This window comes from Cygnus olor, chromosome 2 (assembly GCF_009769625.2).
Source record: "Cygnus olor isolate bCygOlo1 chromosome 2, bCygOlo1.pri.v2, whole genome shotgun sequence".
Classification (NCBI taxonomy): domain Eukaryota; kingdom Metazoa; phylum Chordata; class Aves; order Anseriformes; family Anatidae; genus Cygnus; species Cygnus olor.
The window spans coordinates 38,728,411-38,800,499 of record NC_049170.1 but is presented as its reverse complement, the minus strand read 5'-3'; positions in this window follow the sequence as shown (position 1 = coordinate 38,800,499).

The following is a 72,089-nucleotide window of genomic DNA, read 5'->3' as shown; positions in this document are numbered from 1 at the left end:
CCTGAAAAAAAAACACTTCTTGTATTCTAAATACCCCAAATTAGGGAAAGACTCCATAAAATCCAGGCAAACCATTTGATTTTGTACAGATTAACATATCTGGCTTGATCATAATGGTAGAAATATGGAAAACCGGTGGGAATTGTTTTGCTGTTATTAGGACTCACTATAAATAAAATATGAAGCATACACTCCAAGAAAAAAATGTCCACTATGATTACAAAGAGGTATCTAAATGAAGAGAGATTTTTCTTGCTTACAGAGTATACTGAAACAGAAAAACATTGTAAATAAGCTTTACCAATACAACTTTTTCTGAAAATGTAATGAATTTTACAATAGAACACTGTTTTCAGCCTTGAGCACCCCCAATTGATGCCCAGATAGTCTCTGTATTAATTTACCCTAACTATGCATTCTAAAAAGAAACAAAATACATAAAAAATGAAAGAATCGCTGATAAAAAGCAAACAACAACAACAACAAAAACAAGCTATCAAGACACTGGCAGAAAAGCAGGGAAATGGATATTTTCAAAATACACAAAAACTCTGCTTAAATGCTGTATCTGAAAGTCCTTCGATTTAAAGGACTAGTTACTATACTGAAAAATCTAGAAGAGGTAACAGTATGTTCACTAGCCAAAAACAGAGTAGGGGTTTTAATAAACCCCTTAATAAAGTTAAATAACGTTAATAAAGGACCTTAAATACATGAAACTGTGACAACCAAATGTTTGGTAGTAGAAACTATGGTTCATAAAAACTAAAGTCTGATTTTTACATACTTAGGAATACTTTTATCTATATTTATTATGCTGTATTATTAATAATTTTAAATAAATTGAAAGTAACCTTATTTATATAACCTATTAGCTACCCTTCAGTAATAATTCCAAAATTGAAAAATCATTAGTAAAACTGTCTAAAAAAAAAACACGTTTCCCAAATCATGGCACTTTCTGAGACACTTTTCAGCTACCTCTTCCCAGTTGCCTGTGATGTCTCATCAGTAAAATATTATGCCTATCACATTAGAGTCTTGTTTGTTACCAGGACAAATCATAGAATAGCTTGGGTTGGAAGGGACCTTAAAGATTATCTAGTTCCAACCCCTGCCATGGGCAGGGATGCCACACAGTAGATTAGGTTGCCCAGGGCCTCATCCAACCTAGTCCTGAACACCTCCAGGGATGGGGCATATGACATATCCCTTCATGGGATATGCCCCTTGAAGCAACAGCAGTTGTTTGAGCTATCCCTGCCTCACAGTGGCAGCGAAGTCTCCAAGAGTCTTCAACTCCCTGCCAATATTCTTTCCCTTCTCTGGGCAACTTTAAAACAGCAAACATATACTTCTCCATATTCTGAAGAAGGTGCTGAATTTCCATTTTCCCTAATCCAAAATCTCTCATTTAATTAATTTTATGCTTCGCATTTTAGCCTGGGGTCAGATTATGCATCCGTTTAATCCCTAAATCAGTTTTCATCTACCCATCATTTATTTGTCACTTTTCCCTCAATTTACCAGTGCATCTCCACAGCTTCTTTTATCACCTGGAAATCGGATATAGCAGGGCTTAAATCTTCTCAACCACATGACAGAAGAAATCAACACAGTTTTTTTCACACAAGTGCCTTCTCTTTAATAACACATCAAAATCCCTTACAAAAAGAGAAAACATAGATGAGGTGACCTTATATGAAGAATCCCAGCAGTGATACAGGAGATGTCTATCTTTCCTTTCTGTACAGGGCACAGCACTGTGGGACATTCAACGGGTTCATTGAACACTATTACTCCAAACACAGAACAATAATAATTACTGACAGTAATTTAGGTAAGCAAGATATCACATGGGCTAGGTAGAAAAGTGCTCATCATTAAAATCACCAAAAATTAGTGCTAGTAATTAGTTCTCGCCCATATATTAAATATACAAAAAAAAAAAAAAAAAAAAAAAAAAAAAAAAGGTCTATAAAGATGTAATGGCTACTGTAATATTTAGCTAGTTTTTCTTTTTTTAATGATGTCAGAGTTCTGTTATCATGTTTGAATGTTTAATGGAGAGTTTACTGCTAGCCAATTCTTAATCACTTTAAAATATTACTCTCTCTTCCTTTGGAGAAAAAAAAGGATGAGAGATGACCTCTTTTTTTTTTTTTTTTTTTGGATTTAAATGTACAAGTCCACTAAAATATCCTAAAATATATTACACATAGGCTTTAATAATATTCTTTAAATAAGATTTTTTATAAATATATTAAGTTCTGCTTTTGTTTGTGCTTTGGATGTTTTGGAAAGATGTTACTCCTGGATTGTAAGCTGATATTATAATATCCATCACTTTATTTTTCTATGAAAATGTTAAAAAAAAAAAAAGCCAACAGAAATTAGTTCCTATTTTTTAGCCTTTAATTCTAGAAGCAAATATCTAAGAGGATTCTACAGATATGTCTCATATTTTCCCTAAGTCTTCAGTTCATATTTCAGAAATAGTTTTAGAGATTTCAGCTATCCCTCTGTTTTTGTACAAAATGTAAAAAGGAATACCCAGAATTTTCCATTTGGGGAAATCTTACTCCTGTAAAATAATCCTTATAAAAGTGCGTTAAAAATGTAGTAATATAAAAATGTTTCTAAATACGTATACACATATATAGGTATATATACACATTGTCACAAGTGCATTCCTCTCAAACACTGAAATCCTCAATTCATATCTTCTTAATAGCGATCTACAATAAAAATGTTTTTACTCTGGAGATGACCATGACTGTCTCACTTCATTGACTTACAGACACCTCAGCTAGTTCAATAGTTGCAGAGAGGCAAAGGGACATTTCAGAGTCCATCATTTCTTTGCATTGCAGCTCTGGGGAGTAACAGGAAAAAATTTACTCCCAATGAAAAGAAGCCGTCTATCTGTTGATGTCTAGTCTAACTGATGGCTTCTAAAATACATTAAAAAAATGCAATAAACAAGACCAAATTAAACTAGAGAGAGCAATGGGGAAACTAGGTAAAGATCTACCCCTTGGCTGTAACAAGTGTGATCTCACATCCATCCATCCATCCATCCATCCATCCATCCATCCACGGATTATGTAGCTCACACATACTTCAGTTGATCAGCAGATTTTTTTAGCTAGTGTCATTATCAAGCAGACTTGAAGGACAAAATGTCTTCTGCATTTAAAGGAATGTTACCCAAACAATGTTGCATGGCAATGTTATCCAGATAACACAAAGTAATAAGAAGTTGAAAGCTGCTACCCTTCCATGTACTTCTGGACAAATACAACTCATGTTTCTTAGCTGCCCAAAACGTATCCAGGAATAAATCTGTGAAGACTTTTACACTAATCACAAATTACTTCTGCTATAAAATAATACTGGTAACAGTCTGGCTGTTCTATACATGTGTTGAACTCCACTCCTGTCCTGAGGAAGAGGAAAAATAAAACAAAAATTTAGGGGAGATAGAACAGAAAGGTACAATAGATTACTCGCAACAGCCTCCTACCTGCTTCCTTCAGAGTCCTTGAGGACTGCTAGAACCCACCTATAGTGGGAGAGGGAGCAGTTATTATTCTTTTAAAATTAATTAGTGACTGTATTTTCTTTTAAAGTTTCTGAGACAGGTGGTTAGCCAGCTAAGCATGTGTATTACTTAGCCTGCTGAGGTGCCTTTCTCTTTTTCCAAGCAGCAGTGGGGTCCAGCTTGGAGAAAGGTTGATAGAGTCAGTTATTGACTACCTTAATGACAGCATTCACCAGCAATAACAACTTATAAGCAGACACATTGGTTATACTTTATTCTGCTATATTTCATATATTTCAGTGTTTTTTCTAAAAACAATCAAACAAAAAACTTGTTTTGACTCCACATTTATCATTTGCTACATATCTACCACCTTGATGGCTCTGGCAGCTGAATGCCACCCAAGCATTTTAAAGTGGAAGCATTAATTTAGGAAACACCATCTAGATAGGTTGGATTCTTTAATTTGATTATTTTGGGAAAGAACATTTTCAGACAGAGGTCTGTAGGTGGATGAAATGAAATCCCTCTGAATTTCATAATGGTCCCTGTTTTCAAAAGTTTTCTATCAATAGATACTAGGAGTCTAAATATAATAAAATCTGATTTTAACACAGAAAGTTATATTCTGCTGTCGCATGGCATAGGCATTTGTTATTTTCTGAAATATTTATTACAAAATTAGGTAGAGTCTGGAATGCCTTTCAATTAAAAAGAAAGTTAAAAAGTTAAAGGTTCTGTATTTTGCCTTTTAAGCTACCAATTTAAACAAAGGAGTTAAAGTTTTATATCTTGCATAAATCTCTTCCTAATATTCTTTCTCACGGCAAAATGTATTTGAATTCATATGTGGTCTTATCAGGGTCAATGCCATTCAGTATCATATGATGCAGAGAGCTCCAAAGAAGTTTGCTTTGAAAATAAAAACTCCAGAATAACCTGTGAAAGAGACTCACAACAGGTAATTAGCTGTATTTCTGGGCACGTATTTGTGCAACGCCGCATGAATTCCAGGAGAGCCTGCTCAGGTATCTGTCATAGGGCTGCACACTCTGCAGACACTTCCTTAGCTAGTCAGTTGTTCAGATTCAGATAGGTATCGTTAATCAGCATAAGAATGTCCTGGCTCTGGACAATAATAGGGACAGATCCAGCCAGTGCTATGAATGGAAGCAGTGACACAGAAATGCTGCTGCAATCAAGTCAGGTGACACAAAGTGCATGAACTATACAGGCGGTGCTAATGGGAGAGGCTGTGATGGCTTATCCACCCTAAGTAAATCTACCCCTGGGTAATCCTTTATTCTGTGCCTAGCAAACAGGATACTGGGCAATAGGCAATAACTTTTTACAGAATCCTAAGTGTAGGTATGTTTAAAAGAGATATTTTGCTGGGGTTTATTATTGTTGAACCATACTTGCTCTTCTGACCCCACTGGCTTCAAAAAGAACTTTTTACTGAGTAAGGTTCAGTTCACTTTCAGTAAAGGTGTCAGAATCTGATCCAAAGGGATTTAAGCAAACTTGTTACAAAGTGCTGTGGGTTTTCTTATTGTTTGATTCATGCTTTTACTGCTTTCCCTTTTAACACTAGGTTTAAATTTAAGTGTCATTTCCAAAGAAATAGCTATGATAATCTGTGGTGAGCTGATTAATAGCACTTACGCAAATTTCAATGACCACAAAGTTGTGAATGTGTCTGTGTGAGTGATCTACTTCTTATAAAGTAAATGAGTCTTCTTTCACATGTTTAATAATACTCAGAATTCTCTTCTCCTCCTCCCCTCTGCATTCGCTCTGAAGTCCTCTCCTTCTCTCGTTTGTTGTTGTTGTGGCAAAGTTATTTTTTTCTTCACTATTTCCACTCACCCACAGTTAATCATTTATGGCCTTTTCCACTGCAAACGTGTAGAAAACACGTAAAAAGGAAGCCTGTTATCACACAATCAGCAACTCCGATTACAGCTTGATCAGAACTGACATCACTGTGGTTTCATTAGTGATATTAGATAAGTGCAATCTATTTTCAATCTTTTTTTTTCTTTTTTCTTTTGCAATGTCAAAAAAGACACTCACCCTGTCCCAACTGGTTCTATTTGACAGTGACAGGACTGCATACAGGATTCCTTTCACTTATCATCTCAAGACCATTTTACATGCCATACAAATCAAATCTACACATCTCTCACCATCTCTATCAACCTGCCCAGACAAAGGATTGGAAGCATTACAACCTTTGACTTGTTAACTTATTTTTCTCTCTTTACAGCCTAAAGCAACTCTTAAAATGTAGAGGATGTATGTGCAAACAAGAAGTTTTGCAATATGAGTACTGGAGCAGAGAAATGCTCCCACTGACAAGATTTGCCAATGCAGATAACGTTCTCCCCCTTGTATTTCACGTTGCACATTCTATCCTAGGTTTGGCAGCTGACATAAAATAGGTACATATCCCAGGAAAACTTTATTTTATTCTTAATATTTTTAATTTTTTTCTGCAATTCCAACAAGGGAATAAATCAAAGTGCTCTCAAATGGGGGGTCTGGGATCCCTTATGAAAACAGCAATTTGTCTATTAAAATGACCGTTATTAATTATAAGTTACCTATTTTTCATTCTATAATGCTTCTATGGCACTCTTAAAAAGGAATGGACCAGACCAATGGCAATTAATAAGATTCTTCAAATTTATTTTTTTTCATAAGAATTTTTTTCCCTGTTCACATTCATGAAAACTAATGCCATCCTGAGTTTCAGTAAGAGACTGTTTTTTTCCTCGGATATTTTCAACTAGACTGAATCAGGAACACACATTCACAGGGCATGCTTCTTGAGAGGAACCTGAGAAAATCCAAAGATCCTGGGAAAGCCAAGGGAGATGAAACTTCACGATCATCTTAGGGCACAACCTGGGGGAAGTGTTTTAAAGCTCTGTAGGTGCTTAAGTGCTCATCTACTGGAATGTTTGGATAGCAAACATAACAAATTAACATTTGGTGGTTAAATTAAGCCATTGTTTGCTGTGAGCTGGGAAGACAGACCGGGAAAATAAATATTCTGTACCTTGACTGGTTTCTCATCTTGCTCCCCAAGTAGTTTCTGCTGGTTCTGTCAGAGACATGATACAGTACTAGATGGAGCCAAGGTACAAGCTAGTGCAGTAGCTCTTCTGGGCTTACTACTCTTGTACTCCAAAGTTCAACATCATGACAAAGGATATTTGTAGCTGCTGCAAGAGTATACCCTGAATTTATAGCACAGACACCCAGAATTAAAAGCAGTAATGGATGTTCTTGTACCAGACTGGCTGGGAAGTGAGTGGGATCCAAAATCAAATCCAATTTAAATATACAACTGGTCATGCACTAGGCAGTCAGCCACATCTATACTACTTATATCAATAATAATTATACTGGCAAGTGAAAAAACTTTGGATAAGAAGACAGACTGGATGTAAGGTAACATTAAGTTTTCATATGTATTATTTGGTATGATATTCACAATGAATTGTATATATTAAATCTTTCATAGAAGCTATATTCTTTCTACAAAGATAGGGAGGGAAAGTTCCTGCTTTCCATAAAAGGAAGGAAGGGAAGCTGGTGAAGATGAAACATTGATTTTGGATGAATATAGAATTCAGTCACATATGCAAATCATATAGAGATAGAGGAATATTCAGTGTGGGTAGGTAGCAGCAGGCAGAAAAGCAGCCCTCCTCCACAACAGCTCTAAAGCAAAACAACAAAACACAGTTCAGCTCTTCCTGCCTTGATAAGAAGAAAGGCCATCTGGAGATTTACCATGGGTACGACTTTTTTGTTAAATTGGGAAACTAGAAATACCAGGAGAAACCAGGAAAGAAAGTCAAGAGCTCAAAACACAGAGTAAAATCTAGTAATGGCAAACACTGCAGCCCCACATAAGTACTGGTCAAAGTTAAGACAGCAGCAGAGTCCTCTGCATGGAGGCAAACAGACAGCTCCTCCTTAGTCCCATCGGCCTTAAAACCTCAGCTGGATATACCACCTGCACAGACGCTGCACCTCTCTTTTACTCATATATGTATCTTTCCATAATCACCTCCTTTCATTTACCTATAACCTCTATTCTCATACAGACACACCTATTCTTTGATCTTCATTCAGGTCTTTCCCCCATTCACCTACACTTCTCATTAGCACAGACAAGATGCATCTGACTAGAGGAAGGGTTTCTGTCTGAACTGGGGGTTCAGCTATGTGAAGGAAGAGGCTGGGGTTTGGGGAGAGGAGGAGATTAACATTTTTAACAATACAGTAGCTTTGGGAAGCGGATACATGTCTGAGTGGGGAAGGAGGTGGGAACAGTTAAGTGGGGAGAGCTACAAACATTTTCATACAGGTGAAGATAAACACAGTAAAACTATTAAAGTCTAATTTTGGAAAAACTTCTTAGAAGCTATTCCCGGCTAATTATTCTCCAGTAGTAACTGAATAGAATAGTAAATGTTATTAGAATAATTTACTATTCATCAAGAATAATAAATTAATAGAATAATTCATTATTCCCACATCCTTGTTCTTTGCAAGCTCTGGCAAGCTAAACTAGAGCACCAGGAGGAGTGTCTCAAGAAGAACAGGGAAACAATGCACATGAAACTTGGAAAAGAGGTTTTAGTTTTAGGTGAAAAGTTCATGTATCTGACAGCATTTTATAACTGTGCTACAGACAAGAACTACCTTTTAAGCCATGTATATCTTACTGTACTCCATAAAATTCACTTGGCTTGTTACAGCATAGAGATCCAAAACTATGGAATAGGGCTATGATGTTTTCATGCAGGTAGTATTTTTTCAAAGTTATTTCAGTATTTCCCAGACACACTTTTGTTAGCATAAACAGGATGAGCAAACTGATATGGTATTGGCAGACAGAAATAAAAAATAATACAGCCTACATCCAATTCTCTTGTCTTCCTGGCCTCTCAGATTTTATACAGCTATATACATTTTATTTATTTTATATATACATATATATATACATATATAAAATACACAGAAAGGCTTACACCAAAGAACATACAAACCCTTTCTTTTCTCACATGCTCCCCAAACAGCTTCCCCTGCATCAGACATAGCCATCTCCATGTGCTTTCCCTCCTAGAGTTCTGTTTGCTTCATGCTCCATTTGTTACTCTCCAATAGCAGCCAAAGATCACAGTACAATCAAATCAACTGAACTTGTCTAGAACATCTAGGTTTGTAACAGATATTCACAGCAGCAAGTATAAGTTTCTAGAACTTTCCATTTAGACACAGTTTACTGGTAAGGGTCATGAAAGTTTTCTTATTACATATTATGGCCTGCATTTTGCTTTTGGCGGGTACCAAAGCTTCTGTAATAGCTGGTGTTTCTTCTGTCAGACCCAGGTTATTAGACAAGCTCTAACTTTTTTTTTTTTTTTAAAGCGGTTACAGCAAGTCCATTAAGGGAAAAAAAAAAAAAAAAAAAAAAGCCCATAAACATACAGTGAAAGGACTTTTTTTCTGATGTGGAAACATCATCTTCTTTCATACTAGATTAATATTGTTTATTACAGAAGGATACAACAACAAACATAGGGTTGATCAGCTTAGTGTAAGGCACTAAGCATCCGTATAACCTTGGGCAAGTTATTTAATCTTTCTATGACTCAGCTTCTAAGATGTAAAATAGAAAAACTCCTCCTTTATCTTACTGCCTATCTTCCTTTTTTGCCCTCTGCTTAAACTTCAAGTTCTGTGGTTTCAGGGCTATTTCTTAACAGGCACCTTGTAAATGGACAGTCTTGCAGGGGTTCTGCTGTGAGTATAAGTCGCTGCTCTCCCAGGAAGTGTCTGTGTTTTGCAATCTGTTTTACATAGCAAGTAAGCAGCAGCCTTTCTCTATTCTCAGACCTCTCTAGACTATGGAAAGAGAAAATAAGTGAGACCAAGATAATCCATATGCATGAAGAGCTTTAAAAGAAGATTATTAACTCATATTTGCAATATACATTGACCGCTTAAAAAAATATACAAGTCATGTTTGCAATATACATTGATCACTTTAAGAAAAAAAAATCAAACAGCTGGGACTCAGAGAGCATACTTCTATCATAATCCTGCAGTAGCCGGATGATACTCCAGTGTCTTAAGGCCCTATCTCACTGTTTTCTGTTCATAGGTTCTTGTAACTCTGATGAAGATTTGATCTCAGAAAAAATCATATGTCCTTCCTGAAAATTTAATATACACACACACAAAAATAATACTAATTGAAATGTTGAGGCATAAACACTTAATTTTGAACTATCCTGCCCAAACCAGGCATCTGGCTAGCCTACTACAATCGGAAAAGGACAGCAGAAAGATATAAAGACAGACTGACACTATAAAAGAGAATTTCTAAAGAAATACTTAAAATGTATGTGAGAAAAAACAGTGTTTTTCCAGTGATCGTGAGATGAGAACCTATTCAAGCGATTTAGCTATATATGCTTATGGAGGGCTGTTTTTTATAAATGTTACAGAGAAATTCTGAAATCTAGGAAAATGTTCACAATACTTCTTAACACATGAGCTCAGTTTGTCCCAACTATAGAAGTGAGGTCTTTCTAGAGCAGGGTGTGTATTTTTAGGGGGAATTGCAAAGAAACTGACACACTTACCCTACAGAATTTTTCCAATTTTCCTAAACCAGGACAAAAAAAAAAAAAAAAAAAAAAACTCCATTCATTAACATTTTCATTATTTGAGACACCAAGAATATTTCATATTAGTCAAAATACTCTGCTAATTCTTCCAATTTTTAAAAAAGGTTAAGTTTTTTTACTCTAAAGTATCATTTTATCTCAGTAACCTCCACAGCTTAGTTTTGTTTGTTTGTTTTGTTTTTTTTTTAAATGTAAACATGGGATGTTTGAACAAATGTTCAATATTTTATTCTTTAAAATTACGGAATCAGGAAAGTGTCTAAGCAAACTGTTGTGTAGTTTGTTTTCGTGAATCATTACCTTTTAGTAAACACAAAGTTGGTAAAAAACTTTCCTACCAATTGCACTGTTTATCTAACTTCCCTTATCTTTTCTGTGCAGTCTGACCTATATTTTTATCCTGTGCTTCACAGAACTTTCTGCTTAAGGATAGACTGACAATCTACTTGATGCTATCCCTAATTTTTGCACTACAGGGATCTAAAATTTGATGATGTTTCCTCTTACTTTCACAGTAGTTAAATGACTTCTGAAAAATGAGGGAGGGGACAGGGAGGCTGAGCAGAAGCTTCCTGTAGTTCTTTCTCTTGGCAAGAACTTCCATAATGTTTTTTGTTATATTCTTCAATATTTAAAAATAGCAGGGAATGTAAAATAAGAGTAAAAACTTAAGAACAGCTCACGTATTTAAGTTGATCGCATCTAGATCAAGATTGCCCCAGCTAAAAAAAGAATTGCTGATATGAATGTAATAATTAACCAGCCCAGAAAGTATGAGAAAATGAAAATCTCTCACACTGTCCCCAGCGGGAGGCAAACTTAGAAAACAAAAAGAGGCAAGGTATGAAGTGTGACATAGGTGTGGGCTGCTTTCAGGTGCACTCCATACAAAGGTTAAATCTGAGAAGGACATTCTTATCATTTTCTTCTTGGAATGAATCTCAACAAAATCAGAAAAAAAAGTAAAAAAATTACGCCCATGCTATGACTGTGAAATTCCAGTTTTGGCCATTGATGGTCAGTTGTTACAAATTTAGTCTGTCACACATGAGTATTTTTGTTCGATGAGTATCTGAAATTAGAATAAGAAAACTGAGGTTGGGGCTCATTCACTGTTTTTGTTAACCCAAGTTCCAGTACCAAAAATGATACCACTAACCGGTTTTTGAATTTTATTCTGAACATGCAGGGACCATGTTCATATTTTTTGTTGTCATTTAGGTAAAAATCTGTCGTTTTTACTTTTCTTTCTTCTCTTCTCTTCCCCCCTTTCTAATAGAGATATATTTTACAGTCTTCAAGTCTGCAAGCAGTAAAAAATAAGCACTACACCAACTTGTTTATCACAGTTATCAGTGCACTTGTTTGTGTGAGATTTCCTGTGTTAACAGAAAGGAAACATACTAATAATAGATAGCAAATACATGTTTTTGAATTTGTGCAACTGGGCTTACTATTTATATTTTGTACAAATTAAGTAACTGTGTGCTTGGAAAGAAAACACCGAGAAATCCAAATCTAAAGTGAAACAATGTGCTTGTCAATAAAGACAGCTTTTCACCAACAACTCAATTTCATTAAAAACAAAGAAAACACATTTAGACACCTGCAACTACACGATAAAAATTCATTAGTTTTGAGTAAAGGTCAAAGAAGTGCTTCAATAACTTCAGAGGAAAATGTCTTAAAATAAACACTCAGTTTAACAGCAACAACAACAAAAATCAGGTAAACTAATGTTAGGAATTATTTTGAGCTGCTGATTGGGAATAAGTCATAAACAGTCTTTTTTCTTCCCTAATGTCTTTATACATGCACCAACAAAAATAGCTCTTTTCCCAAATACATGCACATTCCCCCTACTAAATGGTCTGAATAAACATTTATTTCTTAAGTGTCATAGATTTAAGTGTTTATAAACATTTTTCAAGTAAACATTTTATGGAAGTTCTCTAGTCTAACAAATTGTGTGAGGTTGCATATCAGCATTTAACCTGAAATCTGGTCATCTGAAGGGTTTATCATTACACCTATATTGCCTTCAGTACATAGCAGAAGGACACAATTCACTTGAGACACCTTGATCCAAATGTTAGAAGCCTTCTGCTCCACACCTCAGGTATTATTTTACAATGCCTCCACAGTCCTTTGCTACTTAGCTTTTTGCTTCCACTACCAAATTCCCTTATGGTTACTTCTCTTCCCTTTAGGCTTAGCTGGATATGTTTGATCTTCCAAACACATGGCTGAAAAAGTACTGTTATTCACCTGCAGTTGGCCATGCAAAGATTTTATTATCTTCAAGGCAGTAAAGAATTCTCCTTAATTGATCTCTTCTAACCAAATACCTCCTAAGGTAAACCAATGACAGCTAAGTCAAAAGTCATTGTGAGATTCTGTGCTAATTATCTGTGAAATAAATAAATAAATAAATAAATAAAACTTTCTCAGACTGGAAAAATACCTTGAGCCAGATTTTCTATTTTAGACATGAATGCTTCATAGATTCTTGCAAATATATGATATATGCATGCAAATCAGATATTTACATCTGCCTACTTGAGGGTGTATATATTTGTCTATATATGTGCAAATAAGCAAGTATCCATGACTAACACTGAAAAACAAGGAAATTAAAAAGACATCCATGTCCTTATACCTGAAATGAATTATTTTATATGTGTATCTCCTGAAGTTTGGGCAATATTAAAAGATGATTTGCAGATTTTAACATGGAACAGAAGATGGATTGTGGGAAATACCTAAGAAGTCTGACTCTAGACCATGTGACCAAGGTGAATCTTCACTGCCTTATGCAAGACAGAATTCAAATCTATGGGACCAGACTAAAAACAAACAAACAAACAAATAAAAGCAGACGCCCTCTATGTGAATTGTAACAAATTATTTTCTGGATGTAATGATTATCTGAAAAGCCTGAGGAAATATATGCAGCCATTATAAAAAATGGTCAGTAGGACTGGTCAAAGTATAGACTTCAATTTTTCATGAATATTCAATTTTTTAGAAAGTTTTGAAGAAAGGCAAGTCTTATCTTAAAGTGTTAATGAAAAGAAAGATTCCTGCTAAAGCAGCGAAAAGGAGACATAGCAGAAGCGTCTGTACGTGACTGGTGAGTGGACAGACCTACACACAAAGCTATGGAATCAGTCTTACATTTTCCTCAGTAACTGTTTATACCAAGTATATCATGGGCTTTTATGAAGCATATCACATGCTTTTAGCCCAGAAAATCTCTGTTCTCAGGTTACTTTCAAAGCAACATTTCTGCCTTCTTTAAGGCTTTTCCACCCTGTGGAAACATCACTAAAGGGAATTAAATTCTCCCGGTATTTTCTGGGAGAATTTTCTGGGAGAAGTCTCCCAGATTTATTTATTTATTTATTTATGGTGAGAAAAGGAATAAGACCCTCTTTCCCCTTTAAAAGCAGAATCTGGACAGTAGAAATAGTCAAAAGATCCCTTCTGGAGAACTCAGTAGATTATTTAGCCTTGAATACCAAGATAGTCTTCTCCTATTGCTGTCTGCTTCTTCTCTACTCCCAGTAGTCCTTTAGCCCAGAAGAAATGACAGTGAAAAGGTAACAGAAATTAAAATCAATTCTCGACACATTTGAATAGTAAAAATGGCATTTGAACAGCAATACAGATAGAAAGAATGCTTCTGAGATCTATCTAATTGTGGTAAAGGCTTTTTAATGAGAAATGGTATGTCTCTGTGCTGCTTCATAATTCACTGTGCCATTCTAGATGCCTCTATAACTTAAATACAATAAAATTTTAGTAGGGTTTTGAACACTCCCTAAGTTAACAGGTAAGTCAATTTAATGTCATAAAAAGAGATGTAACTCCAGAGATTTTAAATAATTTAATCAGGTGTAACCATTTCTTCTAAAGTTCTTTGGTATTTTCTATCAGGCTAAAAAGCACTACAGCGTATTCTAATGAATGGCTACAGGCAGCAGCAATGACTGATTTCATTTCATGTGCCTGTTGCTGAGCAGTAAAGTCATTCTGCACAAGCCAACACAGGCTTGGGAAATTCTGAAGAACCATCTGCACTGACCAAAAACCGCTCAGATTTGGCTTTTGCTTCTCAACTGTAGTGAAACCACTAATTTTGATGGGAAAGGGAACATTCTTTTTTATGTAAGTTTTAGATTTTTTTCTATTTTGAAGTAGGAATTTGCTTTTACTCTAATGTTTATAGCTGGAAGTTTGCCATTGATTTTAACTAGAGATCACAGGTTTTTTTGTTTTTGTTTTTGTTTTTGTTGTTGTTGTTTGTTTATTTGTTTGTTTTTGTTTGTTTTTTTTCAGTCTTCTACAGGTACCCAAGGATCAACTTCAGAGAATCATAGAACAGTTTGTGTCGGAAGGAACCTTAAATATCACGTAGTTCCAGCCCCCCTGCCATGGGAAAGGCTGCCACCCGCCACCCACTAGAACAACATGCCCAGGGCTTCATCCAGCCTGGTCTTGAAAACATCCAGGAATGGAGCATCCACAGCTTCTCTGGAAAAGAGCATTGGGCATGTGAATGTCCAGAAAAATAAATAAATAAATAAATAAATAAATAATGACCATTAATCCTTTGATTTTGGGGAAGGAAAAAAAATTTGATCAGATTTACCCTCCCTCCCCTGATAGTACTGCCATAAGCTCCTTAGCACCCTTGCGTTAGCTCCTTGCTTGCCTTTGGACTCAGGGGAGACATTACATCACAGATATTTGTGATTTTATTGCAAGTTTCTCAATATTTACCCCCCCCCCACCTCGCCTTTTTTTTTTTTTTTTTTGGGGGGGGTGGAGAAAAGCTTGAGAATGTTAATATCTCAAATACTGGAAGGTTAGTCTAAAAGACTGCACGTGCATACATACACACAAACAGATATTGCTTTTAAAAATCATGCCACTTTTTAGCTGATCTCATCATTTAAAAACTTGATTTGTGTTTTTGAACATTTGTGTTTGGTAATGTGGGATAGTTGGGCAGAAATTGCATAGTTTCTATTTCTTTCCAATAGGTATAAAATACAGGAAAAGGAAACATCATTTGCATAAAATAAGAACATGTAGTAAAGTTAATCTGAATCATTTAAAATCCTTTTTTTTTCCTTATTTTCCCTATTATTCCTGCTTTATCTCTGTAATAATTGATTTCTGCCTTTATTTGCATCCTAAATTAAGGAAGGAAATTCAAGTAGTCTTCCCAGAAACCCAATCCTTGAAAAAATTTTTACTACTTGGAGCTCATATAGTGGCTCCAACTTTCTTATTCTTATTCGAGCTGGGCAAACTCCAAAGTCTTCCAGGTTTACTAAGCACTAAAAACTCCTTATCTGCTCTGAATTAAAGTTTACTCTGTCTCTTATATGGTTGTTATACATTGAACAGTAGAGTGAATGGTCATATTTTAATCATGATGTTATCCCTTCAGTTTTCTGACTTTACTTTAACATGTTACCTTAATTAATTTTGATGAAAGAAATTTACAGCTGCAGTTGTTTTGCTTCTTTAAGAAAGGGGTTTTGATTGGCATTTGCAAAGGAAGGTGGATTTCAAAAAATATTTAAAGAGAAAATGTCTGTTATGTAACTCGAAGTCTAAAAATGGAAACTGTTTTTAGTTATTAATATGGAATTTTTAGAGCATGAAACAAATGGATCCTATCATGCATGAATCAGTTTGAACTACTGAACATACCTTTTTATTCATTGCTGCATAAATTTTCTGTGACTGATTAGGATTTGTAGTGAACTAAAGAAAAAGCCAAATGTCTATAGGAAATATATAAAATGTTGCTTAAACCTACTAGTTAGTCTTATGTACATTCTCACGATACACCCTAATAGCAATGAAATGGGAGGAATGGACATTGATACTGAGTTAGTAGTACTTTGTCTTCATGAACAACTACACGTTTGACAGAACACCAAGAAAGTACCATTTATATCTTCTAAAAGACTTTTCTGTGTTTGAGTGTTGTTTACACATACCTCCATTAGTAAATTTTTTCCTGACCACCAAGGTAATGAGAACGTAAACCAACAAGAATGAGACCAATGCACTCAATGCTGGGTGCACAGAGTGTGAGCGCAACACATCACTGGGTGGATTTATGAGCCCTGTCAACACTGTTCTGTCAGCTTGCTCTTGAGGGCCACGATCATCCTTAGGCATAACCAAGGTAAAAGTGCCCCAAGCTGAGAGACCCTGTCTATATCTATGTTGCATGACCTAGGCACAAGTTGCTTCAGACATGCTGATTATTCCACAAGCCTTTCCAGCACCCTTGAGAAATCTCAGCTAGTCCTTGAGATGTACCCCACTTGTGATCCCTCAGGCAGTCTGCTGTAAGGAATTCTGTCTGCCTCTCACCATTATCTACCAGCTTTTCTGATTATCAGGAAAATGTGGGAAGGAGGCAGAGAACGTGAATCCAGACCTCTAGGCTATTAGCCTTCTCCAGTTTCCACAGAGCTGTCTGTACCTGTATCTGGCAGCGTACAATAAGACAGCATAACAAGTACCTGCCTCACAGGCTTAGCCTGCCTGAATCCTTGATGGAACACAATGGTCTTTCCCACTGGAGATCGGACTACCAACATATCCCACAATTACCCACCATCACTCGATACGTGAACATCTTAAAGAAAGTGTTGTGGCTTGGCCTAAAACTAACAGAGCTCACAGGAGTCCTCAGCAAGGCTGGGAGAGATGGATGAACCTTACGGAGCTTATGGGGGAAAAAAATGTGAATTTGAGAATCAAGGTACCTCCAAAGATACAAAATCAGAAGATTTGTAAAGAAATTTCAATGTAAAGATTTCAAAAGAAGACTTGGTTTGTGGGAAATTGGGCTAGCATGGCAACCAGGATCTAAAGAAGAGGGAGGAATAGGGAAGTGGCTTGGATGATAGAAGACAAGGGGATGAGCAGGGACCATGCAACACTCTACCCTAACTATAAATAACCGCTCTTCTCTACTAGTGTATCCCTGGGTTTGGATCCTGGCTGTAGGCAGACCTCTTACCATTTCAGAATCGATGCACCTCACCATGCCTCTGCTGGGTTTGGGGACAGGTTGGCTGACACTACAAGCCTGCGGTCAGCCACCACCATGAGATAAAATGGCTGCCGGCCTGGGTCAGGGCGCAGCACTGTTGAGCAGACCTCAGCACTGGCGAGCAGACCTCAGCACTGGCTGGTGGCAGGCCTTGTCCTGAGAAGGCAACCTGGGGTCACCTGTCAACACAGGGCAGGAGGCCTAGGGGTGTGAGGGTGAGGAGGGTGAGGAGGCCCTGCCACCACTCAAGGCTGAAGGAAGGGGGGATAATGCCCCTGCAGCTGTGTGGTTCTGCCCACACAAGGGTCCTCTCCCAACTCTGGCTGTGGTCAGTCCCACTGACTCTCAGGGAGATTCCTTGGCAGCGTGTTTGGAGGGCATCCAGCCCAGCACCAGAGCGGCAGTACCAGCGGCTGAATAAATTCCAAACATGGCCATTTTTCCAAGGCACTACATGCTTCCAGGTGTACTGGGCCACGCAATAATCCCTGCTGCTCTGCAGGGCAGGTGACAGCTGCCTCAGGCAGGGGTCTCATACAAGAAGGGGTGAGAACAGTGTTTCCTTCCCCATAGCACTTTGGCCACATGGCTTTGAAAATGTCCCTAAGGCCAACCTGAAACGTGGGCAGTCAGGTGGTTTGGTAACAAGTGGCCAGTCACAGAGTGCTCTTACAAGACAGTGCAGAAGCAGCCAATTTATTAAGACTAGCAATCTGAGGAGGTTCTTTTTTTGTGTGTGTATGCAGAGATCTTGTGAAGAAAAGGTCTTCTCTTTCCATAGCAAATAAAAAGCAATATATCAGGTACATGGAACTGTCTACGAAGAATTTTCTTTATTCCTTTACCCACTGAAAACTTTACATATGTAACACAGTATAGTATATACACTTGCAAAACATATATTAGTCATTCACAGAATAATGAATTAATTAAAATCAGAATGTTTCTGATTTCAAGATGAAGCAGTCCTATTTGTGTTTTTTGTTTGAAGGGAAATGCATAGGTCAGATATTATATCTAGGATTAACATTAGTCTCTCAGTTTCACACATAGATTAAAATCTTAATATTTTGTGGCTAAATCTCACTGCCTCAAAAATCCCCTTTATCCAGTCTCAGTTGTCCTGTACTACTTTTGATGAATACGCTCAAGTCATCTGCAGAGAACCTAGAACTACCAACAAAATTCAGATCTGGGACTTCCTATTATTGTGCCTGTGTTATAAAATATAAAACCTATTGGAAGAGAAAAATATGCTGAGGAACAGCAAAGGGAAGTTTTCTGCTAATTGTTCCATGAAACACTCCTATGAAAAGATATGTTGGGCTAGGAAATAAATGTTAACACTTTACAAGTGTAAAGAAGTACCCATCTGTACCCTTACTGTATTTCTACAGTAAGGAATGCACAGCACATGTACAACTCCACAACGCTTCATGCAAAACCTTTTATACTGTCAACCACTCTACGGGTGGCACCATGCCACTTGTTTTTTCAAAACTTTTGTAGAGAAAACAAGTTTTCTCTAATGTAGCATATTAACATGTATACAATAGCCATTGATTCTTCTGTACAGGCTGCACTCTTGAGAATTAACATTTCATGTAAAATAAAGCTCCACCAAATAAAGAAATCTGGCAGTATTCCAAATGAAATGTAGTATAACTTTTCTGCAAATCAAAGAAATGCAATTGCTAATAAAACACTAAAACTTTTTCTAGCACTAGGTTTTTCTAGCACTAGGCAGATCAAGTTTAGAGAAGGAAAAAAAATAGTTAGGAAATGAGCAGGAGTATCAATTTATTTTTGTTTTGATTTATGATCCAGGTATTTAAAGAAACGGTCTTTTTCCTGAAAATCAAGAGGAAGAGAAAAGATGGAAACAAGCTATAGCCAGTTCAGCCAACACTTTTATAGCTCTTTTGCTGTGAAAGCACATGAGATATTAGGCTGTTACTGTCTTGAAATAGCTAGATGAACCCCAAACTTTTTTTTTTCCCTCTACCTTGTGGTTACCTCAGCTGGATACCCTGGAATAAAATCTTTCATCTGCTAAGGTTTTGCTATGAACCAATACAACCAATTTATTGTTACCATATCTCTTTTTCTTCCCTTTTTTTTTTTTTTTTTTTTTTTCTGGTAAAGAAGATATAGCCCAATATTTTATGTGTAAATGGTTCTAGTCTTCATATCTGTGTCTAGATGGACTTAACACATAGGTAATAAGCTAAGGAATAGAGTAGGTTAGGAAAAATAAGCTGGAAAAAAATAATCCAAAGCGTATGCTTAATCACCTGTTTCTGAAACTAACTTGATTTTATTAATTGATTTAAATAAAATCAAGGTTTTAAAATCTCATTGGGAGCTAAGTATTTAAGACATTTCAGAATTGAATTACTTTAAATGTTCATGTATTGGAAAAATTCAGGAGAAATATATTATACTGCACCTTTTTCTCAAAAGTCTGTTACCCAATGAAAACCAGATATTAGTCAGCATGAAAGACAATGCTGCCTTACGCCATATTTTCCTTTGGCCTCCAAGTATTTATCTTTTCCTTTAGATTCTAATCTGAATTCTTTAATACTACTAAGGAATAATTTATAGACTTTCTTATTCCCATGGATCAAATTTTTCACCATTCTTAAATATAAGCATTGCATTTGTCATCCTCTCAATTTATTACTGCTAGCTTGGTAATATTTACTACAGTTATGACACCTTTGTTATCACACCTACAATAGTATGGAGCTTTTTTCAGAATCAAGTGAAAGACATTACATTGTTCTTTCAACTTGAGTTCAGTAGTCTCCTGAACTTCCCAGTTCTGATTTCGCTATCTTTATTCTAACTATTAAACTTGCCTTTAATCCTGATGGTTAAAGTCACCATCCTAACTTAAAATGAAACACACCTTGCACTAAAGGAGCCAAATCTAGATGACACATTGTCTTTAGCCCCAGTTCCTGACCTTGCAGCCCACCTCTCCTTTCCCTGCTCTCATCTGCTTTGTGTAAACTGAAGAACTTTTTTGCCTGAAGATTCTGCCTTTGAGGCAGATAAAGATCCAAACCACCGCAGAAAGCTTTGTAATGAATGCCAACACCTTGAACTACACTCAGGAACTAATTAGCAGTTGATGTAGTAACAAGTCAAGAAGCTGTTAATTCACACTAAAAAAAAAAAAAAAGTCAAGCCTACCTAAGTAATTCATTGTCAACACACTCATTCAGGCAGATGTTTACAAATGGCACGCACATAGAGTGTGTGCATGCACATATGTACACACACCTGTCGTACACTGTATATATATATACATGCTTAAGTTTACAGATGATACTATCTCACTGAAGAAAAACAAAGTATAATTTCTTGAGTAGGACTTCCCCTGGTTTAAGAAAACAGCACTCTTCTTACTGGAAAGGATGTACAGATAATGGACCTGTTCATCGTTAGGATCCTGCAGGCATGACTGTATGTCATTGAGGAACACAGTAACTACTGTAAGTCATATATCAAGTTTACACCTTTATTTCCAGAAATCAAAAGAAGTCAGTCTTCTCTTATGTCTTTTTGAGAGGAGATCCTCTCCATGAGGAATGCATGCCAAATGATATGGAGATAATACATAAAAGGATTTGCTGCATTAGCATAAAATGAGATTGGTCATGTCTTCTCATGACACTGCCAAGTAGGTTATGCAGGTTCAATGTGCTCTACTATTTCCCTTACAGCTCTGTAGTTGCTCATAATTTCAGATGGAGCACAGCAATATTTCTCAACAGGCCTTGTGCACTGTGGTCAGACACCCCATGGTGCATTGTTCTGTTGACATGCTCCCTGCTCCTCCAAGGACCCTGGGAGTTTCTGTGTACTATACTCCAAATTCCTTTCAGAAGGTAATGCATTTGCATGGCTTAGGATCAAGACAGGTATTTCCCATGATTCTTTTTGCTTCATCTATGTTAGCACCTTTTTCAAAGAGTGGCTAAGTAGCATGGAGAGCACACCAGTGAACGCCAGTCTCCCTGACTGACATATAAACAAGTTGCCACCAGCAAATCTATACTCAAATGATGGTCTGTACCTCAGGGCACTGAGGACTTACAAGATCACTGAAAACACATAATTCCTCCTCCTACATATTTTCTTCAAGTAACCATACTACATGATATATCGCTTTCAGAGTCAACTAGCTAAATCTGAATTGTGCTGCTGGTAATCAGATCTTCAGGATGTCAAAAATCAATTTCCTAGAAATGTGCTGAGCTCCTCTTGGAGTGGTAGTGACAGAAATCTGCATATGTGTTCCCCTTGGCTTAAAGAATTACTTGGTAACCTCTCAAAAATCATTTTGCTAATTATCAGTATCCTGGTGCTTAGTTTTCTGCAGGTATATAAATCATCAAAGTTTGTTAGTGACAATGAGCACAGTTCTGGAGAAGATGCTGTCCTCCTACATCATGAAAGCAGCACAGAGAGACAGATGTAGATCCACACATATGTAGTTATGAAAGTGTTTGCATAGCTAGGATTATACAATTCTGCTGGAACAACTGATGTGACAGAGGCTTTTTCTCTCTAACTTCCATCAGGCCATTGTAATTCACAGATACATAAAAGTGATTAGCCACAACAATGCAAAGCTTGATTAATTGTAATTAGATTACTATTCATGCTGAGGTTTTAGAAACTTTCTAGGTAGAAATATCTCAAGAACATCTCAAACATTTTTTTTTGAATTTGAGAAATGGAATTTCTGTTATGACGGCAAAACATTAAGGCATTGTTCTTTCCTCTAGTCTACCTAAAGATCCAAATTATCTTTTGTAACCTTGGTTCATGAAGCCTTTGCTGGATACTTGCACAATTAAGAACACAAGAACATCAGTATCAGGGTGAGAACCATGTTTCTGACAAGTCCAGGTGGAGATGTTCTGGGAAGAGAGTAAGAATAGGACAAGCCTACAGCGATATTTCCCCTTGTAGCTCAGGGATATCTTCATGCTAGAGAAACCTCAACAGAGTCTTATTACATGCATTTGTCCAGCTGACATCTGAATTCATGTAATTTTTTAACATCCACAATGTTCTGTGACATGGAGTTTCACAATTTAAATATACACTGTGTAAAAAATTATCTCCTCTTGATTTGATTTCAATATGTTTTCTGCACAGGAAGAAATAAGGTCTTTACACCCCAAGTGGCTGTGGAATAAAAATAGTGTATTTGAAAGATTTAGGAATGGAAGAAAGATACTGAAGCTAGAAGTTGAAAATAATTTATTTTCTCTGGTGATATGAATTTGTTTTCCTTTTTAATTACTTCAATAGGACCAAAAGAGAAATGTTTTGCATAGACTGGAGCAATAAATAAGTATCTGCTAAGAATTTTCCCTAAATATTTTATTTGGCATACTATAGCACAGCTGGAACTATTCTGCCTTCTGGAGAGTGACCTGATGGAATTCCTGCATGGCACCATGATACAGTATCAGCCACAACCAACTGTAGTATGGATACATGAACACCCTGATTGTTGAAATTATAAAAGAAGTTCCTGGTTGAGCTATAGGATTTAAATAAGGTGACTTGTTAGATGGGTTAGAACATTCTTAGGGCAGTATGGGACTCTCCAGTAAGCAAAGAGCTGACCCCAAAGCCTTGTACAACAAAGTCCTTTGCAATAACCTGGGATGACCTAGGAAGCTATTAGTTGTTCCGTAAAAAGTATATACCCATTTGTACTTTGCAGAGGTCAGTCTAGCCCACATCTCAGTAAAAACATTTGCAAACTTGTTTTAGTACTTTGCATTAAAATGTCAGAAGATTTGCAACAAATAAGCATTCACTGTGAAGAGAAAGCTCTTCAACACAAAAGAACTCAAGTTAACTTTCCACAAATAATAAAGAGTACAACAGACATTGCAAACAAGGACTTAATCTTTCTCTTTTGTTCCTGCTAGGAATATGACCACAGATTTGCTGTAAAAACGAGTAGGAAGGCCTGTGATTTTCATCTTTGCTAGTCATTAATTCCCAGTTTCAGTCCAAAAGAACCTAGAATACTATATGTAGAAAAGTATATCCATCTGTACGGCTATCTGTATGCTGGGTCAATACAATATTCCCTTTGTATGTTTTAACATCATTTGTTTCCTTTGCTGATGCAATGATTTTGTTATTGTTGCTGTCAGTAGCAAGGGTGATAATGCATTTGTTATTCATAGAATTATCTATCTATGACTGGGAAGCAGACCTGATTGTAGCACTCGTATTTCTATAATATATCTGTAATTATGCAGTCGGGAAATTTGACAGCAAAATGTCAAAACAAAAGCAGATTTGCTCTGTTGAAGGTACTTGAAGACAAACAGTGTTACATCAGAAGCTTGTATCTGGTTCAAACAGGCTATTTACTGCAGAAAAAAAATAGCCTTTTGAATTACTTTCAGCCTTCCATACCTCACGTTAAGTCTATTGTGGTGCCCTGTCACTTGTTCATCAGCAGAGTAGGCAAGACAAACAGAAGTCACCAAAAGAGTTAAAGGAAATGATCACTTCAAAAGACTGATTTCCTGTATCTTTGAAAAATGAGGGTTTCCTTCAGTAGCATTTAATAGTTACAGCTGAGTACATTTCCTACTTTACAGGCATTGCTAACACCCATGCGAGACATTATTGATTTTCACACAAGAGAATGTGTGCTTGCTTATTAGAGCTAAAGTAGTGCTTACGGGAGACTATACCAAGCTCCAGAAAGAAGCCATGATAGATTCCCTTCTTCTCTGTGAGGGACAATATATTCCTTTCCCTTACTCTCCAATACCAACAGCCTGACAGCTTTCCACATCAATGTTTATGAATCATTGAACTGGCAGTGGGAGTTAGTTCTATGAAAAAATTAGAAGGTGATGCATTTCAGATTATGGTTGAAACTAGAGTTTAATTGTTTACCTAAGACGAAGTTAACACCAGCAGAGTTTTGATCATTAAAAGACTTTAGGTTTAATGAATTACATTTTTCAGAAAGATACCGTTTCAGTACTGTTATTGCAATGACTATAACAAAATTGCTGTTAGCACTAACATGAGGCTGAATCTTTTTTTCTGGAATTTTTTACATAGGTGGTAAGAAAAGACTGGCAGAGAAATAACGGTTTCTTGCTACAAACACAGGTGTGACTTCTGTACCTGCACTGAAGGTTTACAGCAGGTCCATGTGTAAAGAGACATCTGAGCATTCAGTCTGGAAAATCTATGGTGGCTGTCACACAGCATTCTCTCACTTCACCTTCTTAATTCTTATTTTCCTTCCGACAGTTGGTAAGTCATCTTTTTAATGGCTCACCACAGTTTTAATGCACAACTTCAGACCAAATTGTTTGAAACCATGACTTAATTCATGGAATCTATTAAAAAATGTGTTGACAGCCTTCATTCCAGGAAGAAAATGTTAATTACTTGTATCACAGTAGCACTCAAGATTCAGGCCATATTGCCCTAGATTATAGATATGCATAGTTCTTGTATCAGACTGTTTTCTTGTTTTTTTGTTTTTCTTGAAATTGAATTGACTAAAGTAAAGCACTGCCACACTTATTTTGCACACTTTAGAGCTAGCTGCTATTATTGAATGAATGAGGAATGGTGCCAAAGACAGGTTGAGTGAACTATCTAAGATCACAGAGAGGTCTGTGACAAAGCAAGCAATCACTAATGACGGTGTTTCCTGAGTCCTTCTCTGACACAATAAGAAAGGATCACCTTTCTGAGGACATAACATCCATATGATAGCAGAGAAATCATATGATGGACAAACATGGCTTTCAAAAACTGACTGTTCCTTTCTGATGTTTTGTATTCTGAAGCTCAGCTTGGAAACATCCTTGGGTTTGGGTCTAAGGAAAAAATACTCAGCAAAAGTACTCAACATGATTCAAAATGCTTCAGACTGGGCATTTAAAATCTGGGGCACCCTGAACAGTGACTGTGAACATTTGCTCTTACACCTGTGATTTGACCTATATAAGAGAGTAATTCAAAAAATGTCTGGAGTCTTATTTTGTTCAACAGATCTGTAACTGATATGGGCTAATGAAATATCATTCACCATAGTTCCTAGCCAGATTCACAACAACTTCTTGGTCCATCTGTTCACTGAAGACACAGCATTTTACATATCTGTTTGTACCCATATTAGTAAAGTCTGTATTTAACTTCCTCCACTATATTTATGGTCCTTTCTCAGTCAAAAATACAGAAACAAGTGGATTTGGGAAATAGAAATAATATAGGTTGGATACAATATGAATATAATCCTCCTTCTCAAAAAAAAAAAAAAAAAAGCATGAATCTTTACAGAATAATCTTTGCTATTCAAAATACATATTTATGTGTCTTCAGAGTTCTTGCTGTTCTACCAAAATGAACCACAAATAGCTAAAGTGAACAGCACATGAATAACGAATAGGCTAAATATTAATCATTCAAAATATTCACTAAGTACTTAGAATTTTTAACTACTTTAAAAGAACGACAACTTTGTCTGTTAATGTCTTAAGCAAAAAGGAAATGAAATGAGTAAGTAAGGAATTTATTTTATGCAGTTTCAGTGGATGGTTATTACCAAGCTTTACATATATTTTTCTTCCAAATAACAATTGAATGTTGGAACAATAATCATATTTTGAAATAGCCTGCTTATATATTTATTAAAATTTCTGATGAGTAAGTTGTGTTTATCTGTTTGTAATATATATATAAAGGCAAAGACCCTTTAAATTCTTTTTTGTTTGTTTGTTTGCTTGCTTGCTTTTTCACACTGCCATTTGGTGTATATTTAAATGAAACCCTAATATTTAAGAAAATGTGCAGAGTCATAAACATTTAAAGTTTTCCATTGGTTGAAAGGATCTGCATGCAAGGGTTAAGCTTGCCTTAAGCACACTGGCTGTTGTCTTTTATTGCCTTAACTGCCAGGAAATGAAGCATGATTATAAAAGACTGATGGAAAAAAAAATGAGTTAAAGGGCCAACATTTCACTTATGAATTTTAAATAGAGATATGCACAGGTAACTTGTTTAAAGCTAGCCTATCTTTATAATAAATGTATAAATGTATTTATTTAGAATGAACAGAAATCTGAATCATCAAAGTTGTAGTGTCCCACGGATTTACTTTTCTTTCTTTTTGAGAAAATAGGCTGTTGTTGAAAAGGGGTTAAATACAGTTTCTAAATGAAAAAGTGTTTTATTGTGTCAAGTGTCAGGAAGTGAGTAGAGGTGTAAAGGAAAGAGAGAGCGAGAGAATAAGATCGTTAGAGCTGATACCATGAAGTGTAACATAAATTCAGAGATGACAGAGCAGGTGAGGTCTTTGAAATGCAGCCTTCACAATAGTGTCACTTACAGCTGAGGATCCACAGAAGAAGAAAAGAAAGAAAAGAGAGAAGAGAAAAGAGAAAAGAGAAAAGAGAAGAGAAGAGAAGAGAAGAGAAGAGATAAGAGAAGAGAAGAGAAGAGAAAAGAGAAAAGAGAAAAGAGAAGAGAAGAGAAGAGAAGAGAAGAGAAGAGAAAGGAAAAGAAAGGAAAAAAAAAGAAAGGAAAATAAAAGAAAAAAGAAAGGAAAAGAAAAGAAAAGAGAAAAAGAAAAGAAAAGAAAAGAGAAAAGAAAAAAAAAGAAAAGAAAAGAAAAGAAAAGAAAAGAAAAGAAAAGAAAAGAAAAGAAAAGAAAAGAAAAGAAAAGAAAAGAAAAAAGAAAAAAAAGAAAAAAGAAAAAAGAAAAAAAAGAAAAAAGAAAAGAAAAGAAAAGAGAAGAAACAAGAAAAGAAAAGAAAATAAAAGAAAATAAAATAAAAGAAAAGAAAAGAAAAAAGAGAAGAGAAGAGAAAATAAAAAAGAAAAGAAAAGAAAAGAAAAGAAAAGAAAAGAAAAGAAAAGAAAAGAAAAGAAAAGAAAAGAAAAGAGAACAAAGAAGGAAGGAAAGAAGGAAAGATGGAAGGCAAGAAGGAAAGAAGGAAAGAAGGAAGGGAGGAAAGAAAGAAGGAAAGAAGGAAAGAAGGAGGAAAGAAGGAAAGGAAGGAAGGAAGGAAGGAAGGAAGGAAGGAAGGAAGGAAGGAAGGAAGGAAGGAAGGAAGGAAGGAAATGAAAGAAAGAAAGAAAAAGAAAGAAAGAAAGAAAGAAAGAAAGAAAGAAAGAAAGAAAGAAAGAAAGAGAAAGAAAGAAAGAAAGAGAAGAAAGAAAGAGTATAAAAGAAAGAAAAAGTATGAAGGAAAGAAAGAAAGAAAGAAAGAAAGAAAGAAAGAGTTAGAAAGAAGAAAAAGTATGAAGGAAAGAAAGAAAGAAGGAAAGAAGGAAAGAAAGAGTGCAGAACCACAATGCAAATGTGTTCTAAATACACAGCAATAGACTTTACTACCTACTGAAACAATTTTAAAAAAAAGAAACAAAAAACTTTTAGTAAGCAGTGAGTAAAACTGTAAGGGTATAATGCAGACCTTCCATAGGAAGTATGTCATTTCTCTTTAGCAAATAACTTTCCTGCAGTGCCAGATTCTGTCTTATTGAATCAAATTAGTAACATAAATTGCATGAACATTTGTCCCTACACATATTGTTACTTTGACTGTTCCTTTTATCTTGTCAGATACCACAAACTTTGACAAGTTTATTTGTGCTCACTGTGATAAATTCTCTAGTAGTGTACATAAGTGTATGTATTTGCCCCAGTAGAGAATTTGTTATCTTATGTCAGGCACACTTGTTTTCACGTAAAGCTTCTTCATGAGTCTATCCAAGGAAATGATCTCAGGAAATTTTCCTTCTATTCTTTTCTCCTAGTGCCACAGCATTTCACCTCATAGGCAGTATGTTAACTCTTCTTAACTGTCTCAGCTACATGCATCCAATTGGTTTTTCTGCCTGAAGGCAAAATCCTGCAATCAGGATTACTCAGACAAAGCTCACATTGAAGTGAATAGGCGTGTTACTCACATATGGCTAAAAGCCCCCTTGTCTGGTTATGCAAAGAACTGATATACAAGGTGGGCCAAGTTTTCAGTCAGAACAAATCAGTGTTCTCCACAATGGAACAGAATTAGTGTACACCGGCCAAGGAAGTGGTGTTACATGTGCAGCACTTTCATAATATAAAGGTGTGTCCTGGTTTCAGTTAGGACAGAGTTAATTTTCCTCCTAGTAGCTGGCAGGGTGCTATGTTTTGGATTAGAATGAGAAGAGCGCTGATAACATGCTGATGTTTTAATTGTTGTAGAGCAGCGCTTACACCAAGACAAGGCCTTTTCAGCTTCTCGCTCTGTCCTACTAGCGAGCAGGCTAGGGATGCAGCAGGAGCTGGGAGGGGACAGACCCAGGACAGCTGACCCAAACTGGCCAAAGGGGTATTCCATACCATCTGACGTCATGCTGAACAATATATAGGGGTGGCTAGCCGGGGTGGGGGGGGCCGGCTGCTCGGGGATAGGCTGGGCATCGGTCAACGGGTGGTGAGCAATTGCATTGTGCATCACTTATTTCGTACACATTATTACTATTAATATTATTATTATTATTATTATTATTATTATTATTATTATTATTATTATTATTATTGTTATTATTTTCCCTGTCTTAATAAACTGTCTTTATCTCAACTCACAGACTTCACTTTCCCGTTTCTCTCCCCCATCCCAGAGAGGGAGGGGGGAGGGTGAGCGAACGGCTGTGTGGTGTCTGCCAGCCGGGCTAAACCACAACAAGGTGATATTTGTTACATCAGAAAACAGAGTTAATTCTACAGTGACCTTGTTAATTAAAGACAAAGAAAAGAATCTTGAGCAAAAAAGCCACTCCACAATGTTTGGCCTTCTTTGGTCCAAATGTTGCATCTAGTTATGACAAGAAAACATATAAAAAAACTTTTTTTCACCAAAAAAAAAAAATATGCAGGTCTCATACAAGATTCACTCCTGTCTATTACATTATATGCCAGATTCCTAATAATTTTCTTTTGCAGTAACAAGCTAAGGGCTGTGTTGCATCTTATGAGTCTGTTTAAGCTTCAGAGGTGGCTACAGTCTGCTTGAGAAAAGGATTAGAAAGAAAGGCATTTTAAGCTGGTGTGAAATATGAGTACTATCTAGAGTAACAGAGAGCATGTCAGACTAGAAAAAAGAGAAGCAAGGCAGGCTGACAAAATCAAAGAGAACAAACCAAATTCAAACATCTATGTGCTACCAAGTATTCTGAAACTAAAACAGTTTTAAAAGTTTGCCAAAAATGTTAAGCTACTTGTCAAGCTTCTGTAATTTATGTGCTATTTGTTTAGATAAAAAAGACAACATGAGATGATGTCCTAATAATTAACATTTAACTTGTTATGTGCAAGTGATTACTTCATTATCACCTTTTTCTATACCTCAAGTTTGTCTTATGCTTACCTGTAATGGAAAACAAGGACAAAGCACTAAAGATTGTTTCCATTGATACCTACTACTGACAAATTATCCTAATTTAGGAAAGTTGTTTTGGGGACTGAGTTCTTCTGGCCTGAAATGTATGCACCCCAATGAACCAGTTGGCCATGTAACGTGTTTTCAAAGAGCTTTTTAAAGTAGTTATACCATCTGACGATATTTTAACCCTTCTCTCTACAACCAATATTTATGTTATGGTTCTTTCCACAGTTGTTGACACCGATATTTGACTCTGCTTTGAGCACAGGAGGTTGAACTAAATGACCTGTAGAGGTCCCTTCCAACCTCAACCATTCTGCAATTCTGTGATCTTTTCAAAGGAATAGCTCTGTTCTTTCTAGTATGCTCTGTTTCAGGAAAACGTTCAGCTCAGATTTAGATGGTCTAAACTCTGCCTTTGCTCTTATATATTCTGCTATTTAATACCGAGATGTCTTTGACAGCACGATTACATTGTGAACTTTGTATTTCAGTAGTACCTGCTCTACTGAGTTTGGCTTGGCTGGGGAAAACAAAAAAACAAAACAAAACAAAACAAAACAAAAACAAACAAACACCTGTATCTTCATGCAGGATTCTTGTATTTGAAATCCATGCTCTGATTCTTTAATTTCTGTTGTATTCTATTTGTATTTGTATTCTATGTATTTCTATTGTATTTTATTTGTCTTTATTCTTATTTGTATCCTGATATTTTTTTTCTCTGTGTGACTATTCCATAGTTGACAATACTATTTAAATTCTTTATTTTCTTCTTGACTAAGAGTATGTTCAAGGCATTTGCAAACAACTTCTCAAATCCTATAACAAATGGCCAAAAAAAAAAAAAAAAAAAAAAAGTTCCCAGGTCTTTCCTCAAGAAAACAAATTTTAAATGATCCCTATTTACATTCAGTCTACATTGTCAGAGCTTTTAATGTGATCTGAGGGGTATACCTACAAAACCCTATGAACTTCATTGAATTGGACCAGTCATGTATCAATGTATTTCCCCTCAACTAATATTAATTGTGGTACAATACTCCTGTTCAAGTTGAACTGTTAAAACTTTATGACCTCAATAAAATTAACATCTCTTGCAACAGCTATTTAGCATCTTCCTGGACGGCCAGATCATTCTGGGTCACCACTTCCCTTGGAGTCCCTTCGTTCATGGTACTGCCCCAGACACAAGATATGAGATTACCAGCAGCACAGTCCCAGACAGACTAACACTCCTACACCCCATCTTCTCCTCACTAACCCTCCTCTTCCACTGTCTTACCAGAGCTTATGACAACTCCTATGCAGAAGGTAAAAGCAGTTGATAAGCTATCACACTTGAAAATCAATGATGCTAACATTGCTATAGAAGAGGAGGGGCACTATGGAAGGTGGTGGGGAGGGAAAGGCTTGCTTAATAACCCTGTAAATCCCTGCCTAGTCTGTCAGCAGGCTTCATCTTTTCCAATGCTCTTTGTGACAGATTTTTCTAACATACAGCTTTTAGATCTCATGTATAGAATCATAGAATGGCTTAGGTTGGAAGGGACCTTAAAGATCATCTAGTTCCAACCCCCCTGTCATAGGCAGGGATGCCACTCACTAGATCAGGTTGCTCAGGGCCTCATATAACCTGGTCTTGAACACCTCCAAGGGTGGGACATCCACAGCCTTTCTGGGCAACCTGTTCCAGTGTCTTACCACCCTCTGAGTCAAGAATTTCCTTCTAACTTCTAATCTAAATCTCCCCTCTTTTAGTTTAAAACCATTCCCCCTCGTCCTGTCATTATCTGATTGAGCAAAGAATCGCTCCACATCTTTTTTATAAGTTCCCTTCAAGTACTGAAAGGTTGCAATGAGGCTTCAGCCCCTTGATCATCTTTGTGGTTTCACTCTAACAGATCAACATCCTTCTTGTGCTGGGGGACCCAGACTTGGACGCAGCACTCCAGGTGGGGCCTCACAAGGGCAGAGCAGAGGAGGACAATCACCTCCCTTGACCTGCAGGCCACTCCTCTTTTGATGTAGCCCAGGATGCAATTGGCCTTCTGGGCTGCAAGCACACCTTGATGGCTCATGTGGAGCTTTTCATCCACCAGAACGCCCAAACCCTTCTCTGCAGGGCTCCTCTTCATGAGTTCTTCTCCCAGTCTATACTCATGTCTGGGATGGTCCCAGAATAGGTGCAGCACCTTGCACTTGGTCTTGTTGAACCCCATTACGTTCATGTGGGACCACTTCATGTCAAGAGTGATCAGATTAGTTCTCTAATGGCAAGGGACTACTCTGTGATAATAGTGTGTGCTTTAGGTGGAGAAAGCAAAGGCTTGATCCCAGTTTAAAACAATAATAAGGCAGATTAGTTTAAGAAGTTTTATTTTGCAGGGACTGTGCTGGACTTCATGCAGAACATAAGTCATATCCCATGGTAAAGAGAAACTACAATAAATTTGCCCTCAATTCCCAGTTCTCCGAGAACAACTGCCTTCTTGAAATTTGTTTGAAAAGAAGCTCAGCAAAAATAAATAATAATAATAATAATAATAATAATAATAATAATAATAATAATAATAATAATAATAATAATACAGCTCTTGCAAATTTGTGATTTCTCACCAGAACTGTAGCAACAATGACCTGAGCTCATCCCCTGCCCGCCCTTCTTCACAACCTCATTTGTAGCAATCTCCGTGAAATCAGAAAGCATTCTTATGAAATCCAGGAAGCATCGTGGAGCAGGCTGATCCCTGTTGTGCTGGCAATATCTGTCCCTGGTTATCTGTAATCATATCTTCCTCTTTACAGAGAAGCTGGATGCTGCAGTGCTAGGTACCACTGAGAAGCTTCAGCTTGGAACACAGATATTAAAGGAAGAGATTTTCATAAAATTAGTTAACTATTTTCACTAATGACAGAAACAGAAAAAAGTAGTGAGCAAGAAGAAAAAGCTATAGTCCTTCAGAGTGTTTTATAACTTGACTAAAGGTATCATGGATAACAGGGACTTTACAGGCTGTCAGCATTAACATTAGCAGTTTTTAACCATGACCTGAGCTCTGACAAGCTGTTTCCACACTGTCAGTCTCTCTGCTTGAGCTGGCAAGTCATATATAGTAAAACTGTCCAGACTTTATCTGTGCAGTTACTTAAAAAGCCTATCTGGTGCATTTGCCTGTCCCACCAGTACTAAGAGAGCCTGGAAAAGTCTGAGTGACCTGTTAATCTGAGCAATCTTATTGGATAGTTAAAAAAAAATCAACATGCATCACCAGGTTGGCTTGAGAATTCTCACTGTCTTTCTACTTCGGCAGATTTTTCAGAAGGTATTTCACTGTTGCTTAGTGGCTGCATTGATTAAAATACTATTTACTTAGGAACTAAATAAAATAAATTTTATCACCCATCTAGTCACTCTTCAGGATAGTCTCCCTTACTCTCCCTTGCCTTTTGCAATGTAGAATTAAAATGTTCATTAAAAAAAAAAAAAATGTTGATTAAAACATACCAATGGTTTAGGTGCACATATGCTCTTGATTTTCAATATCATGTAGTCTTTTCCCTATGCCTGTGAATCCAGAAGCACTTTTCAAAATTTAGCTTTGGGAGTGCTTCCTGGCCACATCCTGTCTCCAGAGTGGAATGACATCTACTGTGCACACAGAATTGTATAAGGAGAGCTGAGTGTGTAGGATCGGAAGACAGTGGCAGCATGGGGATCTGGCAAGGGGTCTCCAATCTGAAAAGTAAACTAGAGAGCAGAAAAGTCAACTTCTCTTCAATCCAGATACAGCAAACAACTTTTAAATACTGTTACAAAACCTGAAATCACTCTATTGTGCCAGTTTAAACCTGAATAAACTCCTTCCTCCTTTAACCAAAAAAGAAAAAAGATACTGCATTTCCTAAAAGATCCAGATGTTCATTAAATATAAAATGATATTTACAATTTCTAACAACACAAACCTCTGTCTGAACACTATGAACAAAGTTTTAGATTTTCATATGGAAAATCCGAAAGTATCAAATTTTAAGGTGAAGTTTCTAGATTACAAATAAAACAAAACACCTGTGTAAAATAACGTAAAAATAATCCACATTAAATCTTTATATTTCCCTCTCAAATATCTGGTTATCAGAGGATACAAGCTTGTAGCTTGAGCTACAAGACAGACATTTTCTTTCTAGGTATATATGATCCTAGAATCATAGAAAAGCCAAGTTGGAAGGGACCCACAAGGATCCAACTCCTGATTCTCAAGCAGAGCTCTTACTATTGTGTATACAAACCTTTCCCTATGCATAAAAACACCCTCCCTTTTATCCAGCTACTCTAATTCCTCAGTATGTGGCTCTTTTCTTTCCTTGAAGAACTGATGCAATAAGCCACCTGAGAAGTCCTTATCCAGCTCTAACATGTTAGAGGTAAAGAAGAACCATGAAGCACTGAGACAGGGGTGGTTCTCTTGCCTTGCCCATGTAAAGAAACAAATCCAACAAATATTAGGTAGGTAGATAAGCTGTGCCTACCTGTAAAGCAGTGAAGGCAATCCTGAATCCCTTAGATCAGTAAGTAACAAAAATGGGAGGCTTTTTTCTTGAAATCTGCAAACTAAAAATGTATGTAATTAAGCTTAATTCAAAAGAACCATGTCTATGAATTTTGACATGATGATTACTACATACATGCATAAATTGATTGGTAGAGAGAAAACTTTGGAGCACAGATTTTTAAAAACAGAAATAGTAACTCATATACTAAAGTCACAATGTTCTCTTAAATTAAATTATTTAAGCAGAGCTTCCTTTCTGGGAGACTTTCTAAAAAGAAAAACTGACGCTTTCTCATGCAGTGGCTTTACATTAAGTCTTCACTACAAAGAAAACACTGAGAAATCAGAAGTCTAAAGAGAAAAGTTATGCAAATATATGTTTTGTTTTATTTCTGTTAAAATATATTGTCTACAGCCCAAGTTTAGCACTGCTGGAGTCCTTCATCTGCCCAAATACCCTTATGAGAAGGAAACAACAAATAATCCTCAATGTTGGTAAAATTTGGGGTATTAGGTTAGCTGCAAAGTAAATTCCTTGCTCTGTGATTTTTGTGTCGGAACTTGAGGCAACAGCTGCTGTGGTAGTATGTTTTCAAAGGGGTAAAAGATATTTTGCTTTGTATACTTCCACAATACAAGTCCTGATCCATCTCACAATAGAAGAATTGGAAGCTTTATTTTCTTTGAGCCTTGATGAAGTAAAATAATCTTGGATGTGACATTTTCTAAGCTCTAAGGTTCTTTTGCTACAAACCCTCGAAGAAATCTAAGATAGAAATTGAGTAAGTTGGTAGTAAGATTTCAATTGTGGATATAAAAAGTCAGGATCAGAACCTCTACCCATAAAAGCCTGAATGGTCCCTATTGAACTGAATTAAGTGATGGATTCAGTGCAATTTTTGAAATTAAGAAAGGTTTCTCTCATTTTTGTTTCAATTATGTTATTGAGTTGTGAAGCTGCGAATGATTTATTTTCTCTCATATCTTGTGGATTCGTGGCATCTTCTGGTTAATTGCTTGTTTTGTTTTGTCTGAATGATCAATGAACATTATCAGATCCTAAGCCCAGATCTTACAATGGACCTCATTTGCAAAGAAACAAGATACCAAGTATTCTTGTTTCTGAATTCCTTGTGTAAAACAGGTAAACTCTAATTACTATATTTGGTCAATGTTGTCTGAAATCTAATGTTTTGAAAGCCACTTTTAATTCATAAATGGAAAGGATTATATAAATGCCAAATTACAAACCATTAATTATTATCTAATAGTGAAGTGGCACAATGATCACTCTGGATCTAAAAGCACTAGCTGAAAATCTTGGACATGGATTTTCGGTTCCTAAATCTAATCAGAAGTGAACTGTTAAGTACTATCTGTATCTATCTATCTGTGGACTGGAAGGCTAAACAAAATCATGAAACAAACCCTCCCAAAACACAATTCCATCTGCAGACTTTGGGGTTCCCTCTTAACTTGAAAACCTAATGTTGACCTCCAATTGCATGTACAGAGAAAAATAACAAAGGAAATGACAAATGAACTATTTAAAGCAAGTACACAAAAATTGGTTACAGCAGATATTCAGACTTGTCTTGACGTACATTCTTAGGTATGTGTGCTGTTACCACTGAAAGGTAAGCTACTAATTATTATAAAGGTCTTTGTGTTCTCATCCATGCAAACAGCAGAGCAAGCAATTGATAGATCAATTAAGCCAATGTATCTGCACATGAAGAATTACTGACAGGGGAATGTAAGACATGCACAGGTCTTTTTCTGTTTTTCAGTTTTTAGGTTTTATATAGTTTGTGTGTAAATTTAGTCAGATTCAAGAAGACCTTTTCGCTTAGTTTTATTCAGCTTTCAGGTTTTTTTCTTTTGTTAAGATTATTCTTGTATAACTTCTTACTGTGCACCCTCAAGGCAAAGAAAACCAATGACCTTGAAAGGAAGGCCCTGGAGGGGAAAAGTTTTTGGATCCTGGGGCTCCTTCTCAATTTCATTCTGGAATTAGTACAAAGGTCCCTTTTTGGAGCCACTTGTTCAACCATCAGGCTGCTGTGAGACAGTGAAGCCAAAAGATCACAGACAAAACAAGAATTAATACTGGAAATGGTCACAGCAAAATTCATGCAGGGGAGGTCATTGTTCTGAAGACAGTCAACAGGCAAACACTTTCAAATTTGTATTTGTTGTTTTGCAAGGAATTTCTTCACCAAAAGTCGTTTGCCAGAGGTTGGATGAAAGGGGATGAACAGATTACTACAGACAACTTTGATTAACTTGTAAATAGAACAGCAGGAATAGAACAGCAAACCTCTACACTGAATACTGTTTTCCAAATGAAGGTTAGTAATTACCAAAAAAAATGCAAGGTTGTTGAGCTGTTCCTTAACTTTTTTTAATTTTCTTTAGTGTGAATAACAGTGTGTTCTAAATCTCAGTAGCAGTTTATATTAATCTTTTCCATGCTGGAAGTAAGGTGTTAATAGTTCTAAAATGAATTAATACCTAAACCACAACTTAGTCATTTTCTTCATAGTTCAAAGTTATTTGCATAAGATATATCACCCTTTATAAATATTTACTTTGTTATAGCCAAAGAAACTGCGAATTATATGTGATGAGTTTGAATTCCTGTCTCTTACACTTGTCTTTGAGTCTGCATCTTTCACTCTTGTTGGGCTTGAGAAGATGAAGAGAGCAAAATAATTTTTCTCCAATAAGATCCAATGTGGACTTCAAAGTGAAAGACCTGAATTCTACCTATAAAATTTGATTACAGCCTGATTAAAAAGATGGGGAGAAAAAAGGAGTTGTATTCATGGGCTCATTACAGGCACAAAAAGGGGATGCTCATACAGACCATAGAGAATTTAAAAGATTTATTTATGATGTATTACTGTAATTTTTAATTTAGACATGCAAATTTTTTAATTTGCACTGACTGCTTTGCCTTAATGGTTTTGATTAATACTTGGAGGTAGTGTTTGTGAAAGAGATTTATACTGTGATTCATCTGCAAAATAATCAAATCATTACCAGCTAATGACAAAGCTGTGAAAAATGATATAGATATTGTGTAACTCGCAGCTATTGCAGTGCATGTGAAGGTACCCAGTATTTCCTGCAAATGTGGACTTGTGTTAATAACTGCTCAGAAGTTTGCTCTAGGTCCCCTCTAATTTGGTTTAAAAATAAATAAATAAATAAATGAAATTTTATCTTAATAAAGCTGTCTGATAGAAATATCAGTGATTAACGTCCCTGAACCCTACATTCTCATGGAGATGTCAAAGCTGGGGACACCTCCCCTCTCTATCTGGGAATGAAATCTCATAGAAATTGCCACCTATCTCTGTATCTTACTTCAGTAGTCAAAAACCAAAAGGTCTTGTGATAAACAGGAGAGTTTGCAACAACAAGAATAGATAATGTCTGTGTTTTTCATTATTAAAAAAAAATAAAAATAAGAATTGCCTGTAGCTTTCTAAGCACTTTGCAATTATATCTTTCTTACTTCCTATTATGGAATTCTTCCTTCATTTTCTGTTCTGGGGATGTTGTACTGTAAGGCTAATGAAAGGATTATTGAGCTCCTAATATATGATATTTTTGCAACAGAACTGGGTATACACAGATGTACATGCACATAAGGTCCACAGTCTTTAAAATAATTTTAGAACTGGAAACAATTTCAAACTATCCCCATACAATTAGATGGAAATATTCTTTTGCTTGACTTCAAACTGCTTTTTATGGATTTATAGCAGATTTTCCTTTTCTTTTCAAAAAGATTTTCCTAAAGAGTACATGAACCAGAACTTTCTGCTGAAAAACAGGAAGAAAACAGGAAAAACTAGTTGCTTACCAGCTTGTGAATTTACACCTCTAAACCAACCTAAACCAATAGCTGTAAACTAGAGTAGGTCGATCAGAAACAGTAAAACTATATTACTTTAAGCCAGTTGATAGTTTGATCCATTGGTCCCAGGGATATAAGGATGCATTTTCACCTCATCATTTAAATTCAGTTTAACTGTACCTACCTTGCTGCCTCTCTCCTTATCCTTGACAAACCAGAGTTTACTGATATTTCACTTGTATTCCACGATGATTCAGTTCAGTTCAACTATCTGACAGAAAACTAACATATCAAAAAATTTTATGCTTAGTTTACTGACGTGACTCACTCTTCAACTGCACAATTACTATAGTTGAGTCAAAGAAAGTAAGGGGAGAATGTGGGCAGGAAAGACTGCAGACTTCCCTCTGGACAGTATCCTCATTTTTGAATCCAAACAAGCAATGATGTCCCCTTTATTAGTCCATGGTGTATAGTGGGATCTCAAGCTAAATGGAAGTCCTACAGAACACATCCAGATTCTTTAAGCTCTCATTTTCTAAGCTGAGCCACTGTCAGACCTCTTCATGATCATAAATCTATCCTCTGATTTTTCTTACTGTGTGATTCATGCTTTCTGGCTTTACACAACAGGCTCTAAAAGATCAACAGCCAGCTTATGGATTGACAGGAACTACTTTTATTCTGCCAAACCCTCCTATAAAAATGCGTGGTCATCTGATACAGTGATTCAGCTATTATCACTTGAATATCAAAACATAGCCACCTCCCTACCTTGGAGGAATGTTGGTCTGTGTTGTATAAACTCAGGTTTTGGATTGCATCTCTTTGTACCACCTTTTCTGAGCACAGGTTTGAAGTGTCTCAGTTCACATTATTGACTTAGTCAACTGATGGCTGAGCAGACTCAAGCCTGACCTACTGCCGATCAAATACATCTTCCTTCCTGGGCAGGGCTCAAACCAAAACCAGTCCTACACCACAGCTGACCTTCCACATCTGTAGAAACAGCCTTAAGTGAGAGACAAATTCTAAGCATGAATAGCTAGGAAACTTGAACTTAAATGTGAGCTTAAGTCTAAGGTAGAATGATAGAGTAGAAGTGTCTACTGAGTCCTTAAATAACTTCTGTTGAGGTAAAGCTATGTTACATTCAAGAGGACTGCTCTCTCAAGCATGCTGTCAGCTGTGAACACCAAGTCTGACATTTTACCATTCAGCATAGGACTCCATAGCCCTGCTTTCTTCAACATGTTTTGTAGTCCCCCAGCTGTTTATTCGTTCTTCTTCAGCTTCTGCATCACTGTGTTTGCTCCTGCTCATTCGTTGCTCTGGGTAAGAAGAATTCTACAGAAACAGGCTTGCGGTTAAAGAGAAGTGAATGAAAGCAGGAGACAACTGGAAGTTTAAAGAGCATGTACACAAACGCATCCTGGAAAAATATGTTTGCTCTACATAAACAGGTAGTGACACAATGTGAGTTATCTAAGGAACTGCCTAGATGGTGCTGTGTTGGCTACCTGGCTGTGTGTTGCTATATTTGCTCAAATCTTGTTGCTGATCATATCTTGGAGTGGAAAGCTGTTAGCAAAACTGTGACACCTTTCATTCTACACTAGTTATCTGTGCCACCAAACAATTCATGAGGTGTAACTTTAAGTGTCCCTCACATTGACAATTAACATTTTCATCAAGGTCAGTGTAATGTCCTGTAATTACTGAAAAACACTCATTTTCTCTCCTGTAAAATCAGCTAGCCTAAAATTACTGACCTGTGACTTCATGAAAACCATTGGTTTCAATACCAAGTGATTGGTTTCAATACCAAGTGAATATTCAAGTGATTTGGTCCAGGGGACTGTGTGCACTGATTTGTTGTCCAATTGATCTGCAATTAAAAAGAACATCGAAGGGCAAATTCATATAGAGCAGCACTGGACCTGCAAAGGAATTTGAAAAATACTAAACATTGCAAATATTCCAAAAGTGAAAATTTAGACACTGTGTTACACTGTTATGCAGCCTGGCTTGTCTTGCTTGTATAGGGAATTTGGCATCTATGAATAGGATTCACAGAAGCTAACACTAAGCGCAGAGCTGCTAAAACAGATGCTGAAAAATGGATTTGAGCTTCACCACCCCAAAAACAGGTAATTCTTCCTGGTTCAGATTCTTGACCTTCTGGAGATAAATATCTAAGCATGGTTTGTTTATGCACTCACTCATGGCATGAATTTAGTTACAATTTTAAATTCTGTAGCTCAAAGTTTGGTACTTGGAAAATCCAGGCACTTTCAGGGTTGGGAAGCTGCTGAACTTTAAGTTTTGATAATCTCAATGTTTCTATGTCCCTTTTGAAGTAATTCCCAATTATATCCACAAACAAACTCTTTCAGTCTGCCCTAATTCAATATCCAGTGAACAGAGTAGAGTTCTTTAAACCTACCACTATTTTATTATTCAAGACAAAATTGTGTTTAAACTAAATAACATAATATATAAATTTTAATAACATATATTTGTGGTTTCTTTAGCCAAACATTTTACAGCATTTGAGTATGTAACCATTTATTGGGAGATTTTTCTACTGGTAAATATTTCGTATGTCAGGAAATCTTAAAATATATTCAATTTTCATCTTTACCACAGTAGTCTTTACCATGTGTCAACCATTAAAAATAAAGATAATTCTTTGCAGTAATATATTGATAGGGTATAGCTTCAGGCTAAGACACTTGTAAAGCCTTGAAGGAGGCAGAGGATTATTGGTCTATAGTAGTCAAATTTAGTCAATCTTAGAAGTTTTTCTGGAAGAAAAAATTTGCTTTTTCTTTCCTCCAGATATAGCTGCTTTCATTGGCTTCTTCTTTGCATGGCAATTTGACTTGCCATTACTGATTTCTTACAAGATTTATGTTTTATTTCCTTATCTCTAACTATGCCTACAACTGGACACATATATATGTTAATAATAATAATAATAATAAAAAATAAAGTGCTGTTATCTTTGACATAGCTTAATTAACATTTTATCTGCATCTAGTGTGCTTTATAGCTTAAACAAGAAAACAAAAAAAAAATCAAGAAACACAACCTTTCAATATTTGGAACTGGTAGAATGTTCAAATTGTACAAGACTTGAAGAAATTCTTAGGAGATAACTACTGAAGCCAAATAGAGTTGTAAGCATCCAAACGGCTTCATTAGGCAAAACTCTTACAAGACATGGATGTGGCATTTATGAGGTGGTGGTGACAAAGAACTTGAAATGATTTGTGTCTTCTTTAACATAATCATATAAATATGAACAATTCATTCTACATTGCTGCAACTGGATGGAGCTTAAGACTGTCTTTTTCTATCTATATCAATATTCATTAACATTATGTTGTTTTATGATTGGAATAAGAGATTTCAAACATTTCTGCTAAGTATGACCAGGCAGATCATTATGAGTTTTATACCATTGATACACAAAATCCACTGGTTTCAGTCTAGGTGCAGATGAGTGAATCTCTGTGGCAGGTTTGTTTCTCATAGTTCACCAATCTTCTTCTGAGTCTGTGGGAAGCCAAAATTCAGTTCGAAACTTAGAGTTTTCTCAGATCCATTGTAAAACCACTAATTTACAAATGATTCACTCTGAGAATGGCCAGTTCTGTGTTGCGAAATTCTAACTGTTTTCGGGTAAAAATTATTTTGGAAATCATAGAGAGAAAAAAAAAATACCATGAAAAATTTGCATATATCTTTAGTGGTTTTTCCAACATGTGTGAAACCCCAAGCGATTTAGTTTTGGTTTTCAGTACTAAAGGGAAGGGGGTGGGGAGCGGGGAAGAGGAGAGATCGTACAACTTTACTTAAGACTAAATTCACAAATACTTTGTGAGGACTCTTTCTTTTCTTTCCTATGTTATTGTAGTTGTTCTGAATCTGTCCAGAGATGCAACTACATATGGTCAATATGTTGATATACAGGTTGTGAAGAAACCTGCTTTGACGCAACAGGTACCTGCCCAGCTTCAGCAGTGCAGCATTAAGACATTTGCAGACACAAAGCACCATTGCTTTGTAGAAGTCCAGTCATATGGTCAGACATAAGCACACAGTCCACACCTCATTTGGAAGATTTCACGGATCACCTGTGTCACGTCACCACACTCTGTAAGCTCCCCTGCATATTCTAACAAACCCATAAATAAAACCAGTTTACAGAAGAGTAAAGTCCTCAAAAAGAGGACAGGAGAGGTTCTCTCCAACAGCAGATTGCTGAGGTTTAATAAGTCACCCAGTGATCCTAGCAAATGAAACTTCAGAAAATATTCCTGCCAACCTGATTGGGCTGTGAGTTCAGGGGGCAAGTTCTACCTAGGAAAGGGGTGAAGTAAGGATCTTGCATCCTGACCATCTTTGGGAGACCAGTAGAAACTCTGAACTATGGTATGCCTGCAGTATAAGGAGGAAGCACACAAAATGCAGTTCACACTTATGTCACTCTCCTTCAGTTACAACACACTGGATATCCAAAAACTTGTGTTGCCTTTTCTCAGATCTGGAATTTCACCTGTTTTCTTCCATAAATTACTATATCTAAGCAATTTTAGTTCTTTACATTGGTACTATATCATAAAATCTCACTCCAAAGCTAGTTAGAAACCTGCTAATATCCAGTCTACATTTAATTTTAGATAATTTTAGAACTATTGCTCTTGTGCCACTATTGCTTTTTCAGTTAAATAGATGTTTTCTCTCTTCAACACTTTTTCCTGGTTTTATTTCTGAAGAATCCTCCTATCTCTTCTCAACCTTTGTTTTTCTAGGCTTAACAAATCAGGAAATCAGGTCTTTTAATCTCTCTTCATAAGATTGATTCTCCATTCTAGCATACTAGCTGCCTTTCTATGCTTCTGTTTTAAGATCATCTTTCATGAACACAGGTGACCAGAACTTTATATAATATTTGAAAAGAGGCTTTACCAAATATTTGAACAATGAAATAACAATTTCCTTATTCAAAATGTCTTAGATGATGCATCTCACAATTATAGTAAACTTTACAATTGCATTAGACTTTTCAAAGTTGCTTTATATGAAAAGCAATAGTCAACCTCCAGGAAAACTAGTATGTCCATATTTCTCTCCCGCTACTTTTAACTGACAAATACATATTATACTCAAGAAGGAAAAATAAATAAAAAAATAAATAATCTAGCTACTGGTCGTTAGATTCCTGGCTTTGCAATATATGCTATTAAATTTTGTCTCCTTTCATCACTCTAAACAACAAAATCATCTTGTTCCCCATTTTATGTTCTCTGCATATCTCATAAATACCTTTTTAATTGTTACTCCTTCATCTCCTATATAACTAATCAATATGTTAAATGGGATCATACCAAAGACAAGCCATTAAAACATTTGACAAACTCTTCTTATGACAGTTTCTTAGTCTTCTGACAGTTCTCCTGTAAGAATAATTACCATCTTTCAGAATGAAGTCCAGTCCATTGCCATTGTCTAAAAATATATATTATCTCATTAAAAAAGATACTGGGTTTATCAAAGATAATCTACCTTTGCTAAACCAATGTTGTAATTAACCTGTATTCAATTTATCTTCATGTTCTTTCCTTTACAAACTGTTCTAAGATTGTATGCTGCTGAAATCATATTAACAAGTCTGTAGTTGTCCTCATCACCTTTTTGCTTCATTTTTAGATTACAGATACTTACTAAATTGGCTGTCCTTAATATTTAAAATTTGGACTTGTTAATATGCATATTAGCTAAATACTCTTGCTACTAGGCTTGTATATACTGTCAATATTAAGACTGGATGTTGTCCAGGTTCCATGATTCTGGAGCATAGAATCCTAAATTTGCTTTTGCTGGGATATATTTTCTATTGATCTATTCTCAATTTCTTTAGATATCTTTTGTTCTTGTAGATTGAAATTGCTCAAAACAGTCATACAGCTCTGGAACTTCAGCTTTAGAGGATTTGGGGAGTGTTTAATTCAGGTTTTGTTATATTTCATAGAGTACTGAAAAAAAATTAATGCTGCTCTTGCAGAAAGATATTGAAAAACTTGGAAACCTTAGAACCATGTCTTAAGAAGGAAAGAAAAAAAAAATAAACCTGCAGAACTGAGTCTGTTGTAATAATACAGAGACTTATAAACATGAAAAAAATAAAAATAAAAATAAAAATAAAAATAAAAATAAAAATAAAAATAAAAATAAAATAAAACAAAATAAAAAAAATAAAACAATAAAATAAAATAAAATAAAATAAAATAAAATAAAATAAAATAAAATTGAAGCAATTCCTGGTCTGCCTGACCTTAAAGGAGCCACCAAATAACAAGTATGTAGTTCTAGCAGCAGCTCAAACCTGTGACTGACTTTGGAAAGGACGACTAGTTGTGGTGGATATGTATGAGAAATGATCTATTATACTTTTTAGTCATCACCTTTACTGGGAACTGACGTAAAATACTTGTTCAATATTTGATTCAGTCCTTAGTTAGCCTTACCTTCTTCCTTTATCCCCTGCCATCAGTGTATAGAAAAAACAGTTTCCCACAATTTTAGCTTATACAATTAACAAACTTCATCCATTTATTTTCTGTGCTAATTTGGGAAGACATAAGAACAATTTAATTTGATTTCTACTCAGGCTGATATTTTGAAGATGAACAAATATCTTAGAGTAAATAGTTTACAAACAGTATAATCCCAAGAGTTCTATACTCTTCTCTCTAGTTTTTCCTCATCATTAACCTCATCTTTATCCATTTGAATTACAATAATTCTATGTCTGATAATGAACCTCAATATTCAAATTCTCAAACTCTGAATCCAACTACTTAAGCTACTAACCCTCCTCTCTGTCCCAAAATTGCTTTTCAAAAATCCCCAGATTCAGTTATCAGCCTTCATCATTGTAGTGTTAAACCTCTCACAATCACAGACAAATTTACCTTTGGAACTCCTCTGTAACACAGGAAAATATTATCACTATTTTGCAAGAAAGACATGAGATAATTGATTTGCCTAAAGAATCCATAGCTGAAGAACCAAACCCTGTTATTCAAAGCATCATACATGTGATAACTCTCATTCACATTTGTTATAAACATGGAATGAAGGCATGCACTGAGAACAATAGTAGTCACCTAAGTATGATATATATATCTTAACCTATAAAGATTCTTTTAATTGTATCCCACCCATTAGTACAAGGTTTGTGGGTTTTGTTGTGTTCTATTTTGTGTGTGTGTGTTTTATTTTTTATTATTTTTTAGTATTTTCTGCGCCTCGTTAACAAAAATTTTGCATGCTTACACAATCTGGAACAACTTGGGACTTCAGGTGTATGCTAATTTCCTGAAAAAGCACGTACACTAAAATCAGAATGTGGTGTGAATGAAAGCATGCCGATACAGTTGCTGATGTATTTTGTTTCTGTCTCTATTTCTTGCATAATATAAGTGCCTGGGCTCCCCTCACTTCTTTGGAAGGTATAGTCCCTTGGGGCCATGGAGATAACAACAGCAAACCCAAACCACCTGGAGACAGCGTTTAGTAGATGATTAACTCAATGGTGAATCAGAATGTTTGAAACAGAAGCAAGAAAATAGCAGGAAATAACTTGCACTGTATGGCTGAGAAGCTGGATTGAAATCCTGGCCCCATCAAAGTTAATGCTTAATACAGAAATTCATTCTTGATATTTATGATCCTTCCTGAGTAGTTCTAATATCATTTATTTCACTAATGACAAAGTTTGAGATGAGAAAATGATATGGGACAATGTATCAGTTAACATAATAGTCATGTACATACCTGTTTCCTTCTGTGCACTTGCATTTGTTGGAAATTTATAAAGATTCTTGTATGTGATAATAGGAATAAGAAACCTGTAGAAACTTACCTCTTCTTCCTTTAATGCTGACTTAATTTTTTTTTTCTTGGAATAGCTACACAAAGTGAACAACCAAGGTGAGAGAACAATAAAATTATTCATTGTGGCTTTATTTACTGTAAAAGCAACAAACAAGAACCTGGTGTCAGTCAAGTCTTAATATCTGTTGCTAGGAAAATAAATTAGGAGAATCTTACAGCAGTGAAACTCTGAGGATGTTCCTCTGGTGTGGACATAGAGAGCATTCTCAGTGGAATCCACCTGGCTTCATCAGAGCTGGCGATCCTCCATATCACCAACAGGGAGTCATTCGGATCCTAGTTTCTGCTATTCAAGTTGAGAAGGGGATGGATGGGGGTGGGGTGGAAGGTCAGAGGTTGAGTGGGCTCATGAATCATGGCTAAATATTCTCAATGGATGCCAACTTTTAAGAGCCCTATCGTGTCTGCACAGCCAACACCTGTGGAGCTTGAGTCTCCACAGAGCAAAGCTCCATATAATTTTTAGTTTGTGTATTTGCAATATTCTCTTATCTCTGCTTGATCTTATTCATGCAAGCAAAGTTATATATTTAAAGGCAACTTGAGATTTTTGGGGGTGAGTAGGGGTGTCTTTGTTTTCTTTTCTTTTGGAAGAGACAAATACATAATATTGATAGGAAGATGTCTATATGGGGGAGGAGAGCAAGAGGAAATAGCATAGGAACTTTTCGTATTCTTTATTGTCATCCTGACAATATGGGCATTACTGAGCCTGAATTTAAGAACCCATCAGGCTTAAATTGTAGCACAATTGTGCTTCACTGTAAAGTCACTGGGACAGATCATCATGATCAACGTAAATTAGGGATGTGTCTAAATGCAATACAGGACTATGAAAATTCGATTTACAAAATAACAGGAGATTTTGGAAGACATTAATAAATGATTTTATTATTTTATTTATTTTTAATGGAGTCACGGTGCTACTTTTCAACATTATAAAGCCTTCTGGGTAGGAGGTCTCTGTCAAACCTCTAGAGAAAAAATACCCTTCAAGGCAGCAACTAGGTAATGTCAAAGTAAAAAATAAACAAACAAAAAAATCCAGTTAAAAAAAAAAGAAAAAGAAAAATACAGCAAACCAAACCACATTTCTCCCCATTTCAAGGGAGAATTGTTGTGTTGTTTTTTTTTCCACTTAAATTATTAAATAAATATGCTCATATTTTACCAGTGTTTTTGCTGCAAAAAGTGCAATCTATTTGTACAGCAGAGAGAATGAAGGACTTACTGCTTAAAGGCGCAAAAAGGGTTTGTAATAGGATTCTGGCATCTTCCCAGACAGCTTGCAGACAAATTCAGAGATGAACAGAGAAGTATCCTTTTTGAAGTATATTTGGCCAAGGTCTCATTCACAAACAGATAAAACCAACACATTTCTGCATGATAAGGGTCAACAGAATAGCGTATTAGTTTGAGAAGAGAACCCATCTGCAATTTTCTTATATAAAAATATACGAGGACACAACAGGAAAGCTGTCAGCATGACAGTTGGAGGATTCTGCCAAGGAGCCAGATGCTAGTGTCAGAAGAACATGTTCCACAGCTTGGCATCTGGGTTCTCTCATTGCCCTCCAAGAAGGAAGAAAAGGAGGAGTGATAAGATATGCCTAAATGAATAAAACTACAAGCAATTCCACCACCACCCCCAACACACTCAAATCACTACTTCTTTTAGAAAATCCTCAGCTACATGTTCTCCTACATCTTTTAAATTAAAATGGAAGATGATAAATTTAACCCACTTATATTTTAGCATGTTTAAAAGCATTCACATTTCTAAGTATGCCTCACATGATTTTAGCTGCACGTGTGTAGCTGTGTGATTTATTTTATTGTTTTCTGGTAGGTGTTCACTATTTGTTAAAGAATAGATTTCAAGCTCAATTTTTAGCCCATGTCATTCTTGGGGAAGGGTGGATATAAGGTTGCATTGACAGTTGAGAACTAAGAGTAATTACAACTTTATTCTTTCTCTGAACAGCTGTTAACTGAGAAAAGCTCAGAAATAGATAGGGGAAAACATTTGTGTCAGTTTAAGACCCAGCAAGTTCATGAAGCACCATAGGGAATCACTCATTATGGGACATAAGTAGGGAAGGAAACACAGATCTTAAGACAGTTTTGAGAAAGCCACAGCTCCCTTGAAGATTCTGGTCAGAGAGTAACAAGACTAAGGGTGTGTTCATAGTCCAGGTCCTTTAGACACATCCCCTTGCTATGCACAATTAAGTAAGCCTTAGCTTTCTATCTGTGTTCCTCTCCTCAGACTATGACCGTGATGCCTGAAAGCGCCAGCCTTGGATTCAGCTTTCAGGTACTGCTGGATCTTTGTCTCTCTTCTTCTGTACAGCTCTGACAGGGTAGGATGAAGCAGTCCCTTCCTGTAAGCTGGTCAGGTCCCATGTAAAGCTTTAAAAACAAAGACCAAATCCCTGATGTTTTTCAGATCTTTGCAAAAAGAGACCAAAAGACTGGAATCATGTACTTTCTCCTGTCTTGAAAAATAAACTGGCTGCTCTCCTTTGAGCTGACAGAAGTTTTTGAGGTTAGACATTTCAGAAATGCAAGTGTCATTCACCCCCATACCTTACTATGGATAGATGTGTTGTAATCACCACCTGTACTGATCTTCTAAAGGGCATGGGACTGGCTTCCACCTAGGCCTATACCCTATTCAGACAAAACAGCAGATGATTGAACTCTCTCTGCACTTATTTAAAAGCACCTTCAGTGTCATTACATTCCCAGAATGATGGGACAGAGGGAATGAGGCTGAAATACAAGCAGTTTAATTCCCTATCTATGCAATAATGTCTGGCATGTTTGCTGGTATTTGTTTTCAGGAGCAATGATTGAACCCTTTCAGATATCATTCTTCCTACCTCTCTTTCAGCCCAGGACCTACAAAATGACGAGTGGAAATATTTTTTCAAGTAATAGAGTAGAATTCAGAACACAGGATCGCAAGCTCCATCCTAAGTCATTCCGTTGTTAAGAGACTGCCAGAGGAGTCTGTTATAATTCACTGAAGGGACAGAAAGAGACCAAAAGCCAGCTATCGCTGGTACTGTATAATCTACTGTTTGAATGCAGGATGAAATACACACTTATGACAAAACCTTATGGTGCTTGACCCTCAGATTAAGAAAGTGTTGCCCATGCATAGTCAAAGAATAGTTTAAAACCAAAGCCTATATCTAAAATGCAAAAAGCCATATTTGTTATGCCTAAGTAACTCCAGGAACATATTTGCTCAGCTCAGAAATCAAAAGGTGATTTTAATCATTCTCTGTACTCTAAAATCCATTTGAGGTCTGAAAATCAAACTGCTCTTGCTTCCTCTTCCATCAGCACTCACCATAAAGCATCTGCCTTTGGAACCACTCTGACAATGGGATGTGGGACATGAGGGAAAGAGATCATGGCTGTCATGGCCTTCAGCAGAGCTGGCAACACAGTAGGAAAACTACCTTTTTTTTTTTTTCAGTAAGTCGGTGTATGTGGTATAAAGGCACATAAAAAAAATAAAATCTATGCAAATGACAAAACAGCACAGAAATCTATAAGAAGCAGTGTTCCTCTTTTCAAAGGTTGGGACATTTGTCATCAAAATACTGAGATCCTTATAAGACTGATCTGACATGAAGAACCCTTACAAAACATAAGCAGAGCATTAAAAAAAAAAAAAAAAAAAAAAAAAAGCAGCCCAAACGGGAACAGGATGACCTAGAGGAAGTTAATAACCAGGTGGAGTTTTCCAGCAAAGTATTAGGCCTACGGTTCTTGATTCCCTGCTACATTATTGCAAAAACTTCTTCCCAAACTCCCCAGAAAGAAAATCTTACCTGCGGTCTGAGCAGGTAAGCAGAACTCTGAGCAGAACTCTGAGGGACAGTGCAGTCACGGTGCTACTGGTGGACATGAAACACTTTTCTGGGGAACCAGGGTAGCTAGTCTGTGAAGTCCAGGTACTCTCATAGGCACAGGCAAGAAGTCTGATTCTAGGATAAAGTGCTAGAGTCCCAGACTAGAAATCTGTTCTCCTCAGACATCCAGACACAGGAGGCAATGAGGTCCTGAGATGCTGAGTGCTGCCCATGAAAAGTTACAGTACCACCAATCTGGGAGACTTTGCAGGGTAAGATGTGATCCAAGAATGAAAGCATTCTAAAACAGCCTTAAATTATGTTTTTTCTCACCTTCTGTCATGCTGGAATAAAAGTCAGAAGTACTGAAAATCTCCTTACACTTCCAAACAATCCAGTAGCTCTGAAGAGTTCAGATGTACAATGAAGTACACAGCAGCAGACCACCTCAGCTTTTCCAGTGCTCCACTCACATTTCAAAATCTTCTCAAGGTTTGTCCATGACAACCATAATGTATTTGTTGTTTTGTTTGTTTGTTTGTTTGTTTTGTTTTATTTTCCTGCAGCAGCATTATATATTACAAGTTATGGGAAAATCCATTCAAAAAGGAAAGTTTTAAATTCCAGTGCAGAGTTTCTTTGTTAATTTCAAACTGGCATGAAATGAGCAAGGAGAAAGGAGTAGGAGTGCTGTGCCTGCTTCATGCTTTTTACACCACTTTGATTCATGAGAGGCAAACTTCTGTGTATGTTTAAAGTCTTTAAAGATTTATATTATTAACAAAACAAGGATTTTTACAATCAGTGAACATTTGTTTAGTTTCCCCCGCGCCTCCTCCCTCCCTACCCGACCCCCCAACCAGCACACACAATTTTAGGAGAACATTTTGTTGGCTATAATTAAACTATGTGTGTTAATTAGGATTAGATTTTAAATGCACTGCTTGGGAAGTAGAAAAAATACAGGATCTGAATGAGCCCAAATTGAGATGACACTTGAATTTTCACAGATGTTTCCATAATCCTAATTTCAAATTGATTGTACTTCCTGAACAGTGAGAAGCCATTTTCAGTTATTTATTCAGACATAAACTACTTTTTCAGTAAGTAGAAAATACCCAGTCCTGTAGTTAACTGCTTAAAATAAATGGATACCAAAGAAGATTTTCACTATGTATAGGTAAGTTATTCGACAAAACTCGAAGAGTATCCATATCTGAAGGAAGACATCTCTAAGCATGTGAAGAATCTGTGGTTCATAAGGAGTGTTGCTATTGCTGTAGGTTGATCCATGGCACCAGTATGTGCCACCATATATTTACAGTCCTGTGCTCGTAGTGTAGATCTGCTCAATCTATCATACAAAGCCAATACAACCTGGCTCTGCACCAGGAAAACCTAAATTATTCATCATGAAACCAAGTAGAGCCTGAGGGCTACTTTGACTTAATGGCAGCTGCCAATGGCCCCAAGAGACTAAAATAGCAGCCATTAGCCCATGTGCTCAGTTGGTATTTTTTCCTTCTCTTTTATCACAATCTCTAAACCAGTGTCAGGGAGGGCTGGCATCTCATTCTCTACAGACGTGATCTCCTCTTGGCTGGCAGCAGCTAGAGTCTACTGGAGGAAAGGCATGGCACAAGAATGCCATGCTACATGACCAAATTCTGCACAATAACTTCATTCACAACAGTTCCATTGGTCTGGTAATGTTGGAGCCAGATTTACAAATTGGCGGCAGAAAAGGGCTTATCAGTATTATTAATGTATGTCCTTCTGGTCTGACCAAGCCCTACAATTCTTGCTGAAGGAATTCATGTAATCGAGAGGCCAATCCAACCTGATTTGGGAATAGTCCTAAATGACGTAACTCAAAGTTTGTTCCTGGCCACATCTGTGATACAGAATGTTCCAAAAACATCAGAAAGGATATGTCTGAGCAAGTTATCCAATTTCTTTTTAAAATATTCTAAAAGAATAAATAACTCTTAGCAGTGAGTTGGGCTGGGCTTGTGCAGACAGTTTTCATATAAGCTTCTCTGCACTGTTGTGCCAGTGATCTGTAATGTAACTGTCCTGGTTTCAGTTAGGACAGAGTTAATTTTCCTCCTAGTAGCTGGCAGGGTGCTATGTTTTGGATTAGAATGAGAAGAGCGCTGATAACATGCTGATGTTTTAATTGTTGTAGAGCAGTGCTTACACCAAGCCAAGGACTTTTCAGCCTCTCTCTGTCCTGCTAGCGAGCAGGCTAGGGATGCAGCAGGAGCTGGGAGGGGACAGACCCAGGACAGCTGACCCAAACTGGCCAAAGGGGTATTCCATACCATCTGACGTCATGCTGAACAATATATAGGGGTGGCTAGCCGGGGTGGAGGTGGGGCCAGCTGCTCGGGGATAGGCTGGGCATCGGTCAACAGGTGGTGAGCAATTGCATTGTGCATCACTTATTTCGTACACATTATTACTATTAATACTATTATAATTATTATTATTGTTGTTATTCTTTTCCCTGTCTTAATAAACTGTCTTTATCTCAACTCACAGACTTCACTTTCCCGTTTCTCTCCCCCATCCCAGAGAGGGAGGGGGGAGGGTGAGCGAACGGCTGTGTGGTGTTTGACTGCCAGCCGGGCTAAACCACAACAGTAACACTAAGAAACTGAAAATTAATCTCACTTTTCACAAAACATAAAAAAATATATTCCCTTTTTCCTATTGGAATCTTTATTCTAATTTTATTCCCCCACTTTATCACCAGTTATACAGAAGTGGTGGATCTAATGTGGATAGGTGGGATGAATGGCACCAACTTGTGAATATGGAACACTGTATTGAGATAGTATGAGTTTGACTCTGGCACAGCTACTCATTCCTATCTACAGCATACATATATTTCTATACTATACAAACCATAACCATTTTCTTGCAAATTTAAGTCATGCCATTCTAACACATTCAGGGTACATAAACATAAACCAGGGAAACTTCAAGTGATGACAAGATCCAAAGATGGGACATCAGAATCACATTCCACAAATAGCATATTTCACAAAAATAGTAACTATTTTCAAAAAGAAAGGAAAGAATGGAAGACGTGAATTGGCTGGAGCAGTTACCTTAAGGTAACTGTTTTACTGCTGGAGCAAAATCAAGGTGATATAATATGAGTCATAGATCCATACTGCCTTTGGCCTTGCATTTGTGGGGCCAAGCAGCTTGAGCTTCCAACCTAGAAATCTGTGTCTGTGTCTGTGTCTGAGTCAGTTGCCTTCAAGGTAAAACAGCCTTAAACCAGTACCTGAATTGCCTGGGGAGCTTGTGCCTCTTTCCTGGCCCAAATCATACTGAAAGACAAAAGCAGATGTTGTTAGCAGGCAATGAATTCAATATCAAGCATGACTCTGAACCCCAGATTAGTGTAAAAGCCAAACTGCAACACCTGTCTTGGGGCTGCAAACAGGCATATACTTAGGAATAGCAAGGAGCTGTAATTAAAAAAAAAAAAAAAAAGATATATTTTTCCTCAATCTTATAGCTTCTTCTTATCATTTAGAACACAGGCAGCTTTTCCTAGTTTGCCTAGGAGCAATCATTCAGCCTAGAATAATGAAGACAAGAAACTCCTTAGTAAATGCCATCTGCCTCTATTCACCACCATCAGCAAAAATGATACCTTTGACTCCCCTACAATTGATTAAAGTTTAAGTCCATAAAAGCTGCCCTTGCATCACGTTTGGTGTTACTTATTTCATTAAATGTCAGATTAACTGGTAATTAGTTCAATAGAATTACTTAATATTATTACTTCATATAAAATGCTCCATAACTTTTCTGCACATCAAAGCATGTGATTTACACCAAAATCGTTACATGTCAATACTTTGGGGCATCAGTATAAAATCAAGATGCCATACAGCGTATTCAGCTAAAATGAAATCCCTTTCACTGATTCCTCCTGCTGTTTTTCTGTGCGTGTACTTCAGTATTTCTGAGAATTTTAGGCTAACCGTATTTGTGGTCTGAACGCTGCCTAAAATAGACATCTTCAAATGCCATCCTAGCAATGCAAGCAGTAATGACAACAAAATACCTTTCAATGTTCTTGAGATTGTAAACAGAAAGGCTCTATCCTGCCTCACACAGCCAACCTGTATTGAATGCAGTGGGAGTTACACGAAACCGAGGTCAGAATTTGGCCTACAGTCAAGGAAATAGTGCCAGCAAACTGTTTCCACTGAAAAGTCAAAACAAGTTTATCAACTAAACAAAGTGGATTTCCTGAAAACGACAACAGGTATAGGTGTAATTTCAAGAACAACTTGAGGGTTTCATTAGGCCTCTCTTTTTTCTCCCTCTCCTTTTTGAGAAATAACACATTTTATCAGAAACTGCATGTGTGTGCATGCATGTGTGAACATATAGTCACTACGGGAGTGAAGTGGTAACCAATCTGAGGTTTTTCTCTTTTGCTTCCTGGCTGGGTAAGCCTATTTTTCTTTTATTACTGTAATTAAGGGGGGGGGGGGGGGGGGGGGGGGGGGCGAGTATATTGACCATTGACAGGACGGTTACCAAACAACTTTATCAGTAGTATTTCATGTATATGAGTATATAAAGTATAAATGCTCTATACATATATGCACATGTAGATTATAGTGCTGTGGTGCAACTATATGCATGGGTATACACACACACACACGTAGCAATGTGCACACATAAATAAATAAATTGTGGTACAATTGTGGTAGCTGTAAATAGCTTGATGTAGTTGTACAGCAATTTGTGGTAGACTGTATTCAATATTATTCCATAACTGCACGGCAAAATAAATAAATAAATAAATAAATAAGCCTTTACACACATGGGCCTGTTAATGGCTTTATCAGAAAATACAATGCAGTATTTGATAGGTGAAAGCTGTATATAGTGCAAAAACACAAACTCTATAGAGCATATTTAAATTTTTAGTGAAATATGGTATATACTGTGAAGCATTGATATTGTTTCTAACCTTTTCATTTACTGAGCCACCACTGAAGTTCAAAATATTCAACCCATCCCCTAAATGACAAGTTCATATCTGTTATTGTTTTATAACACAGTAAAACGCATGCTTACATTGCAGATTAACCTAACAGACTGATATCTCAAAGGAAGGTTTTTGGTTGGTCTGTCGTGTGTACATCTGCCTGGCAAACAGTTCCAGGAAGGTTATTTGTATTTAACAGGCCTTACTCAGAAGTTCTTCTTGGTGCCATAAATTTCTTGATTTAGAAAAAGTACATTTTTTTTTCTAAAATTAACCAAAAAAAAATCAAATCAGGAAGTTGCTTAATTTCTGGAAACTTTAGATGGAAAGAATAAATTCACAAAAAGAAAAACAGTTTAGTGTGAAAAAAAAAAAAAATCCAGTTTCACAGAAAAGGGATTTTTGGCAGATACTGCATTTTTGTAGCAAAGGCAAATTCACAGTCTAACACCTGACCTAAATACCTTGCTTACACATTAAACAAGTGTCTCTTAGGAGCAAGTCTTACAATAGCTTTCATAACTTTCACAGAGAGTGACAAAATAGAAGAGTCAGATTTTGAATCCTCAGCTTCTTGGAGCACCAGCAAAAATGCCCGTCAGCACCCAGCTCTGCTCCCTCCTCCTGTCCCTTGGTCCAGCCTCTGTCATCCCAGAACTTCCTCTCCTGGCCTCCTTTCCTGCCCAGGAAAGCTGAGAAGCGTCTGCTCCCTAGGGCTGCTTGGTAAACCAAGGTATCTGAGTGAGTTTTATCCCTTGGACTACATGGCAGAACCATGTTGTCAAATCTACTAACAAAAACTACTGTTTGGCTTTATAAAGCAAAATCAGGGAGTAATGAAACATGTCTTTATATCTCTTTTTCTCTGAAGCCACATTATGGACAAGGATTGTAGGAAGTGTGTCAATGTCTGTCATGTGTCATCATCTGTTGTCTGGAATTTTCTCCATTAGTTAGTCAACATTGTGGGGTGATAGTTAAGTTTGCAGCCAGCACTTTTAGTTTGCCTGACTTTGGTCATCTTAAGTCAGATCCTTAAAGTTAATCATGGTTTCCTGGAAAAATGTAGCATTAATTTTAAATGTAAATTATTGAAATGTACAACTAGTAATTCATATTTTCTAATTAATAAATATTCTGTGCATGATGCATTAGTAATGCTATTAAATATTTATCTATAGATGGAGATACTGTGAATTATAATAAACTGTAAAAGGGTTCTATTAGCTTTTTTAAAAGATAAATAAAATTGAAATTGTGATCAATATAATGAATGCATTATATTAAAATTTCTGTTGCCTCACAAACCATGTCTGTTGATGTGTTTTACGAACAAATGTCATAAAAATGTTAGCAATATTTAAAAACAAAATATGTTAAATAAAAAGAAAATTGACTATGGAAAGTAAATTTAAATATTTAATGATATAATTAAGTCTTATTAATGTAATGTTCTTTATTTTTTCAGATTAAAAATTCACAAGAATTGTCATTTTCTTTCATCTTAATCAGATGGTATGTTTGTCATAATTATTTGTTATGTATTTTCATTAACATTTGATGAATATTAAATTTATGAAATAGAACAATCTTGTTCCTGAACAAATCAACTGGAGTGATGCAAGGCCAAGCATTCTGTGCCTTTGCTGCAACAACGCCGAGGACACAACAGAACAAGAGCAGGAGTCTCACCAGCTTCGAAGACTCATGTTTGGGCGATTGCCAGGTGGTCTTTCAAGTATATGTTCAGTTTGGGTCCTCGTGTCTGATTTGCACTTCTTGCTTTGAGAGAAAATCATCTGTGTCAGACTCTAAGCTCCCACAGACTGAAGGAGCTTCATAATTACCCCAGCTCAGAGGTGGTGAAACTCCACCAAGTCTTGCCTTGGTCATCTTCTCCTGTTGACACCTCTCCTTGTGTGCCTCTTTGGATGCCAGCTCACTCTCTAGTCTGTAGTTACAGCTCCAACAAGTGCAGGACAGGTTCAGAGGAAGATATGTGACCTTCAAAAAGGGACCACGTGTCCAGTAACACACCACTCAACATGGGAAGGTGCCTTCCATGTTACTTTAACATGTTATTTTTAACACAGTTCTGACATATTTACAGATATGCAGACAAGCTTGTTACTTGCCTGAGAAAAGGCACTATTATATCACCATGCAACTGTTAACAGACATCTCTAAGACAACATAAAATACCTTGAGTTGCATAAAGAGAAACCTAAAATATTATCAGAGACTAGGAGCACAACCAGTCCTACATTCCAGCAATATTGTTTACACAAAACTGTGACATCAGATCATTTTTAAAGACGTGATTTTGTCTCCTTTTTAATTATGAAGGATAAAATACAATTGAAAGACTGGAAAGAATAAATAGGTAATGAAGTATCAGGATTTTTTATATAGAAGCTCGTTATTAAAATGACTGTTTCCTTCAACTGATTAATTTAATTACTCTAAAGCAGGTTTTTACTTGTTCTGCTCATACTAATGCACAGGTATCAGATGTGTTAATATGACACCTCATGGGTCGCACCCTAAGCTTGAAGAACCACTTTAACCTCTTCATTGCCCTGTGGACATAACCTGCGTCTCCTCCCATAGGGCTGCTCACCCTGGCCTGCAGAGTTGTGATGGGCTGTAAAAAGATGTATCAGCAATCAGAAGGCATCACAGCATGCCTCTGTGCTCATTTCCCTCTGCACCACTCCAAGGGATACCTCTTCACAGCTCTGACCACTGTTGCAAGCAAGGGAGGTGATCACTATTATCTCTGTTTAGCCAAAATTAAAGAATGATTTCATTTTCAGTTGCTATTGGTTCATATGGTGTCCACAGAAGATAATGAAGATTAGGCATTACCCAAGAACTTTTTTAAAATATAGAAAATGCTCATTTCTCCTTTAGAAAACCTCTCTCTGACAGAAACATGCACTCTGAGAGTATTCACAATATTTTCAGGTATTCACTGAGCACCTAAATGACCTGTATCCTACTGAAAGCACCAATTATCTGAAGACTTATATCTAGTATGATTAAAAGTTTTAGGGTTGGAAACAAGTTTTATCTAAAGACTTGTACAAACAGGGAGTCAGATGGGAGGGACTGTGTCAGAGAGGGAGCAGCTATTGGAAAGCACCAACAATAGGGCTAGCAGGAGAGAGGGCAGATGGGGGACCAGGACAAGGCACGTAATACTGGAGGAGAAAGAGACTGTGAAAGGATCAGAGGCAGGAAAGCTAGAGTGGGAGGAGGGATGCTCATGTAAACTTTTCTTGTTATCCACACATGCCCACAGTTAGCTGACTCATGAGATGAAGAAAAGGGGCAATTTACAGGTAAACTTCAGGAGAAAACAGTAATACTCTTGTTATCTTAATACCTGCTTTATATTTATGGTAAAAATGTCTTCACTGGCCACCTTCCTGTTATGAAGTTTGCTTACTATACAGACATTTGTGAACAGAGACAATAAACTGCCTGACTACGTTTCCTTTACATTCATTTGGAGACATCTATGTGTGCTATTTAGAGCAAGCAGATAAGAGTTGAGGGAGTAGAGTTCAACTCCAGATTTGAGCCACTGGCTCACTGTGTGACCTGGAAAAAAAGAAAACCAGGGAGGTGTCAAACTCTCCTTGCTTGCCCAGCATTGTGCCTCACTATTTCCCACTGTCTAATGGGAAAGCAAAGCATTTAGTGGGATTCTGTCAGACCAAGGAGGGAAAGATGCTTCTACTATGAAAGGTTAATTTTCTTTCTGTTTATTATTTGTAGGTGCATCACAGGCAAATGTGAATACTTTTTGCAATCAGGCTCAGAAAAAGTTGTTTAACTCTGCAGACCTCTGAAGATAGAACCTGGTAATTTCATGTGGACAGAGCGTGCACCTGCCAGCGTGGGATCACAGATCTCTCTCTGTAGTTGTTGAGTTTCAGCAGTAATTGCCTTTTCCATTTCACCTTCACTTTGAAAACTCGTGGGTTTTATTAACATAAAAAAGCCTTAGGTTATTAAGAAATTTTGTGGGCTGTATTTATGGAGAATTCTGACAGAAGATAAGGATCTCTTCCAGCAGTTAACACCTTCTCAGAGTTTGCTGAGACACATGAACAAAAGAAGCAATCCTCATAATGGCTGAATCCTTTATAATCACTCTGACCTGAAACCAAAACAGTAAAACAAATCTATAGGTGACTAAGTGCTTGAGATCTGGTGGATTTTAACCTTTAGTTAAAAATGCCTTGTGTTTTAATCAAAACCTTACTCTCAGGCAAACATGCCAAATCTCCAATATATTGCTTTAAGCATTCAGTAGAACTCAGTGGAAGGGATATATATATTTTTTGTTGTTATTTTCCAACTCCAATCACACACACAAGATGAGCTTCAAAACCAGAAAGAACCTTAGCAGAAGAATGAGCTGTGGAGCACACTCACAGTGTGTCAATTCCCTGTCTTTCCTGTTCAGAAGATGGGAGGCATGATAGGGGAAGAGAAGAGGGCAGAGTCCACTTGTTCAAAGCTGTAGGCTTGTTCTTATATGTGTTGTTGATCCATCCGCCCCACTCTGAACCAAACAACCCTGAACTCTAAGCCTGCCCTGATTTAGGGCAAGCCTGGCGCTTTCTTTGAAATTTCACCAGGAAATTGTGTTTATAAGGGAGAGGGATTGCAAAGGAACCTCCCCATTTCTTCCTCATAGAGCACAGATTTTGTAAAGAGCACTTACACTTTCCTTCTGCTTTTTTCTTTAAGTGAAAAGCAAAAAATATGGCAGAAAGTGGTCTGGCTATTCCTGCAGGCAGTTTAGCAAAGCTGGTCAGCAGACATACACAGCAGTGCCCATTTTCCCAGTGAAAGTGAAGACCTGGAGAAAAAAATGTCTCCTGGAGGTTTCTGTAGTACTGCAGCTCTAGTGTACCTCTAACATGGCAACAAGATATAATCTAATCTGCAATAAGCGATCAGTGAGGTAATTAGACAAAAACACAGACTAAAAGAGGGGAATACAAGTATCTTTCCAGCCTTTTGATGTCATATTCAGTGGGTATTATTCTCCTCTTGACACCTTTCAGAACACCCATTGACATTAAAGGGAGACATGCCCTTCCACTAGTTACTAATAGAGTCCATTATATGATTATATTTCAGAGATAAATGTTATTGATTAAAGGTACAGAAGAAACAATAATTGCATTTTAGCTGAGTCATTTTGCTACCACTTCATCTGTAATTTTATTATCACTTCACCAAAAGGCAACAAAGACGCTTGAGCTAATGAAAAGCTTAAGGTGTATGAAGAAAATTAATAAGAAAGAGAATTCCAAAGAGAACAATGCCTTTGTTGAGGTGTAAAACGCCAGAACCACAAAATTGCTTAATTGCTACAGCCAGCTCAGTTGCTAGTGGCAGTAGGAGTGAAGGAGTTAATACTTGGGTTCTAATCAGAGAATTTCTTTGTGACTTGAAGTGCTTGTAGCAGATAAGCAGTAATATGCCTTGTTTTACAGGTTTTCTGTTGCTGGGGCATGGTCCCTTGCTGCACAGCATATATTGAGTAAGATGGATACACAGAACAGGGGTAATAGCTTTCCATGTCACAGCAATATAAAACAGACAGTTTTTATAAACTGAAAACAGGTTTGTAATACTAGTTCTATACAACAAATATCTCTTCGAAAACAATAATATAGATGGGAATTTTTTTCCTCTTTCTAACCAGAGGTAAAAAGGAAAGCCAAGCAACCCACATAAATCTATTGTCAAGCCTCATGGGAAACCCCATAGGTGAATTATGAGTCATAATAAGAATTATTTGTTGTACTACTGTATGCAATCAATCAGCAATTGAGACACAGAAGACTTTTACCCTCTGTCTCTATCAGATAAACCCATAACCCTTTCAGAGGACTTTAAACCAGATGTAAATTGATGTGAAGCATGAGCAGCTCCTAATACAGATACATTCAGAGTGACACTTCCTCTCCTTCAGGGGTTCTCAGCCTTCTCCACTCAGAATATCAAATCTTGTAAAAATAAAAATATAAAAAATAAAAAATACAAGGATTATCTTCCCATGCTCCAAGTTGCATTATCTGATGGTTCCTAGACAGGTGGGAAGTAGTGGCAAAGGAGTTGGGAAGAAGCTCAGGGCCTATGACAGACATGATGTCCTAGAAGATGGAGAAAGGCAAGGTTTGTCAATGAAGCACTGCTAAGGGGAAGACAAAATACTGGTAACATGTTTGTGTACTCATCTCTCCTGTCTTTCAATGAAGAATGATGTGCAGAAAATATTCTAAATAATGAGTAGTAGAGTAACAGTGGCTATGAAGAAAATATAAGGAAATATAATTCTGAATTTTCACCACTACCCATTGCTTGTCCCAGAATATCCCAGATATTGAACAGTCTGACCTTTCAGATATTATAGATGTTTTAATGCTCTGTATCTGCTCCACAAGGAGAGCACAAGACAACAGCATCTCTGCTGCTACTTATTGATTTATACCTTCCTTCTAGAAACCCCACAACAAATTTTTTTCATTATCTTGTACAGCACAGAAGAAGATGTGGAAAATACTGAAAAACTGGTTCCGTGAATGACAAAATCCATTATGTTTGGTTCTCTATAGGTTTGAATTTTGAGATTATCTAAAGAAAAAGTGTGCCCTGTCCTAAACAGAGGGACTAATAAGATTGGTATCCAGTCTCTGATTTCTCTGTGAATGTAATAGTCTTGAGTTCTCTGAATTTTGGGTAAATGTGTGTGAAATTTGTCTCAGGCTTCTGAAGCACAGATACTATGTCCTCTACATATCCCCTGGGGAAGCCCAACCGATCACAGCAGCAACCTCACAAAGAACCTTTCCCAGTTCATCCCCAAGGGCAATTTCATAGCCCACAAATTCCACAGCCGTCTGATCACATTTGCATTTTCCAGCTTGGCAAACAGGTTATTATGGTTGAGGCATCTGAGGACAAGTTGAACATGCCAACTGTGTTGTTTCTGGGTTCCCAAAATAAATGTGGGTGTCATCCAGACATGCTGCTACATCCTGGTCTAACATCTTCCTCTAAATGTTGTAAATAAAATGCTGGAATGTTGCTAGAGCATTAGAGAGGGAAGGAATAGGACAGGATTTACCTGTACCAAGAAAAGAGGTCGGTGCAGAAAGAGGTCGGTGCTCGGCACCCTGTCAGATGAGTTTATGATTCCTGACAAAGGCACATTTGTTCAAGTGCTTTAAATAGTTTATTAATGAGATGCAGAGGCTACTAGTTCCCAACCAGGGTCAAAGCAGGGCTCAGTCGCCTACGCAAAGCTGCAAGAGACAAGAGCTTTATTTGAAAAAGTCATATCCATACACTTAAGACATCAACAGGTGGGAATTACTTGGCAATACTCTCACTGAAGTAGTCCAATACATATCCAGCTTCCGGCTCAGACTACAACTGTCTCCTACAGCCAAAGCAAACATTGGTTTGGGACAGAGGTTAACAGGCAGTGTGTCTGCACTCTTCTGTCAAAGACATCACAAATACTCTAATATTTTACAGGCAGCCTGTCATCAGCTCGTGGCTCCAGTTTGGGGCATCAATGATCACAGATGTCTTACAGTTTGTTGTGGCTTGTTATGAGGGGGTCCAAGTCTCTCAAATATGATATTCAAACCAAATCCAACAGCAATATACTGAATTGAATCAGATTCTGTTGAAAGACCAGTGGATGAACCCAGAATTGCGGGTAATGATGGAGTAATATCCAGAATGCAACAATTCAAACTGTAGTGATTTATTATGGCTTAATACAGGTCTCGATATTAATAGGCATGAGACTGGAGACCCATTGGTTGACTCTATTGTCACTTGAATTAAGGACAGGATTGCATAATTTAGGCAAGTGAAATCCAGAATTCAACAAAGATTTGTAAAGTTCATGGCCATGTTGTGGATTGCCAAGTCTAGGTTCCTGGTCAGAGTAATGTTTGCAAAACAAAGAATCATCAACAAAGGATACCTTAATTGAAAATCAGCCTCTTCTCTTGTAATATAATTAGTTGCCATCAGTCAATCACAAACCTTGTGCAATATGTCCAACTGCTGCAAGACTTTGTTGTTTACCCAGTGGGTGGCACTCCATAAATCTGAATCATGGCAGTTGGGTGAGTTAGGGAGTCAAGGAACCAGTCAAAGATTACAGTAGTCCTCTTTCAGAGGACTGATTGCAATTGTCAATGAAATTATACCATCTTGCATCACATATGAATGGCAAGAGAGAAACTTTAACTGAAGAGAGGAGATTTATTCTGAGACACAGACAGACAGACAAAGAATATGCTGAAGATAAGCAAATTCACAGTCATTCCAGTACTTTATATCCACCTGCCTTCCCATTCCTAGATATCCTGATCTCAGACTTTAACCTTAATCTGAAAAAGCTACAAAGAACTACATTTCTTTCAGAACTCCCAGCATTTGAAGACAAGCAAAAATGAAGAAGAAAAGTTATAATGGCAATCTGAGACAAACCAGTACAGAAGTCAGTACAGAAAAGCAACAGGAGGTTAAGAGGATGTTACTGTTCCCACAGATAATATTCTGCTGGTTATAGAAAACAGAGTCTTCTCCTCAGTCTGCAAATATTGAACCCCAGGCAAAGATTTCCCTTCAGCTGTTTTCCTCACCACCTCTTCTTCAATTACTTATGTAAATACAGGTTTAGGTAAAGGCTGTTTGAGACGCTCTCAACCACTTACAAAACTGAAGCTACTACTAGCTTCCTTTGACAGTGCACAAGCCCTGATGAAAAGGAAGCCCTAAGATCTGGTAACCACCGGTCCCTCGATGTAGCCACCTTTTTAAACACACTGAACTTTTTTTTTTTTTTTCTCTGCCTCAGAACCATAGATCCAAGCCATGCTTTTTCTCTTCATGTCACATCTCAATGTCACCCCACAGGAAGGTCACAATTGCTGGGGAGTACTGCAGACTCCACTACCTGCTGCTTCATGATGCCAACCTGGGGGCCACGACCTAGCCCTGTGCAGGTCCGCTTTCTAAACTGCTTGGTGGCTCCACCTGGACTGACATTTTTCCTTGCCTATGTTTCATTTGGTGTCCAAAGTGAGAAATTGCTTTGAAGGAAAGGGCCAATTCTTGCACACAGAGCTGCCCCTACATGCAAATCCTCAGTCCAAACATTGAGCATAGGGCTATTTAGCTTATTATGAAACACAGAGACTAATATTTATTAAAATTAGCCCACTGCTTTAGCAATACCTAAATTACTATATCACAGAGTCAAATGTATTCTCAACCCTGACCCAAACAGTGGTTCCATCTCCCAGCTAACACAACCTCAAGTTTCTAATAAAAAAGCCAAGAAGAGGACAAAGCTGAAGCTCAGTCCCTGTGAATTTTATCATTCAGTAGCAGCCAAAAAGCATCTTAAAATGACATTTCTGTTACCAAACCTAGCTGAATATAGAGAGGATAAATTAGAGGTGAAATGTTTCATTTTACCACCAAAAACCCAATCTATAGCAATAAATTTTTATTAACAACTTTAAATTCAGCTCCCCCCCCCCCTTTTTTTTAGGACATTCCTACTAGGCTGTCCTGTGGTGCTGAATAATTCTGTAAACATGTTTTTAAATATTCTGTTCCCTCTCCATTACTACCTTTTCCTTACTCTTGGGACTAAAGGATCTTTTCTCTGACATTTTAAAGCATTAAAACAGCTCGAGGGCTAAAGAAAACATTTTTCATGTAATCTCTGAAAAGTTTAGTTGTCAAGGAGACCGAGACCTTAGCGACCAGGTATGGAGGCCTATTCAGAACACTAACATGCCTGCGAAAGAAGGTGCAAGGATGTCAGTATACCTGGAGGCAAACATGCCTAGTGTTTCAAGAGCATCTTGCTTCTTTACATACCTCTTATTACACAACTAAACGGCAACTCAGATTTCCTTCTCTTTGGATGGTATCATCTAGTGTGCAAAAACATTGTTAAAGGACCTTACTTGGATGATATATTGCCTCAATAAATCACTGGACTCAGGTATGTTCTGGAAATGTCATTCACAGACTGCCACTTTCCAAGAAAGAATGGGTCCAAAAGCACATTTGATATAATTGCAGAATAATGACAGTCAACAAGTATCATACTGGAAAGGTATGCTCTCCTCACTCCAGGCAAAAGGGACACTATGAAAGGAGTCTCTCTCTATTATTACTTTTGTTGCCATGATAGGGCAATGTCACACAGTGCACAAGCTGAGACAGAGGGTGACAGATGCTTGGTATTTTCAGTTTTTACAAAAGTCAAATTTTGTTTGCAAATTTTAAATCTTTCCTTACTGCATTTGTTAGCACTGGGACCTGAGGAAAGAGTGGATAATCTTTTACAGAAAACAGGGGTGTGTTTCCATGAGATTAACCATTAAGCCAAAATATTTATAAATATTATAAAACTAAATATCACTGGAATGGAAGCACAGGCATTTGAGATCTGAATGGAATTACACCTTAAATACACTTAACATTTAACAAAGCATTGTAAATAACAATAAATAAATAAATAATATTTTGTCATAAAATGCATTACTGAACATGTAATAGACACATCAATGTAAATCTCAGGAAGCCCTAGAGATCAGTGCTTGAACCAGTATTAGTCAACATCTCTACCAGTGATCAGGAGAATGCAGCGTACAGATAATACCAAAGTTTTTCTCAGACTCTCAAATGCCATATTGGCAATAAGAAACTCCAAAATCCATACCGAGTGAGTATACTAAACACACATTCGCAGATGAACGTCAGTGTGGATCACTGTAAAATAATATATCAAGGGAAAAATGACATAACCTTTGTTTAGCCAATGTTGTTGTTACTCAGAACAGGTAGTTACTACTCGTGGAAACATTATTGGAGTCACCAATAAAAGTTGTCTAAATTCTGACTTCAGTTTGCATCACTGACAAAAAAAAAATAATGTTGTATGTCATTAGGAAATATAGTCACACCAGAACAGAGAACCATTTTGCCACTAGGGAAACCATGCTGCACCAGTATTTTGAGTATGTCTACAGTTCTGGTCTGTTCATCTTAAGACAGAGTAGAGCAGCAGACAAAGTAGAACGACAAAAAGACAGAAAAGAGCAACTAAAATGAAGTGTGTAGGAGGTATGCCAGTAGCTTTACTAACAAAGGAGAAAGGATTGAGAATCCAATTTGAGACAATATGGCTAAAAAGTATATTGAGATTCATAAAATCATGAAGGTGGTAGATCAGGGTTAATACAGAATTGTCCTTCACCAAGGCTTGCAGTATTAGAATCAGAAAGTACATAGTGAAAATAGCAGGAAATTAGCTTTAAACCGATGAAAAGAAATAAAGTAATACTTTCTTACACAGTGGCTGTTGAATTTCTGGAACTTGTTACAGGAGGCATATTTTATCAGTGGTATGCAAGTTCATGGATGGCAGGTCCATCAGCAGATACAACGATGGATCAGGCAGGGATGTACCCCCTCAAATCCCTGACCCAATCACAGTGACTAGGGAATACAATAGACTGCAGAGAGAGGCCAGGTGCATGTACTTCTCTGCACATCTACTGCTACTGCTGGAAATAGCCTTGGGCTAGATGGACCACTCTTCAGTCCCGCATGGCATTTCTGTCTTCTTTCAGTTTTACACATTACAGGTTGTAACTTTTTGTCTACTGTCCATTTCATCATCTGTTTAGAGGACTGTACAGTGGTCTCTGCACTATATCAAATATGGGGATGCTTCTTGGACTTTCAGACATTCTAGAGCAACTAGGACACAAAAAGATATATGCTGCAGAGGGAGGACTGCCAGTGAATGTGCCCATTAAACCCCATACTGCCCAAGAGTGGTAACAGAGCACTCACGGACTCTGATATGGGCTATGTCAGATGCAGGCATGTTAAATGAGCTAGCTTGGCTGTTTATACCCAAATAACTGTGAAATGCTATGTCTCAGTGTGGATTACAAAGCTTGCCAAAGAAGCTTATTGTATACCTTGAGTATTGCAGCAGGAGTCGAGTATATATACTTGACACAATTTAGTGAACCATTAAGGAGAACCAGTACACTGAACTGCAAAAACAAAAGCTCTAAATTTATTTTTGCCCTTTTTTAGCCTTTTTTTCCTACACTTTGTTTGCGGCATCCTGTCTGAGTCCTGAAAATCATTTTTCTCTCTTGATATTGATATTTTCACATGCGTGTTAAGTGGAGTTGAAACGACCACAGCCATATTTGCTTAACAACTGGAAATTCAACTTGTGAAGTGTATTATCGTGCTAAAGCATGTCTGTGTACTGGCATTGACTGCTGTCATCCCAACACGAAGTGAAAACAGTTCACTATTTGCTATGTACAGGACTGCAAGGCAACACAAGTCAGTACTGCTGCAGGGAAGGTTCTACAAGAACATTGGCAAATCTTAGAAGATATTTATATATATTTGAAGTTATTCACACATACAGAACAAAAAGAGTAAGAAACCTATATGATAAATATATAGTACAAAAAAATAATTAAACATCATACTCATATGTGTTATTTGAAATGCTAGTATTTTGTTTTGTTTTGTTTTTTTCTTTTCTTGCTTGCTTAGTGTATTTGTTCTAAGGCAGTACAAATGTTATTTTCCAATTTATTGGCCCACTGTTCAGGGACCTAGTTGTAGGTGTGCTTTATAGATTAAAAGCTTTGAGACTCAAGCAAGTTGATAGTCTGCTAATAAAATGCCAACCTAACAACAACTTGTTAAAATAAAGCCACTCTTCTACATACAAAATACCCTTGCAACTCGTATGCTTGTCACACCATGCCCAACAGCAGTGTCTGGAGCAAAGATCAGGTAAAATTTAGTGCAGCAAAGAACTGAAACATCAGTATTGGTTCATGTTACATTTAAACAGAAGTTTCCAGGAAGAGGAGAGAAAAGTATGGAGAGTAAGTTTAGCTTAAACGAAAAATTAAAATCTTCATAAAATGAAGAGAGAACAGCTACCTGTAAGGTAAGGGAAATACTATTTCTCAGCTGCAACACTTTTTCAGATTTGCTGGATCCCTCTGAATTTTGTTGAGCAACCACAATTTGAATCCACAGTCATCTGATGCTTAATGTTCCACTTTTCTAAAATTTCCTAGTCGTGTAGTGTTTCTACACCAGTATCTACATCTCCGCTTCCCGAGAGACAGCTTTCATGCTGGAGTTTTGAAGTAATGCAAGATAATGGTGTTGTTCACATTCTGCTTAAGAATCTAACTTTCAAAAAGATTTATTTAGAATCATAGAAAAACTTAGGTTGGAAAAGACCTTCAAGATCATCTGGTCCAACCATCACCCTACTACCAATGTCACCCACTAAACCATGTCCCTACGCACCATGTCCAACCTTTCCTTGAACACCCCCAGGGACGGTGACTTGACCACTTCCCTGGGCAACCCATTCCAATGCCTGACCACTCTTTCTGAGACAAAATGTCTCCTCATTGTTTTAAGTGTTGAAGAGTAGGGGCATGACGTTTCCATTTTTCCGTTCACCAGGGAAATCACCCAAATGCCAGGACTTTTCAAGTATGATGGAGAGAGGCTTGGCAACTACATCAGCCAGTTCCCTCAGGACCCTGGGATTCATGTCATCAGGTCCTATAGCCTTGTACCTGTTTAGATTCATCAGGTGGTGTCGAACCTGCTCTTCACTTACAGTGGGTGGGACTTTGATCCCTCAGCCTCCATCTACAGGTTTAGGGAAATGAAAGGCTTGGGAAGCCCATCTACCAGTGCAGACAGAGGCAAAGAAGTTGTTGAGTACCTCAGCCTTCTCCATGTCTGTCATTACCAATTACTCAGATATAGAAACTCACTCCTAATATAAGAAATTAGCCACCTATAATCTCTTACACACTACTATTTTCACCCCTCAGTCTATTTTCACAAATGTTAAAGGTGCATGGTGTCCCTCAGGGACTCCTCCTGTCACCCCAGTGCAGCAGCCCGAAGGAAGCTGGGTCCTCTCTTGTGCTCTTCCTTGAGGCTCTGTGCAGAAGGGATGCCACCTCTCGCACAAGTGCTGGGGGATGGGAAAAAAACACTCACACAACCCCTCTGAATTGACAACAGAGTTCTTCATTGCCACGACACCTTGCAGGTAAGCCTGCAGGATGTCCATGGTGTTTGGCAGCTCCAAGCTAATGCTTGGGATGGAGCCTGAGCAACGAGTAGGGAGCTTGCCAGGCACTCCTGCGATGCTGTTGTTGCGCTCTAATGGCACAGAGCAAAGACATGCCAGGGTAGTCCCAGGTCTGATCTGGCAGAGGCAGATCCACTTCCATTGGTTCCTCCACATATTCTGGTGGATCCAGCTCCATGGGCTCCACGGTGTGCGGCAGAAGGACAAGCCAGTCCTTGCCTGGGACTGCCCAAACGGGATGCCTTCCATCCAGAATGTTTTCAGGCCAGGGTGCCAAACCAGGGGTCATCCAGTTCCACCCCTAGGTCCCATGCCACTGTCCAGTTGATTTCCATGCATGGGTTCAACGCTGCTGTCTGGTTTACAGCCATGGCTGCATCCCACACTGTGTTCCAGACTATGAGCACGCCTCTGCTCCACGCGGCTGTCTGCCTGATACGCCTGCCTTTGTCCCATGCCACCATTGCACCAATGGGAAGGCTCAGGCTCCCTGTCGCTGTATGTCTGAGGGGGCGGCCTGTTCCCCGCGTCATTGCGGTGCCAATGGTAATGCTTATACGTGTCCATGGGCTGCACACCAGAGGTCCCCTGAGCACTGGTGTCTGTTGTGCTGCAGGCACTACCCCCCTGCCCACGACACTTCTCCTTCTCGTTAGGTCCCTTCCTTCTCAGTGCTTCCTTGGACTGCATCGCTGTCCTCTCACACTGAGGAGGCCTGCCGCTCACCTTCCTGCTTCTGGACTTCTTCCTGCCACAGATGCTGGCTGTCAGAGTGCCTAGAAGCTCAGCAAGTGGTGGGCCAGCTGCAGGGGTCCTGTTTTATAGGGCCCAGAGCAAAGGAGGGGCAGTGGTGGCCACTGTGACCTCAGCAAGCCTCTGTGATGGAATGGCCCATGCGTGGCCAAAGGCGGCTGTGTTGGGAGTGGCCTGAAAGATGCCCTCATGTGGAAGAAGGATGAGGGTTGGGAAGGATGAGGGCCCCTTTTCTGGGGCTGGTTCCCCCAGGCCATTTGGGCCATTCAACCTTTCCTTGAACACCCCCAGGGATGGTGACTCCACTACAGAATCACAGAACATAGAATTGTAAGGGTTGGAAGGGACCTCAAGAGATCATTGGGTCCAACCCCCCTGCCAAACCAGGTTCCTTAGAGCAGGTTGCCCAGGTAGGCATCCAGACACGCCTTGAATATCTCCAGAGAAGGAGACTCCACAACCTCTCTGGGCAGCCTGTTCCAGTGCTCCATCACCCTTACCATGAAGAAATTCTTTCACATGTTGATGCAGAACATCCTGCGATCCATTTTGTGGCCACTGCCCTTTGTCCTGTCCCCACAAACCACTGAAAAGAGGTTAGCCAAATCCCTCTGTCTCCCATACTTAAGGTTGCCCATCTCCCTGGGCAACCTGTTCCAATGCCTGACTACTCTTTCTGAGAAGAAATGTCTCCTCATTTCCAACCTAAACCTCCCCTGGTGCAACTTGAGGCCATTCCCTGTAGTCCAAACACCTCATGACAGCACTCTTTCCTCTCCTGGGAAGTTTACTCCTGGCAGGAGGCGTAGGTCCCACATCCTGAGGCCCAACCGCACCCCAACGCTTCCATTTCATTTATCTCACTTTTGTTTTGCTTTTCCTTTTATTTTAAGTACTTTTAACAACTTCTTTTCATTCAAAGACTTAGGGTACCAGCCAAAGCAAGCCAAATTATGTCATTTGTTTTGGGTGCCATAATTTGCCTGTATTATGCTCATACAGCAATGACAACTTTTTGCAAGGAAGATGCGGATGAATCTTGATTTTTATTGGAAAGGGTTTTGACTGTTTCATATTCATTTGCTAATTTGGTTTGCATATGGACAGTGAGAAGGAAAGGGCAGGAACAAGAAGTTAAATGATGGCGGTGAACTATCTTTCATAACGATAGCATTGCACTTTTGTTTAATATGGCAGAAGTTAATTAAGCCAAACCCAGTATCACTGCATAGTCAGTCAAAAGATTTCCAAAAGGAAATTTTGTATTTTTTACCCCTACAAATTCACACTTCTTGCATCTCCGCCAATGTATTCATTAAGTTCTTTTTACTGAAAAAAATTAACACTGACTGTCAAAAATCTCAAAAATTTCCACTAGTAATTAAATAACTTCTACACAAGCTATCTTTATGAGTAATAGAATCTTTCGTGCAATACCTCTCCTCTTTCATTTGCTGTCCAGTAAGCAGTCTAGCAAAGATCAAATTGATTAATGCCTTCATTTGAAATATACATGCTTTGTAATAAATAAATAAATAAATAGCATTTATTATTTCATCATTATTTTATAATAGCAGTACACCAAGAAAGGTATTGCTAAGATGTTAAAGTTCTGGATTAATGAGCAAACCTAGAACATTTGCTTGTCACTTGCTTCTTTACAGATTTGACATGACTTTCCATAAAAGGAAGGACTGAAAGACTTGTTCCTGCTCAGGCAGGGGGATTAGACTAGATGATCTTTCAAGGTCCCTTTCAATCCCTAACATTCTGTGATTCTTTTATTCTGTGACTGTGCATAAAAATAAAAAGTGCAGATTTTTATAATAAAGAATAAGTTTCTAGTATAGATGACATTTCCATTCACCTTACAAGGATAAAAAATGATATTTCAATCACATCTCTGTTTAATTTTCCTCCCCATTTGGAGGACGAAAAGTGATATTGTTTTTGATTCTTACTAATTATTCTCTTTTCTTCCAGCCCCAAATCA